At 56.2% G+C, this 63,910-nt stretch overlaps 1 protein-coding gene across 2 annotated transcripts; it reads right to left on the minus strand.

Moving 5' to 3' along the window:
* Positions 1-22,754: 22,754 nt before the first annotated feature.
* Positions 22,755-60,708, minus strand: TOM1 (target of myb1 membrane trafficking protein). Of its 2 annotated transcripts, none has more exons than XM_075551012.1 (15): positions 60,572-60,708; positions 42,822-42,906; positions 40,820-40,898; positions 39,909-40,058; positions 39,658-39,792; positions 39,340-39,486; positions 34,285-34,401; positions 31,865-31,998; positions 30,810-30,843; positions 30,442-30,535; positions 29,403-29,523; positions 27,028-27,103; positions 23,887-23,946; positions 23,550-23,619; positions 22,755-23,474 (listed from the first exon to the last, which is right to left on the minus strand). In XM_075551012.1, exons 1-15 carry the CDS (start codon positions 60,621-60,623, stop codon positions 23,320-23,322), a joined length of 1,509 nt encoding a protein of 502 aa, XP_075407127.1. In that variant the 5' UTR covers positions 60,624-60,708; the 3' UTR covers positions 22,755-23,319. The 2 variants fall into 2 exon arrangements, with proteins under 2 accessions (XP_075407127.1, XP_075407126.1); XM_075551011.1 differs by having other exon boundaries at positions 23,547-23,619.
* Between the last annotated feature and the right edge of the window lie 3,202 nt (positions 60,709-63,910).

Genomic DNA, 63,910 nt, shown 5'->3' on the forward strand with positions numbered 1-63,910 from the left:
CAGCGCCTGTGTAGCCTTTAACCTCTCGACGCATTGCTAGCCTCGCTCGGCAGAAGGACAATTACAGCATTGACTCAGGGGGATGTGGTGAGGCTCCAGCCAGTCTAATACATGAAAGAAGCTTAGACCTGGGTCTGAACTAAAGAGGCACCCGGTAGGCTTTCCAGGCTGTGTTGTGTGGGCCTGAGCCTCTCTTTCTTATCTAGAAATTTCTGGTTGGTTCCGTAATAGAGGAGAATCCATAATAGTTTACCATTTTGTTCTCAGAGTAGGAGATTGGGGAGAGGGACTCGTTGGCTTCTCAATCTTATTTTGAAAAGCAAACTTCCTTGAAATAATTTCAAGCTTACCAAAAAAAAAAAAAGCTGTGCCAACAGTTCAAGAGCATTCTGTCCACCTTCCCCCAGACGGGCCTATTGCTGACACCTGGTCATATGTGATTGGCCCTCCTGCTTCGTGGAGCAGAGGAGCGGCCAGACGAGAGGAAGGCCTTCCTCCCTGAAGCAGACTGGCACAGTGGGCACAGCAGCGGGCGTGAAAGCAGGAACGATGGTGAGGGTGGTACGGGGCCAGGCCAGGTGTTCTTCTGTTGCACATCAGATCGCTACGTCGGTCAGAACCAACTCAACCGCCTTGAACAACAACACAGATGTTAAAAACCGGGCCTGTTGCCGTCTAGCCGGTCCCGAATCATGATGACCTTCGTCAACCGAGTAGGAATGCCCCACAGGCTTTCCAAGGCAGTACTATGCCCAGAAGCCGCTGCCACATCTTGTGGATTCGAACCACAAACCTTTGGGTTAGCAGTTGTGCCCAGCAGGCGGATGCTTTAATCACTGCACATCCAGCGTACCCTTCTCTAGAAATAGATTGCTTACCTGACCGTATATGTTAAAAAACAAATAAACAAGCAAAATACAAATCTGTTTAAAGTCAAAACAAAGCATTTTATTAAGGGCAAGAGAGGGTGAAAGGGTTTTGCAAATGGAGGAGAGAGTCCAGGAGCTTTGGACACAGAGCTCTGAGCAGCTGCAGGGTCAGTGAGGGAACTAAAGCTACCAGCAGGCGCCAAGCTGGAACGCGCGGGCATATCTGACTGGGTGACAGTCACAAAGCTGTAGGTGCCAGGAGTGGGCTCGGCCACCTTCTAAAGCAGTTGAGTTCCTTGGGAGAAAAGGGGGCTTCAGGGGACAACATATTGCTGACCGTGAACTGGCCCATAACATTTTAAAATAAAAGCACTTCTGAGTACCGAACATAAAGGAGGAGAGGGAAAAAGGCCCAAAGACATTTCATTCAGGGGTCAAAGGGCAGCAGTACCCCAAGAGTCACATGTTGGACACGATGTCTAATGATGCCTGCTCACACTGAATAATCTCCAGGCAACATCAACTACTTCTAGCCACGTGGGTGAGATGAGCAGGACAGGCGGAAGCTGCATACATTTTTCTTTTGGGGGGGCTTGGGGAGGGAGGGCTAGCAGCTGGTTATATCAAAGTCAGGGGTGCGGTGAAATTTTGGATGCCAGAGGCTATTTTTAAAAGTCCCCAAATGGAGCTGCTTAGGACAAGGAGAGATGCGGTGGGCCCGGCTTTTGTTGGAAGTCTTCGTCACACCAGGAGTCTCCGTTCTTAGACGGTTCTTCATGGTGTTGGTTTTGGGCCACCCCAAACCAGCCTCACCCTCCTTCCCTGGAGCTGCTGGTGGTTTAGAACTGCTGACCTTGTGGTTAGCGGCCCAATGCGTAACCCACCAGCACCAGGGCCATCTATTCTGAGGTTTGCCCCTCACTCAGAGGGGATACACTCCGCCTCGCTGGGAGATCCCTGTGAGACACGGGGATTGAAGGTCTGAAACTCCTCTCTGCTCAGGGCCTGGCTGGCCGAGGACGGACACACACACGCACACTGGGAAGTTCCCGGGGACAGGCTTCGAGGCCCCAGCCTGCAGTTGAGGACACTAGGGTGGCGGGGTGGTGGGGGTGGTGTTGGGGGTGGGGGTTGGCTGATCTCTAAGGAGCAGAAAGCAGACGCAGCCGGGTCCACCCCGCAGCTGGAAAGGCGCCTTTGGGCAGACGCCCCGCCCCGGCGCAGCTGGACCCGTGACTCGGCCAAAAGAGACCTTTGGACCTTGACTCAGCGGAAAGCTGCCCGAGACCGTGACTCAGCGGAAGGCAGCCGGGGCCGTGACTCAGCAGAACGACTCCACCGCGAGGCAGGCGAGGCTCGGTCCGGATTCCTGCGCGCGGGCGGCGGCCTCGGGGCGGAGCCGGGGTTGGCGCCCCGCCGGCGGGCACGCCGCAGAGTGGCCTGACCCCCTCCGCCCGCGGCGGGTGCTAGCGGGGCCCCAGGGAGCTGCCCGGGACCGCGCCCGGCAAGCAGTGCACCTGGAGCGGGTGACTCCGCCTCCCTCGCGACCTTGCCGGGTCCACTGGACCAACTCGTGATTGACTCTCGGGGCCTCGGTCTCCCCGTGCTGAACAGGTGGGCGGAAAACATTCCGGGGCCGGTCTGTCATCACCCTGCAGCTGACGGCAGGCAGTTCAGCTGCCCCGTGGCCTGCCCAGCCAGACACCTTGTGACTCCTAAAGAGGAGATGTAAACGATGTGTTGATGACACCCTCCTCCGATGATGGCCGTGGGAACCCCACGCGCAGTGCCCACCCTTCGGCTGCTAAGCCTTTGGTTCTCTTTCTTTCTCTGAAAGATGATGTACAAGTGGGTTTTTGTTGTTGTTTAAGAACCTCAAGGATTGTCCCGCACTAGCCGCCAAACCCAAGCTCACTGTCATCCAGTTGAGATGCACGGTGACCGGATAGGACAGAGCGGAACTGCCCCTTTGGGTTTCTGAGACGGGACCTCTTCATGGGAGCAGACAGCTTCATCCGTGTACGGTGGGGAGGCCGTCGGATCCGAACCTCTAACCTTGTGGCTAATAATTCAGTGTGCAGGGCCCCTTTCCCGTCCTTCAGGAGAAGCCTATGGGTGAGAAATGGCTGGTGGGTTTAAAAACCCAAAATAATAATACTTCTAAATAATCAACCGCACGTCTCATCAAGCCGATTCTGACTGGTAGCAATTGTATAGGGCAAAGGAGAATCGCACTTTTGGGTTTCCTGAGCCGTAATTCTTTAGAGACTAGATAGCCTCATCTTCTCGGACCAGCCCCAAACCACACCCAACCCAACCCATCCCTGTTAAGTCAATGCCGACTCATAGCGACCCTACAGTGCGGGGTAGAACTGCCTTGTGAGGTTCAGAAACTATGACTCTTTACCAGAGTGGGTTTGAACTGCGGACCTTTTAGACCACAGCCCCACACATCACCACTACACCACCAGGGCTCCTTCGGGGACAGGCAGGTGGGTTCAAACGGCAGGTTTTGCCATTAGCAGCCTAACTCAGAAATACCAGGGTGGAGGGACAAGCGGCTGGTACTGAACTTACTAAATTGGGCAGCCTGGGCTGTATCTTGTTCCCCTTCGCCACCCAGACACTCAGTCAAAGTCTGTCACTCCCCAACAGCTACTTTAGGGGAGTCTTTGCAGGGATAGGGGCCCAGGCCTCCCAAAAGAGGATGGAGAACGAGTCCAACGTGGGAAGTGAGAGCAAGGGTGGGATTGGGAGCCCCTCAACTGCAGAGATGCCCTGAGTCCAGGGGAGACTCCTGCCCCACGCTCTTCCCTCAGCCGGTAGAGTGGAGTACTTGAATTGGAAAATTAAAGGATAGTGTGTTGTCATAGTAGCAAAACAACCTTCTACACTACATGTTTAGTTTAAAATAAAAAATGAAGAGGTTATTAATGTGAAGAGTCATTTGCGAAATGCGTAAACAGAATCCAAAAAGTTTGTGACAAAGTGCTCCAAGGAGCTACAGAGTCACAGAGTGAATGGAGACGAAGCCCACAGCTGAGGGAGCCAATAGAACAAACCCACTTCCACGGAGTCAGTTCCCGGCCACAGGGACCCGCTAGGCGGGCTGGCGCTGCCCCTGTGGGTTTCTCAGACCTCAACTCTTCATGGGAGTAGAAAGCCTCTTCTTTCTCAGGCGGAGAGCTGGTTGGTTTTGAACGGCTGACTTTGTGGTTAGGAACCCAGCACGTTGCATTTGGGTCCCAGTTACCAAGCTCAATGTGGTAGGACCGCGAAGGGCCAGCTTTTGCAAGCGTTGACTTGCTTTGCCCAAAGGGGCTTTGACCAGGAGGGGAAGGGGAAGGTGGGGGGAAGGGGAAAACCAATCACAGGGATCTACGTATAACCCCCTCCCTGGGGGACGGACAACAGAAAAGTGGGTGAGGGGAGATGTCGGACAGCATCAGACATGACCAAATAATGATAATTTATAAATTATCAAGGATTCGCCAGGGAGGGAGGGGAAAATGAGCTGATCCCAAGGGCTCAAGTAGAAAGCAAATGTTTTGAGAATGATGATGGCAACAAATGTACACATTGTGCTCGACACAATGGATGGATTATAAAAAAGTTGTACAAGCCCCCAATAAAATGATTTTTAAAAGAGCAAACTGTGATAAAAAAAAAGGGGAGGCCTTTGGGTGGCAACATGTTGCTGAGTATGGACTTTCTGGAATGTTGTAAAATACAATGATTTCCAAGTCCAGAGCATTGAGGAAAAAATGGTTTTAAAAAAGATCCCATTTAGCTCAGTGGGTGAAAGGGCAGATCTCAACTCCTAGCGTCACATGCTACATGGCACATCTGTCATTGACCTGCTCATACTGGGTCATCTCTCAACATCAGCGTCTTCTGCCCACACACTTTAAGTTACGGGCTGGGCACAAGTCTGCGTGCGTGCATGCGTGCATGTTTCATAGAAGCTCTTTGCAGCCTCTAAATTAAGGTGCAGTAGAGATGTTTACAGATGCCAGGCTGCACTGTATAAGGAACAATGGTGGCATAGTGGCTATGTGTTGGGCTGCTACATGTAAGGTTAGCAGTTCGAAACCACCAGCCACTCCGAGAGGAAAGGTGAGGCTTTCTACACCTGTAGAGTTAGTCTTGTCAAGTCTCTCCTATAGCGTCCATGGCAGTGAGTTCTCTCTCCTCTTTCTCTCATACATGATATATGCGCGCGTGTGTGTGTGAGAGAGAGAGAGAGAGAGAATCTTTCTTTCTAGCCGCACTGTAAGACAGAGGCCATTTTAAAAGTTAAAAAATGGAGTTCCTTAGGACAAGGAGAGGTTTGGTCTTGACCTCAGCCAGGAATCTCAGTGGAGGTAGAAGTCTTTGTGTTTACAAAGCTCTTGCTCAGTTCCCACGGCTTCCTCGGACACGGGGTCCCCGAGAGGCAGCAGGCTTCCGTTGGCTCCATAACTAACCGCACAGAGGACCTGCTCAAGCAGAAAGCACTTCCTGCACCTTTGATGATGCGTTCTGGAGAGTGGTCAGTGGGTCGAAGGGCAGGCATTCTGGAAGGTTTGAGTCGGTGTGGCTGTGTCTACCCGCTCAGCAGCCAGCACAGGGAGAACCCCGTGGAACACAGCACCGCCCAGTCCCCACGAGTGGCAGACAGTTCGATGCTACGTGTTCTTTTAAGCATATATGTTGAGCACAGGAAGTTCCCTGAGATATCCGGCTCCCCTGAGCCCTCCTTTTGGGCCAGCCCAGGTCTTCCGGTTTACTTTGAAAAACCTTCCAACCTCTCTCAAGGCTGCAACGGAAAACACACCAATGACTTACTCACTGCCACCAAGCCGATGCCAACTCCGAGACTGCCACTCTTTACAGGAGTAGAAAGCCCGGGCTCTCCCGCGGAGCGGCTGGTGGGTTTGAACTGCTGACCTCATGGTTAACACCCACTATGCCCACAGGGTCCCTCACCCTTCGTCGAGGGGGCAAGGACTATTACCATTTGCCTGCTTTTGTATTGCTCTTTCTATTCTTCCAGAACCCCAAACTATGGGCCCCTGGCTGCTGCGGGGCGTCAGTGAGTCTCTTCAGTGTCTTCAGCACATGCAGGCTTGTGGTTTTTCTCTTTTCAGGTAAAACCATTTATTTCCTGTGCTGGTGCGTTTTCGAGCTTCGCGCTAACCCAGAGAATAAAGCAGGGAGTGAACCCTGACCCTCCGGGGCTCAGACGAGACTGGGTCATTCCGCATTGGTGGCTCTCCTGGGCCTGAACATCTGCCCCCTCAGGCTGTGCCCCCCTCCGCCAGGCACTCTGCCTTCCGTGGCTCTCCGCCAGCGGCGCGGCCTCCCTGCCCCGTCCACTGAATTGGTTCAAGGCAGCGTTTCTTGCACCTGGCGCCGTCGGGCTCTGAGCAGAAGGCCGGCCCATCGCGGTGGTCCTTACAAGAAACTGGGACAAAAGTTGCAAAATGAAGTGGAGAGTTTGCCACACGTGACACAAGGACACTTACACCCCCACCCCCAGGGCCGCCTGAGCAGCCGGAGGCAGGTGACGTGGAGCTGCTTTTGAAGATGCCAAACCCAAACCCAACTCACTGCCATCAGCAGTGACTCATAGCGACCCCATATAGGACAGAGAACGACATAGAACTGCCCTGTGGGCTTCCAAGACGGTGACGGCTTGTGGCTCGCGGAGCAGCTGGTCTCAAACTGCAGACCCAGGGGTTAGGAGCCCAGGGTGTAACCACTACGCCACTAGGGCTCCATCTGCTGCTGCTGCTGCTGAGAGTCTGGAGAAACGTGTTTGACAGAATGTGTCCATCCGCGTGTTAGAGAAGAGGCACCACGTGTTGCTGGCGGGTTGAGAGGCCCTGCAGCCAGAGGAGGGCAGGGCAGGTATGGGGCAGGACCACTGGCCTTTTAGAAATCGGATGAACTGCCAAGGCCTGCAGCGGCAGCGCCGACCAAAGTACCAGGCCTGCGACTGCTTTAGGCGGGCAGGAAAGGCGCCTTTGTGCTGGGTGGACGTGGCTCAATAAACAAGGGGAAGCTGGAATTATTAATAGAGGAGCGTCTTCCTTCTTATGAAGACCGCTATGAGGCACACCCCTCCACTGGGCTCCGGGGCCCATGTAACCTCAGCAAGACTCTTAACCTCTCTGAGCCTCAGCTTGCTTATCTCTAACACGGGCTTGTGCGTGTCAGCCGTGGCACTGGACAGCATGTGAATATGTCAACAGTCACACACATAGATACATGAATGAAAGCACTTGCTGATGGGGATCAAAGGTAAATACCTACAACGGAGATACTAGCCCACCTCCTACACTTCCTGAGTTGCCAACTAACTGCAAGGTCAGCGGTTCAAACCCACTAATCTCTCTTGGGGGTGATGGTGGTGTGTGTGTGTTGGGGGGAGGATATAAGGCTTGTTTCTGTAAAGATTTAAAGCCTTCAAAACCCAAAGAGGCCTCTACGCGGTCCCATCGGGTCGCTATGAGTCACAAACAACTCCATGACAGTGAGTTTGACACTGGTGTGAAATTAGATGATCCACGTCAAAGGGTCCACGTGGTATGAGTTTGGGGGGAGCCAGCCCCCCTCCCACTAATCCTGGGTTCAATAAGTATGATTATACGGTTGAGATATATAAATATTATATTAAAGTCATCCAGAGCATGAGCAATAGAAGAGACATTACAAAAATGGAGTCAGACACATTTCATGGTAGCATTGCTCACCTCGGCCCTGCTTGGTGGTCCACGTGGAGAGAGGGGGACGGGACAGGAAGGAGGACAAGGGGAAAGGGAAACAGGGGAGGAGAGGGAGTTGAGGAGAGAAGGGGGAGAGAACAGTGAGAGAGCTCTCTTGCTAACCCAGGCCTATATACCTTTTTTTTCGGGAGGGAGGGTAAGCCCACTAATTACATGTAAAGGCATACATCACAGGAAGGGGTTGCACTATGTTACACAGCAGTGAGAGGGGGCGGTCTAGGGACGTACACGCAATAGGAAGAGGAGGGATTGGGGTATGCATGTGACAAGATAGGTGGATCCTAGATTTAGGATGACAGCTCAACTTTGACCTGTTCTCTGGATCGCCATAGGAACCATTATCAGTAGGGCGTAAACTCTACCTACAGGAACCAAATCAATGACTCCAGGCGTCCACTGTCCTTAACAGCAGGGAGTGGGTCCACTGCAGTCTGGCAACTGATGGCCCTCAGGGAGGATGCCTGTGAGCATCTGACCTCCCCCCACCGATCCACTTTATAGCTTGCTCATTGTCATTGCTTAATAATAAAAGACTGAAGAGGCCATGCTTATTGTGGACGTGTTTGAGGACCAGGAGTCCCTAGATTGTGCAGACAAAGCAGCGGCTGACCGAAAAGTGGGTGGTGTGGGTCTACCGAGGCGTGCCCAGAAAGAAAGGCCTGGCGACTCACTTGTGAAAAACCAGCCATGGAACCCCTCTGGACCACGGCTCTCTGCTGTTGCGCCCAGCGTTGTAGTCGACTCGAAAGCAGCCGTTTCCTTTTTATTCTCAGTGCACAAGCGCTCCACGCGCCAGTGACTGTTACTGCTGCTGCCGCAGAGGCTCTTGGTGCGTTCTTCCCGGATAACCGGGATCGGCACGTTTCTCCGTCAGGCACTGCCTACAGTGGTGCCCGAATGTCCTGGCTCGAAGTGTCTGCCAATGGTTCTCACTGGCCTGGCAGCTGTGTAATGGTGCACTCACCCCCACGCTGTGATCGACCAATCTGTTGTCAGGGGACCAGGGTGGAGGCAATCCCTTTGATCAGGTCACAGCCCTGATTGGGCAGAAGGGGATTTTCCTTGGGGTATGATCTTCATCCCCTTTTATCTTGCAAGAGATCAAGGGAGGGAGGAACTGGCAGAGAGAGAGGGACCTACTATCCCCCCAAAGAAGAGCCAGGAGTGAGTGACACATCACCGGTCCTTGTTCTGGGAAGCAGGACACACAGGTCTCCAAGGAACACAGGGCCCACAGACATTTAAATGCGACAAGGACTGAGAGAAAGGGATCGTCACATACCCCACCCTGGGGGGGGCGGGGGACGAACAACAGAAACCATGGGGGAAGGAAGGGGGACAGTGGTCGGTGTAAGATATGAAAATAATATTAATTTATAATTTATCAAGGGGTCACGAGGATAGTGGGGAGGGAGGGGGAAAAGAGGAGCTGATACTAAGGACTCAATAGAAAGTAAATGTTAAGAAAATAATGCTGTCAACATATGTACAAATATGCTTGATACAATTGTTGTAAGAGTCCTCAATAAAATGATCTTTTAATTAAAAAAATAATAAAGAAAACAAACCACTGCCACGGAGTCCAATCTGACTCAGGGCGACCCTGTGGGTTTCTGAGACTGTAAAGCTTGACAGGAGTAGAAAGCCTCCTCATTCTCCCAAGGAGCGGCTGGCAGTTTTGAACTTCTGACCTTGGGATTAGCAGCCCAATTTATAACTCACTACGTCACTGGCACTGTGAGTCCATTCTGGCTGCCAGTGACCCCTTTACAAGAAACAAAACGCTCTCTACTCCTGCCCTGTCCTACATTTGAGCCCATGGGTGCAGCCACCCGGTCACCCATCTTCTCTTTTTCCAGAGGTTCTATGCTCAGGGATACCCTTCCCTGTAGGGTCACTCTGGGCCGGCATTGAATTGATGGCAGTGAGTTCTGGGTCCGTGCTGCGGACTTCAGGAGGAGGTGGTGACCGTCCCATCACGAGGTGGAGATTGAGCCAGCCTGTGACACCCTTGTTGTAGGACTCCTTGTAGGTCTTGGCAAGGTGTGTGAGACACATGCCTTACCTGTTGCTAACTCGGGTGGGAGACTGGGCTGTGTGGGACTTGGTGTCCCAGGGGACATGCTCTGAGCTGCAGCTTACCTGTATTAAAATGAGCGCTCTAATATTGCCATCCCCGATCCATCAGGCCAGTCTGGTCCCTCCTTGTCTAGTGAGTACATTCTCACTCCTCCTGTCCACGCTACCTCCTTCCAGAAATGCCTAAGAGCCCTCCTTCCTCCCTGCACGTCCTTGAGGGTTAGCAACCTGCACTATTCATTCATTCAGTGGCGGTGAGGGGTTTTCGTTTGTCTTCTTAATAGTCTCTCCCCTGGAGACATACCCATTGTCAGGCATGGCGTCAATTCTGACTCACAGGTACCTGAACCAAAGCAGACTCACTGCCTTCAAGTCCACGCTGACTCATGGGTCTCTGAGACGGTAACTGTTCACGGGAGTAGACAGCCCAGTCTTTCTCCAGAGGAGCTGCCGGTGGTTTCGAACTGCTGATCATGCAATGCGTAACCGCTCTGCCACCAGGGCTGCGCTCACAGGGGAATCAGAGACCGGCAGTCTTCCAAAGGCACAGCTGGTAGGTTTGAACTGCCTCCCTTGTCTGAGCAGCTCAGCAGCTCCCCCACAGCGCCACCAGCTCTCCTGCCCTTGGCCTCCAGTTTGTTCCTCGGGGACTCAGCACAGCCCCCCACGCCCACCCACCCAGTGCTGGTGAATCACTTGGTAGAAGACTGGCAGAAGACTTGGCTCTAAGCCGCCCTGCGGTCATTCCATTGCCCTGTGCTCATCCGGTGACAGAGGTGAATCCTGTGACAGAGGACTGACCTGGGAGATGGGTAGGGAACCGCTGGCTGAGAAGTGACATGTGAGCCTGAAGGAGGGCTGCGTTCACTGGGATGTGTGTGTGTTGCCCAAGGGAGCATCAGGGCCGAACCTACAGCCCGGCTGTGGGGCCCTGGAGCTGGAAAGACAGGCTGGAGGTCCAGAGCCCAGGGTTACGGGAGCGTGAGGCAGGAGGCAGCTTCCAGGGCTCACGATGCCGGGCCAGGAGGTAGGCAGCTGAAGCATGTTCGAGAGGGTCTGTCAGAAGGTGGGTGCTATCAGGCTGACCACACTGGCCCTTATGCTGCTGCCCGTGAGGAAGACGTTTGGAGAGGGGACAGACCAGTGTCCAAGCCTGAAGACCTCAGAGTCCTCAACCATCATCATTACCCCACTTCCTCCCTCCACTTCCTGGTGCTGGCTGCTGCTGACTCAGACCTGAAACTTACCCTCCTCCCTTTCCACAAAGCCCAACTCTGGACTTATATGCAAGTGCTCTGGGTCACAGTGAGGGGTGACATCAGGGGACCAATTTAAGGTGTCACCTTCTAAGTCTTTGGGGGCCACCTTTGCCTCTAGTCCAGGAGTTGGGGTGGAGGGAGGGTCTCTCCTGGCTCCCGAGCCCTCTTCTTCACCTCTCACCCACTGGCTGTGGCCCCCCTCTTCCCGGTGGCCTACATTCACCCCACTCCCATCTGCAGAGTTGGTCAGCTCCCCCCACCCCCACCCCCGGCCTCCCATCCAGAGTCACAGCCAGGATGCTGGACAGGACATGGGCCTATAGTCTCCCATCTCCGCCTTTGTGACCACGCAGGCCTGCCGTTTGTGACCCCTTGTGACGTCCCAGGTGGCATGCAAAGCCCAGCTATGGTGGAGTTCATCTCACATCCCACAGAACACCAAACCCTACCCTCTCATGAGGGACTTGGAGGGAAGATGGTGTCTGTCTGTCTGTCTGCCTCCTTCTCCTCCACTGGCTTCAGCTGGGTCTCCCTTTCTCGGGCTATGGTGGGGAGGAGGGGGCCAGAGAGGACTACCCACTCACTCAGCTGGTGCCGCTGTGTCCCTGGCTGTGTTCAGCCCCTCTAGCCTCCGTTAGCCGGCCCTTCAGATCCGCCATGAAGGATGAAGGGCAGGTGCATGGGCGTCTGCACTGAAGCAACTGGTGATAGTATGGACGGGGGTGAATGGTGAGAGGACAGGACAGGGACACAGGGATGGAGGACTGAGAGGGCACTGCTGCGACCCCTGGGGTCCTCGGATGGCACTGCAGTCGATATTTGAGAAAGCTTGATCCTCAGTGGAGGAACCCCAGTGGCGGATGGGTTACGCATGGGGCAGCAGCCTTGCCATCAGTTGGCATCGGCCCCATGGCAGGGAGATTCTCAGCTGATGGGCTGCGGTGGGAGGCCCTGGCAGGGGTTGAGGAGAGGGGTACATCCCACTAGAAGCTGGGGTCTAAAGGCCAGATCTCCAAGTACGGTGAGGCTGGGGGCGGCTCAGAAGAACAGAGTAGAATGAGTGGCCCACTGGAGAGATGAGGAACACATGCCTGCGGGTTGGCAGTGTCCAGGTCCAGGCCTGCGGAGCAAAGCCACGGTCATGCTGGGGCCCTGCAGAAGTCAGGGTGGCCGGCAGTGGTGGTGCTCACGAGGTGACGGCCCAGGCCACACTAGGACACCTGGGTCCCGCCCATGGTGGGCGGGGCAGGGCCCTCCTTAGCCCTGCCCTCTGGACTGGTTGGGTGTCAGGGCCCAGATGGTGGCCCAGTGGGTCTGGATGGGGCTCTTCAGCCCCTCCTGAATAGCCTCTCTTGGCCATTGGAGCCCATTGGGTTGGAGGAGGATCGGTGCCAGTCTGCTGACCGCTCATGAAAGGGGACAGCAGGAACTACCCCAGGCAATGCTCACCACACGGCCCGGGAGGTAAAGCGCAGGAACAGCCATGGCAAACCAACAGTGACAAATGCAGGGTCCTCAGCGGAAGCCTGGCTGCGGAGATTTTTTGTTTGGGGTGAAGGGGTGTTGGGGTTGCTGGTGGTCAGGGGTCAGTCAGCTCACATCGACGTCACGTGGGACAGTGAGACCCACGGATGGCCCTGCTCCATCCTCACCTTAGACTGTGGGTGGGGGCGGGGCCGTTGTGGCTCCTGTCCTGTCTCACCTGGAGCGGGACATCAAGGTCCCCAAAGCTTCGAGCCTCCTGCAGCACTGTCAGGAAGCAGGCGGTCCCCAGTCACATTTTGAGTGTCATCCAGCCCTGGGGGCTCAGCGTCTTCCTGCGCTGTCTCCGTACAACACTGTGCTGTGATCCGCATGGTTTTCATCGGCTAGGTCTGGAGGCAGGTCACCAGACCTTTCTTCCTACTCCGCCTTAGCCTCAAACCTGCCCCCCGTGGGGCAAGCGGGCTGGCATTTGAGACGCTGCTAGGGTAGCTTCCATTACCAGACAGCACCAGCCACCCAGTTCGACACACTGAGAAGTTGATGACCCCAGGCCTAGCTGGTCCCTTGAAGGTTGGCACCCTATGGGAGTCCCAGAACGGCTGTGACCCCAGAGCGAGACAGAGTGCTGGGCAGTTTCCCCAGAGGGACTTCCCAGGCCTCCGCCTCTGGTCCCCACTTCCTCCCTCGCAGGCAGGTTCCCTGGAACAAGGGTGGGACGGGCAGGTTACCGCTGGGTTTCAAACAGCGTCCCAAAGCCCGGTGACCTCCTCCTTACCCTGATGGGTGCCTGCATCGGGTATTGGGCGGCCTCAGGGCAGGAGAAGTGAAACTCCTGTAGAGGAACATCCACACCCCCACCCCCAGGCAGGGTGCCCAAGCCAGACTGGGAAATAGGAAGCTTAGGGCCAAGGGGGTGGCAAGGGGACTGCATTCACGGAGGTGCTAACCCTACCCTCATGAGAGCCATGTGACAGCTCTTGACAGCGAAATAAATCTTTATTTTACAGGGGAGGGTGATGAGGCCCAGAGAGGCCAACTGACTGCCCCAGGTCCCGCAGCTGGGCAGCAAGGTGCTGGAGTGAGGTCCCAGGCTGCTTTGGGGGTTTGAAAGCTACTGTGTGTCCCAGTATGCATGCATGCAGATGGGAAGATGGCGCTAAGCAGGGGTGGGGGTGGAGCTGCAGAAGCTGTTAGGGAGCTAGTTTAGGGACAGGGTGTGGTCCCTCCCAGGCCTGCACAGGCCCCCATAGAGGAGGTTGGAAAGAAGTCAGGCAACCATCAGACACCTATGAAAACCCCAAACTGAGCACACTCAAGCCCCCCTCCCCGCCAACCCCCAGCCAGGTAGGAGATACACCTGGGCGGGCCAAATTAGGCCCAAGCTCATGCCATCACCCATGCCTTCCCCCAGTCAGGGGGTGGGGTAGAATAAAGGCAGGGAGCCGACTATGGGCCGCTCTTATCCTGCTCCTGGTCAGAGGCAGGTAGGGGGGCAGGGTCTCCCTCCCCAAGAGTGTGCATGCCTCTGCTCTGGACCTACTAGGGGCGCACAGCCTCTGGGCCGCATGCTCTCAGCCTCTAAGGTGCCTGGGTTTCTGGCCTTCTGGGATCCCCCTAAGATCCACACGTGTGGGTGCTCTTTTCCACGTGGCTGTCTGGGCCCGGTTGAGAGCCCCTTTGAGACAGTAAAACCTGAAACTTGCCCTGTCCTTCAGAAGAACCCACTTGATCACACAGAACCAAGGTAGTCCCGACTCCAGAAACCTAGCAAAACTTCCCAGGCACCCCGAGGGGGGGCGGGGCTGGCTGCCAGGGCAGGACCCCTGGGGACCAGCTGGGGAGGTGGCAGCTCAGGAAGAGGGGATCCTTTCTCAGCCCAGAGAGGTGCGGAGACTCGCCCAAGTCCACACTGCACATGTGTGGCAGAACAAGGGTCAGAACTCAAGTCTTCTTTTCTTTAATAGTTTATTGTGATCTTGGAGAAAATGTGCATAGCAAATTAGGCTCCATTTAACCGTTTCTATACCTGGAAATTGAGCCCTGATGGTATAGGTCTTATGAGTTGGGCTGATCCCTAAACGTTCAATATTTCCAGCTTCCCAGGGGAGAAAGAGGATTCTGTCTGTTCTCCTTAAAGATCAGCAGTCTTCATGGGAGAAGCACACCAGCCTGTATGATCACGAGGTGTCCAAGGGATCAGGTATCAAAGAACAAAAGATCATATTGTGAATGAGGGGGAGTGCAGATTCCGGACCCAAAGCCCATCTGTAGGCAGCTGGACATCCCTTACTGAAGGGGTGCGGGGAGGAGATGAGCCAGTCAGGGTGCAATATAGCAACGATGAAACATACAACTTTCCTCAAGCTCTTTAATGTTTCCTCCCCTCCCCATCATGATCCCAATTCTACCTTACAAATCCAGCTAGACCAGAGGATGTACACTGGTACAGATAGAAACTAGAAACACAGGGAATCCAGGGTGGATGATCCCTTCAGGAGCAGTGGTGAGAGTGGCCATACCGGGAGGGTGGAGGGAGGCTGGGGTAGAAAGGGGGAACTGATTACAGGGATCTACATATAACCTGCTTCCTGGGGGAGGGACAGCAGAAAAGTGGGTGAAGGGAGATGCCCGACAGCATAAGATATGATAAAATAATAATAATTTATAAATTATTAAGGGGTCATGAGGGAGGGGGAGGAAAAAATGAGGAGCAGATACCAGGGGCTCAATCAGAAAGCAAATGTTTGAGAATGATGATGGCAACAAATGTACAAATGTGCTTGACACAAAATAGATGTATATATGGATTGTGATGAGTTGTATGAGTTCCCAGTAAAATGATGAAAAAAAAAAGAAAACCATTTTATGAGGAAATTATAAGCCATTTGCCATCTCATCCTATCAGTTTTGAATTACCATCTCTCCCTATTTGCATAGTTTCTGTAAGTAAATGAGAAACTTAGTTTCCTTAGAAAATAGGTCATAAGATCATTTTAAATTGTCCATCTGTTTCACTAATATTCAAAGTTTAACATGTTGTAATCTAGCCATTTAAAATAAAAGCACATTTTTATTAAAAAAATGGACACACAATAGATGGATGGGTGGATGGATGGATGGACTGTGATAAGAGCTGTATGAGCCCCCCAATAAAATGATTAAAAAATAAATAAAAGCTCAGCAGTCTGGGCAACCCAAAGGGGCAGTGCTACTCTGTCCTTGGGGTCACGGGCTCTGTCAACTCCAGGGCAGTGGCTTTGCATGGACGGACCGCCGGAAGGACAAACCAATCTGTCTGGGAAGAAGCACAGCCAGAGGGCTCCTTACCAGCAGGACGAGACCTTTGTCTCGGGTACTTTGGACGTGAGATCAGGAGAGCCCCCTCCCAGGAGAAGGGCATCATGCCTGGGGGGAAAGAGGAAGACGTCCAGGAGGACGGACACGGGGCCGCGGCCAGCGATGGCCGTGCGGATGCAGGAGCGGGTCGCTGTGACTCAGAGCTGACTGGATGCAGCCACACACAGCGTCTTTGTCAGGGACGCTGGCGAGCGTTTCTCCCCAGCCTGGCCGGGGGTGGTGTGTCCGTGCGTCTAGCCTCCTTCTCCTTGCCTTTGGTTCCATGTTGGGGGGGGGGGTGTTGCTCTTTATTTCCAAGCCACCCTGTCCTCTGGCTGTGAAGGGTGCTGTGGACACCCCGACACGGTCTCATTCCTCTGGGTAACTGGCGAGTTGGGATAAACCCCCGACTTGGACCGTACCCAGTGGGTCTCCAGGGTGAGAGCTGGGCAGCACCTGATCTCGTATGACGCGATGTTACTGGTGGGTAATCCCACGTGCTTACTGACCAACGCTTGAGAGAGAGATCCAATCTGTACCCACTGTAGCCAGAATGAGGCTTCATTACTCTTGCAGAATGAGGTGCCCAAGCTTCAGAAGACAAGAAAGGGCACGTGTTTGCCGAAGACATCACGCAAGCCCTGTGTCCGCTAGTTCTTGACTCCGTCCCCGGTTCCTTGTTGGCTGAAGACTGTGGGGTTGACAGTCTTCCCTGACATCGGCCACTTCCCGAACCCAAGATTTGTGGACGTTTCTTCTCTATTGATCTCTATGGACACACATTAAACTGACACGTGAACGAAACCGTGCATTTTCTTTAAAACACAACTTTTTAATTGAAATCAACATCATTATACACTGTTAACTTGTACATGAAATGATGTGATAGTATGTGTTTATATAAACTTTGCAATCTGTCCCATTCTAGCACATCTGAGGTGTTGGCTTTGCTGTATTCCACGGGTTACGTGGTCAGTCGGCGTGGCAAGCCCGGCTGCATTGTCTGTCTTTACATGTGATGTTTACTTTCTAAGAATTTTCTGACGATGTTTCTATTTCCTGCTGAGGGCCTCTCTACTTTCGTGAATGAAACCGGGTTACAGTGATTGAGACACATTTACATTCGCCTCCCATTGATGCGTGTCGTGGTGACAGGGGCAGCACACGGAATTTTGAGATGAATGTAGGCCCTCTGTCTCGTGAAATGGATGAAGCTCAGCATCAATGGCAGGAGGTGAGGAAATTGAAATGCACCCCCTCCCTTGATTAATCAGACCCATGGGGCGCCATCCCCTGGGTCCTAACTTGGTTTCCACATGGGAGACCCGAGTTCGATTCCCACTCAGTGTACCTCGTGTGCAGTGTGTTAGTCCGGGTAGACTAGAGAAACAAATTTATAGACACCCATATGTGTATAAGAAAGAGCTTTATATAAAAGAGCAATTGAATATTAAGAAAACATCCCAGCCCAGGTCAGATCAAGTCCTTAAGTCCACTATTAGCCCATATGTCCTATAACCAGTCTGTAAATTCCTCTTCAGACTCACGCAACACATGCAATGACACTGAGTGCAGGAAGATCACAGGCCACTGGGTGGAAAGTCTGTGGATCTAATGGTGGTGGAAGCATCTCAGCACTGGCGTGGGTCTCCATGTGACTGCTCCAGCTCCAGGCTCTGGCTGCATCCGTGCATCTCCAGGTGGCTTCTCAACAGAGTGTATCTGGCCTTCAGCGAGCTATTTATCCCCTTAGCACCTCCAAATGAGGTCATCAATCTGCACCTGATGGACACCAGATTATGTAACTACCACCTGGAGCCAGCACTGTCAGTGGGGACGTGTTGCTGCGAGGCAGAGGCTTCCCTTCCAGACTCAGACACACCAGGGAGAGAAGCCCAGAGACCGAGTCCTGAGGGAAAACCCTACAGATGGCAGCGCGGGCCCAGAGGAGCCCGGTGGCGGTGTCTCGTTCAGTCGTGCCCGGAGGACGGGCAGCATGGGAGAGGCCAACAATGGCAAGACGCTGGTCAGAAGTCCTGCTCTGTGTAATCAGTCGCACGGCCCGAGCAGTTTCCACAGTAGGGGTTGGATGGTCACAGTTCTCAGTACAAAGCAGCAAGTTGAAGGAAGAAGGCCGGTTGTCTGGTGCTCGCAGCTGTTTGAAACAGGAAGCTGACGATGGTGCTTAGTTCATGAATTAATTTCAGATGACTACAGCCCTCCTGGTAAAAAGCACTGCTGGTCATTGGGTTGTGTGCTCAGCTGCAAGGCTGGCTACTGGAACCCAGCCCAACTCCACGGGAGGAACGCTGGGTGGTCCGATGCTGTAAAGAGGTCAGTCCAAGAAATCCTCGGGGGCTGTCCCACGGGGTGGCTACGCTTCGGACGACGGGATGGCACACAGCAGCAGCCCCTCCCCCCCGTCCCCTTCCTCATCCACAGCACTCTCTGCCCACTACTGGACTTCCTTGTCTCTGCCTCCCCCGCTACCCTAGGCGTTCCAGCCAGCCAGCGACCACCCGTTTTCGGCTGTCAGATTCTCAGCACCTGGGGAATGTGCTGGCAAAGAGATCATGAAGATTTGCCGAATGAATGAGTTATGAATGAATAATTTGCTCCCCTCCAGGGACTCCTGTGTTCCCTCCACCTGCTGGACTCAGCCTTCAACCTCTGATCCAGCAGGGCCTTGGCCGCTTGCCCCCGGGGTCTGATGGGGCCACAAGCTGGCTCTCATGATGGTAAGCTAAGGCGTCCTAATGCCAGTTGATGTTGTCAGAGCAGACTGTTCTCCACGGGGTTTTCAGGGACTGCTCTCGATGGCCAGGGCTTTCTTCCATGCTACCTCTGGGAGGACTGGAAGCACCAGCCTTCTTGTGAGCAGCTGAATGAAGAGGCCACTGTGTTCCGGGACCGTTGATGGTTCTCTAGAAGCATGATTTCACGTCCTTTCCTTGTTTTGCTCTCAGAACGGGCTCACGTTGATGTTAGGTGCTGTCAGGTTGGTTCCGACACAGCCACCGACCCCACGTACAGAGGAAGGCAGGCAGTCTGGTGCTGTGCCATCCCCTCCACCCTCGGTGGCATTGTGTGGAGGGGGAGGCTCTCCTGCAGCTACTGGACAGGTAGTGGGGAGGCATTGGTGGTGGTGGGTCGGCGGTTTCCACCTCCATTTCCTGTGTGGGATTGCCTCTGTCCCAGCGGGGAAGTTAGTCCGAGAAGCAGGTGGCACACTGGCCGGCGTCTTGTCTCCGAGTCCCTTGTTAGCATGGGCACATCCTTTGCTGAGCCCTGCTGTGCGCAGCAGAGGCACGAGGCCCATGGAGCCCTGGTACGAGCCAGGTGTGTAAACAAGTGTGTCCTATGACGCTACCTGTGGCTGTGACCAAGGCTCAGGCAGCTTCAGGGCTCAGCAGGCGGAGTGTCAGGGCCTCTTCATTTGCTGGGCAGCACTGTCTGCTCTGGGCATCTTCCCACCACCCTGTGTGAGGTCCTGCAGACCCGTCACCCAGCCTCCCCGCCTTCACGAAGCAAGCGCGTGTGCGCACACGCACGTGTGTGTGTGTGTGTGTGTGTGTGTGCGCGCGCGCGCGCACGCGTGTCACCTGGGGGCACCGGAGAGGGCCAGGAGCTGGCAGCACCGCACCCACAGGCCCCTGCAGGCCCGGCACATGCAGCACTGCTGCCACCCGGTGGGCGTCACGGGGCATTGACCCTGAGCCTTGCGACTCCGACTACCCCAGAGGACCCTGCCAGCAGCCCCCAGGCAGGCTGAGAGGGGCACTGTGCTAAGTGCCAGATGGGGAGTCTGGGGGGGGGGGAGCAGGGAGGACGTGACCCTGGAGGCAGAGACCACTGAGAACTGCAGGGGTGCTGGGCTGGGGTCCCTGACATGAGCTCAGAGAGCTGGTCTGGAAAGGGGGGTGGGCGCAAAGATAGGGCCAACCGCACAACACACTGGGAGCATTCTCTTTCTACCTACGGGATAGGCGCTCAGCTACTAGTCTTGCCTCACAATCTGGGGGCTGTCTTATCCCCATGCTCCAAGCAAGGCAATGGAGGCACGGAGCAGCGGAGGCCAGGGTGGGGTCCTGGAGGCCAGTCCAGGAGCTCCAGGAGAGCCTCAAGACCAGCCCCTGCCAGACACCATGCCCAGGCTCCCTCCCAGTGGAGCCCTGGCCCCATACCCCCTTCTGATGCGGCTGGGCGACTGCAGACACCTCCATCCTGTGGTGGCGCACGGTGAAGGCTCCCAGGAACTGGTCCATTTACAAGGCCACTGTAGTGACCCAGCACGATCATGCCTACCCACGGGCAGGTTTGTCCACTGCCCCCCCACCCCCCGGCCCCACCTGGGGCCTGGCTGTCTTCCTCCCCAGCCTCTGACAGGCCCTCCCTGACCCCAACCACGACCACACTTGATATCTGTCCTTCCTGCTCCCTCCCTAGCAGGCACTGCACCAGGGATGCCCGGCCACCTCCACCTTGGTACCCTGGCTCCTGACCCACCCTAGGCGTGCAGTTGGTGCTCAGTGAATGCTGAAGACTGTAAAGTGTTCAGGGTCCACAGGGAACCCGGAGCCCTCCGTGCCCAGGGGCGGTCCTTAGCTGATCCTGGTAATGTCACCACTCTGGGAGGGGAGGGGGTGCAGTCGAGACTGGCAGCCCAGGGGGAGTGGACAACGGTGAGCAGAGAGGTTTAGGCCCTCATTCTTCCACAGCTTGCCCTGTGACTAGGGCCCTCCTCACCTCTAAGTGGCCAGAGCCAGGGACCCCACAGGGATGCTGGGAAGTGTGGAGGGGACCAGGCCAGGGTACAGTCCACAGCAGCAGCTCACAGCTGTGGGTAAGGGGTGGGCATAGGCCTCCCAGGGTCCCAGGGCAGGTTCTGGGACAAATGTACCCTCCACCCCCAGAGACTATCTGGGAGACATATCATCTCACCCCATGCTTTGGGACCAATGACCACTCCTTGTCCCCCATGTCTAGGTGAGCCGTCTTCTCACACCTGTGTGTGCGTGCGTGTGTCCATAAGCCAAAGCAGGAAATGAAACCATCTATCACACTTTGGTTGGGCTGCAATATGCATAGTCGGCAGTTCAAAACCACCAGCAGATCCTTGGAGGACAGACTGAGTTTTTTACTCTCGTCACTGGCTACAGCCTTGGAAACACACTGGGGAGTGGCTGGAGTCCGCACTGACTCGATGGCAGGGAGTTTGGTTTGGGGGTTACCATTTTCATGGTGTTCTCACCGACCCACACTCTGCCTGCGAACAGCTTTTACCCATGCCTCTGTAACTCCCCCCGGTGGCTGGGTGGGACCAGGTACACAGGGTGGTGTGGCCCACCAAGCGAGGTGCCACATGGCCAGCTTTGCCATGCTGTTGATGGTGCACAGAAGGGCCCATCACAGGAGGAGGCAGCGAATCCCGTGATTCGGAGTCACGAGCCACAGGGAGAGTGGTGTGTCGAGCGGCAGAGGCAGCACTGAGGATGAAGGGGGCACGCAGCTGGGAGGCTGAGGACCAGGGAGACGTGGCCTGCAGACAAGAGCTGCAGCCTTAACCCTTTGTGACTGGTTGGCTTCCCTAACCACCCTGTGAGCGCCGTGCGGCCGCTGCAATGAGTGATTGACCCAGAGAGAAGCAGAGTGCCGTGGATGCATGGTCGGTGCCATGACAGGGTCATGGAAGCTGGGGCCTGGGGGCGGGCTTGACCGCTGCTGCCTTCTTTCTGTCCATCAGCCTTGGGCTTGTGTGGAGTTGGGTGTTCCTCCCACCTTGTGGAGCCAGAGGTCAGATGTGGCTCCACACCTGGTGGAAAAGGCACATTTCAGGAGATGAGATGGGCCACAATATCTGGTTAGGAGCTGACATCTCTTGGAACCAAGTCCGGAAGCCAGCTTGCTGCTGCAGACACCAGGCGGGCTGATGGGGTTGATGGTCCTGCAAAAGGGTCGCTGGCAGCTGGTTGGCTGGATGTGAAGGAGGGGCCTCTCAGCACACCTGGAAAAGCAGCTGGGCCACCTCGATGCAGGGGCTCAGAGCGGGCACCCAGTCCGCAGGTTATGGATGACAGTGAAAGCCCCAAATCCACCTGCAGTCTCGTGTACACGACACCTACCTCCATGCCAGTCCTTCTGTCACCCAGGAGGCGGCAGGACCAGAGTGTCTTGTAATGGGGATTCCCTCCACCCACCCCCAGGCAGCAGGGGGAGGGGTTGCCTCCCTTAGGGGCTTGTCTGGCAGTCTTTGATGGAGACCATTTACGGGGGCCTTCCAGTGCCCAGCCCGGCTCTGCCTGCCTGGGTCAGGGGCCCTGGACCAACCTTGTAGGCTCTTCTAGGAGTGTCTGTGTCCCATTCGCGGTTCCAGTCCCCCCCCCCTGCAGCTCCCCTACCCCTGCCCCGTTACTGTGACGTTATTTCTCAGCAAACCATAGACCACAACGACCTCGTGCTAACACCCTCCCTCCCTCCCTCCCTCCCTCCCGCGGCTGTGGAAGACTTCTTAAGTGTTCTCTGAAGTTCTCTCTGAGATGGGGTCTTTGTGCAGGAGAATGTGCCTGCACAGTAACCTGCTGGACCCACCGAGTCAAGTCCTGGCATTCTTACCAACAGGACAATGCCATGGGTGTACAGTGCCTGCCCTGCAGACTACCCAGCAGGCAAACATGTCCCCGTGGGCCCCTTTCTGAGGGACCTGTTGTCACCTTGCAGGGCCACCACCCAGCAAGACCACCTGCTGGCTGGGCTGCGTGGCTGAGCTGGGTGGAAAGGTGATGGTGGGCTGCCCCTGAGCAGGTGCTGCTGGCCATCTGGCACCATTCTACCTGTGGACACCCACCTCCTGGGACACCCACCTTCAGCCAGCCACCAGCCCAGCCCGAAGGAGTCCCTGCCCAGTCGAGACGAGCAGCCCCTTCTCCGGGGAGACTGAACAACAGTGCTGCGGCAGGCCAGTTTTCTACCTTTAATTGAGGCGACACAAGGCACCTCTCCCAGGACAAGGGGACCAGAGCACGCGGGGCCAGGATGGGGTATGTGTGGGGCTGTCCTGGGGGAGCAGAGAAAAGACGAAAAGGCAGTAGAGACTGTACAGGCTGTGACACCCCAGGCAGCCTGGAGCCTGGGCTGGTCTCGTACCTGACCAGCCTGCAGCTCTGAGGGGGCACACCTGCCCTTAGCAGCCAGTTGGAGCCTCTGGGCCCTCAAGGCAGGGCTGGGAGAGGGCTGAGTGATTCAGGCCCAGCTGGGGGGGTCCTGGAGGGCTTTCCCAGGACGGGAAGTCACAGAACGGCACCCCAGAAGCCAGCCTGTCCAATTGTAGTGGGGGTTGATGGATAGAGAGGAGGCAGGGGGGCCCGGGGAGAACTGACTTGCTCTCCGACTCACCAGCTCCCTCCCTCCACCACCCAGGCAGCCGGGACAGCTCCAGCGAAGAGAGAAGAGGGGACAGGCCCCCGAAGCAGCCTAAACACCCAGGAGAGGAGGGAGGCCCCAGCGGGGTGGGAGCAGCCCCACTCATAAGGCAAACAGCATGTCGTCATCTTTCTTCTGGGTCTTTTTCCGAGGGGCGGAGCCTGGAGGGGGCCCCGGGGGATGCTCCGCTGAGGGGCTGGAGAGGCTGGGCAACCGCTCGGCAGCCTTGGCCCGTTCTTCTAGGAACTTATCGAATTCTAGGGGAGAGAGAGAGTGGGTGGGTGTGGGCCATGGCGGGCTCCTGGGGGACAGTGCCGCCTGGGGACTACTACCTTCACTGGTGACGCCCTTCCCCTCCTCGGCAGTGGCAGCGGCGGCGGGGGCAGCAGCGTCATTGTTCCCCTGGGAGGGAGGCAGAGGAGAGGTGGTTAGCCGGTGACACGCGGGGCAGCATTCCCATCTCACACGGGCAGTTTGCCCTCCTCTACTGCACCGCCTGGGTCAGAACTGACTTGATGGCCTTGAGTTTTTTGGGAACAAGAAGTGTCCAGGGGAGAGGTGGGCCCCGTCGGCTGCTGAAGGTCAGGTGAGCCCTCTCCCTTCCTCACTAGCCGCCCACTTGTGCCCCCCACTGCCCATGGCCCTGGTCCCAGGGCGCGCCCGACTCACCACGTCTGTGGACAGCCACTGCTCGATGTCCTCCATGAGGCAGGCCTGGGTGACGGGGATCTGGAAGGCAGGGAGGGGGTGTGTGGGGGGACAGGGCAGGCGGCCTCTACCAGCCCCTCTCTCTGAACTCAGTGGGCAGTCTGTCCCTCTCGGCTTAGGGTTAGGGTTACACACTCCTGGCCTGGCTGCACGGAAATGCAGATGCTGCTGCCCGGCTGCCTGCCCCCACCATCCTGCCTGCTGTGCAGGCTGGGAACGAGGTCAAGGGCCAGGGGGCTCAGTGGGTGACAGCCCCACTGGCGTGTGACTCTGGTCTAGGCCCAGGACAGGACTTTCCTTCCATCTGCTCCCTGCCCACTCTGGTCACTTTTGCTGTGGGCACACCCACTGCCAGCAGGGCGAGACTAGAAGGTTCCGGTCTGCCTCAGCCCCCCCCCCACCCCGGGGGTGCAAGGTCGTCCCCGGATGCCATTTCCTCCTTCAGTCGGAGGAAGGTGGAGCAGCCCCCACTGTCCTGGCTTCAGTGGGGAGGCCTCGGGGAAATGCTCAGGGCCCTGCGAGCCACTGCTCCAGTTTGCCGAGAGGAGGGAGGCCACCTCTGCCCCAGTCAGTCCAACCCCAAGCTCCGCCAGCAGCCCCAGGAGCCCGCACCCAGAGGAAAGGCAGAGCCCACTTCCCAGCCAGCAGCAGCCCCTCTCTCCTGCTCAATCCGCAAGCAGAGGTGCTCCTGGGGGTCAGGAGCACTTGCTAGGCCCTGGGGAGTCGAGGAGGAGCGAATGCAAAGAGGGAGACCACGGTGGGTGCTAACAGGCTGGGACCCACTGGGCCGACCTGGGAACTGGCTAAGCCATGGAGCGCAACAAGAGCCCTCGCCGCCTGGCACCCAGGGCGCCCTTCCTCCTCCGCTCAGCCGTGGCTCCCACGCCCTCAGAGAGCACCTCCTTGGCCCCGTTTTGCCCAGGTAGCAGCACCAGCTCTCCTGGCCCCTCCCCATGCCAGTCTCACCATCCAGTCACCGAGGTTCTTCTCACTGCTGCCTTCCATCTGGGTGAGAGAGGGGCGTGCTGCAGGGGCGGGGCCGGGCTAGCATGGCTGGGGGGTCTAAGGGTGCCATGGTGTCTGTGTGCCTGGTGTTGTATGTGTATGTGGTATGTGTGGTTAAGGAGCAGGGTGTGCGAGTGTGGTGTGTAGTGTGGTGTGTGTGATGTTCTGCGGGTAGTGTGATTGGTGTGGAGAGCTGTGTGCTGTGTGCATGCATGGCGGTGTATGTGTATTGTGGTGAGGTGTGCACATGCACCCTATGTATCCAATGTGGTGAGGTGTGTATGTGATGCAGGTGCAGTACGGCAGAGCTGTGGTTGGACGTGCGGCGTGTGTATGCGGCGTGGCATGTGGACATGCAGTATGAAAGGTGTGGTGGCAGGTGAAGGGTGTCTGTCTCACTGGCGGAGCATGGGGGCGGATCCACAGTAATTCAGGGACTTGAGAGCTCTGAATGGGAGCTTGGCATCAAGTTCTGGTGGCACGGTGGGTAAAAACCTTCCCACACAGCCAGATCTGAGCACCAGGGGGGCCCTGAAAGGGTGTTGGGAAAGGCACAGAGGGGGGCAAGGGACGAGTGACTGGGTCCCAACTTCCTGTGGGCAGAGCCCCTTCCTGCAGACTCACTGTCAGGGAGTCCAGAGGGACAGCTTTGGGTTGGGAACCCGGAGACTTGGGTTTTAGTCCTACTCGTGGTCCTGAGCGGCTGAGTGCCCAGAGCGAGTGACACACCTGTCTGGGCTCTCACGGTGCAAGGAAGGGGCCAGCAGGCTGGCACGGCTGCCTTGAGGGACAGCCTCTGCCCACAAGAGGCCACGTGAGCGATGCTTTGGGCAGGCTGAGCGAGTGCTGGCTCTCCCAGAGCTTGGATTCCTCCCTCCACCCCCCCCACCCCGTCCCTGTCCCCCACCGGCCCCACACACATGCCTTTGTTCCTCCCGCTTTTCAGGTGAGTGAGGGATGATTTAGCCTCTGAGGCTCGGTGTTGCCCCCACACTGCTGGGTTTCATGAGGGCTCGACCCAGGGCCGGGCCCACCATACGTGCCTGTTAACGAACCTGCCCAAAGAAACCACCCCTGGGCCTGGTTGCACCTGTGTCTGTGGGCGGGCGCGGGCAGGCCACCTGCCGCGAAGGAAGAGCACCTGCCGCCACAGGGCCATGTCCTCCTGGAGGGCTGGGACCAGTCACACAGAAGCTGGGGGCTGAGGGTGGGGCATGGGTAGGCTTTACTCTGCGGCCTAACTGGCTCCCCTGCTTCTGTCCTGGATCCTTGCAAACAGAGGCTCAGCTGGAGGTTCCAGGGCCGTCCACAGTCCTCACTGCCACCCTGAGGCCCTCAGCCTGCCGGGTCTCTGATGCCCGCGAGCTGCCGCCCACCTCCTCATTCACCTCTTTACTCCTCTCCTCAGACCGAGGCCCGTTTCCCTATGGAGCAGAAGCCCTGCCTGGTCTGGGGGCACCCAGAAACCAGTGCCAAAGGGGGACAGGCAGTGTGCTCAGAGCTCTTGTCCAGGGGTGGGGTTGTCCACACAGTGCACAGTGGCTGCCCAGCGCCTGCGTGGGGCTGTCGCTCAGGAAAGCTTCCCGGAATGCCCACCTTCGCATAAAACAAAGGGCCCATCCGCTCGAGGCCGTGACTGGCCTGAAGCCTGTGCCCAGCATGTCATACCCCATCAGAGTAGCTGTGGGAAGGTACCATGGATACGAGTATCACGCCCACCGGCAAGAAGGTGCCCAACCTGCCCAAGGACACAGTGGGGAGGCTACCCCGTGGCCTGGCCTCCTCCGCCTCAGTTTGGAACCCCTGTTCCACCCGGTCTGCTGCACGGCCTTGGGCAGATGACGGACCCTCGCCAACCCAGTGCCCTCAGCTCTCAGACAGCAGAGTCCTGTTTGTCTCGTTGTCAGACCAATCTGAGAACTGCTCTTCCAATGGCTGTGTGTTGAGCCAGCGCCGGGAAGGGGTAAGTACCTCATCCACGCTGAATGGACCTCAGGGCGGCCGGGGCCTCTATTACTGCTCCACCCCTGCCTGGAACCCAGCACATGTTGCCCCACCTGTCTGGACAGGCCCAGGGTGCCCGGGCCCTCTGCTTACCGCTCCCGTGCTCTGCTGCCGGGCATCCAGGGCTCCAGCCAGGCCGTCTGTGGCTTGTGGGGCCTCATACTTGACCCTGGAACACAGAGCAGCCACGCCATTAGATGTCAACGTGTGGAGGCAAGCACACCGGGGGCTGTGAGGAGGGGGCAGGGTGGTGGCGGGGGACAAGCTGGACCACGGCCCCTCCTCACTGTCCTGCTCTTCCTGTGCAAGGGAGGTGTGTCTCCCACCTGCAGATGGGCCCTGGCCCCTGGCCCCCCAGGACTGAAACTGGAGTGGACCGAGCCCCAGGTCAGGGAGTGAGAAATGGCGACAGTGACCCAGGCTCAGGGCCACACTCCCCTGTAGGCTCTTGGGAGCCCCTCCGTGTCAGAGCTGGGTCTGTACAAGGTTGCCTTTGAGTGGAGCACACCCTGGCAGATGGCTGGGCTGGCTGAGGGCCTGCGGGGCGCCCCAGCTGGGTGATGCTAGCTGGCAAGCCAGCTTTTCGGATGTCCTCTAGGGGCCGCCGGCCAGCTGGCCTGAGAGGCTGATAGCCAGCAGGGCCAGAGTAGGGAGCCAGAGGAGGAGGAAGAGGAGGACAAGTTTGCTGGGTTTGAGACCAAGACTCGGGGGAGAGAGGAAGCTGGGGTGGGTGCTCTCCTGGCTGCTAATGGGAAGTTGGGGGGCGGTGACGGGACATGGTCCCCACACTCTGCAAAAGTCCCATCCTCAGGACCATGACTGGCCAGCTGGCTACCCTCCCATCACTCTCCACTGGGCCCCCAGGGTTCCAACGAGGTTGGTGTGAGAGGTTGTGACTGGCACAGGTGGCCGCTGAGGAAGGAAGGCAGTGCAGCCTGCAGGTTAGAGAGAGAGAGGGAGGGAGGGAGGAAGGAAGAAGGGAGGGGCAGGTCAGACAGGTAGAAAAAGCCTTGGTGGAGTCATGAGCCCCAGGGAACAAAGCCAGTCAGATCACCAGCTAAAGAAGGCCGAAGGGCAAGGGGTGGGGACAGCGAGACAGAGAACAAAGGGAAGAAGAGCTGCTCCCTTCTGGAAGGTCTTGCTGGGGTAGAGGTGGCCCAGGGTGAGCCTCAGGGGGAATGAGCCCCCAGCCCTGGACCCTGCAGTTTCCGTTTGATGGCGCTCTGAAGAGTGGGTCATGAAAATAAAGAAAAATCTTTCCCATGCTCCCCACTCAGACTCACTGCCACAGAGTTGACGATGACTCATGGCGACCCCATCAGCCAGGATGGGCCTGCCCTCAGGGGCTTCTGAGAGTACAGCTTCCCAGGACGGCCGGTGGTTTTGAACTGCTGACCTTGTGGTGAGCAGCCCAATGCGTAACCACGAGGACACCAGGGCTCATGCTCCCTCTGACAGTCGCTGTGTGGCCCTGGCGCTGCTCCAGCACCATGCTCACCTCTGCCCACACAGCGCCTCCTGCTGCCCCCCGTCCCCGACCCTCCTGGTGCAGACTGTCCCCCTCCCTTCCTGGTGCAGGCAGCACTGCAGCAGAGAGATGGCTGGCTGCTCGCAAGGCCCTCTCCGTTGAGGCCGTGGGTCCCAGGGAGCCCCTTGCAGCCTATGCCTCCGTCCACCCGGGCCCAGTACAACTGCTTGCTTGGCTCTGAAGACTGGACTGTGGCCCCATGCTTCCCTCTGCTTCCCCCTGTGCAGCAGGCACGACAAGACCCTTAGCTTCATGACAAGCAGCCACGGGGGTTGGTCCCAGGTCCCAGGTTGGGTTGCAACGCACAACTCAGGGCTGGCTCTGGGCAGGGGCAGGAGCTGGACTCTGGTCCATCTGCGGCCTGTCTCTACCTCCAGGCCCTTGGTGGTGTCCTCAAAGACGGAGTCAGAGCAAAGGGCGACACACACCCCGGGGAACCTTAGGGGAGCCAGCCCCTGGCAGGCTGGGGCCCGTGCCTGGATGTGGAGACAGGCCGCAGGCGGACCAGAGTCCAGCTCTGTGCATGGAAGGCAGGCCAGAGGGCAGCAGGGACAGTTGGGGGAGTTACAGGTGGGGGTGAAGCAAGAATGGAAGGCCTAGCAGGCCTGGGAGCTTATCATGCCCTGGGGAATTGGCACGTAGAGACGGGGTGGGGGTGGGGTTGAGACAGTTTGGGAGCCAGACAGCCCTGGGCTTTTAACCCAGAGCTGCCTCAGTTTCCTCCTGACAACATGAGGTCAAGTTATGGGTGTGTGTGGGACATGGCTGGTCATCAGTGGTGGGCGCCCCCCCCCCCCCCCCCGCTTCCCACTGGCCACGGGAGCAAGAGACCCTGGAGCACCAACTTAGGGGACAGGAACCGGCCATCTCCAAGGCTCTATACCGTGCCTCAGTGGGCCCCATGCCCCATATCCTGCAGGGATGCTGGGCTGTCACTCACTCTTTCCGCTGGTCGGCCAGGGAGCTGCCCCGAGTCAGCGCAAACATGTCGAACTCATCCTCCAGGCGGCCCGAGGTGTTCAGAGACTGCAGGCCGCTCCGCACACTGCTGGAGCCCAGGTCTGTAGGGACAGGGAGGGCCACATGGAAGACCCGCCAGCTGTGCTGGCAGGCAGAGCTGCTCCCTGGAGGGCCCAGGGCCTGGCACTTGGTGTGGAGACAGAGCCAAGTGGGGCCTGAGCAGAGGGGATGAGGATGGGGGAGGCCGCCCGCAGGTGGTGGGCCCTGGACAAGTCTTGTCCTCTCTCCAGCTCCTGTGCCAGTATAACTGGGCTTCACACATGGGCTCTCCGGAGTGGCCTTGCAGACGTTGGCCTTGCTCTCCAAGGGGCCTCCAGTGGACTTGAACCTCCAGCTTCTCTGTGAACAGCTGAGCGTGGGGCTGTTGGCACAGTCAGGGCTCCAGATGGGTGGTCAGTCGTTAGACACTGAGTTGACTTTTCAAACATGAACAATCGTGTTTAGTGATTCAAATTTGTGATCTCCACTCTCTCCTCGAGCTTGGCAGGAAAGCAGGCCATCGCTGCCGTGACAGATGAGCCGGGGATGTACCCGCTGACCAGCAGTGTCCTGGGGCCTGGCCAGCTCTCCTCACTCCTTGTCTACCAGTCTAAGCAGTCTGCACCACCGCCTGCGAGCCACTCTGGGCCTCCCGGTGCTGCAGAGCAGAGAGCGTGCGTGCATGCAAGGGGGGGGACGGGGACTTGCCCAAAGGCACCCAGGGGACCAGAACAGGAGCAGGCCTCCTGGCGAGGCTGTGGGTACTGGGGTTGGGGGGGTGGGGGATGGAGGGTTCATCCTGGGCATCCAACCTGGCAGCAAGATTCGGCTTGACACTCCAGTGAGGTGCAGTTTGGGCCACCTTTTTGCTGTTGGGGTTCCAGCTCTAGTTGTGTACTTGAGGGCACCCCCACCCCCCAGAACTGCAGGTGCACACAGTATCAGGCTATACTGCTGCCCTTCCCATCCCACACACTTACTCATTCCTGCCAGCTGGGATGAGAGGTGGCTGGGGGATGCTGGGCCCGGGCCCATGTCAATGAGATCTGCAGCTTGCTCGGCCTCACTGGGGGCCTAAAGGAGAATGAGACACCATGCCCCTCAACCCTGTGGCCTGCAGCCCTACTCCTGCCCGCAAGCTGCGGGACGGCCTGCCTCGCTTTGTCTAGTTCTCCGGACCTCTGGGGGGATCGGAAAGGGCCCTGGGCATCAGCTGGTGCGCAGCCTTACTGAACAGGACCGTGGCATCAAGTGTGAGCGGGGGTTGGGGTGAGGGGGGGACCCTGGGTAAGTAATCAACCCCAGGGCACAGCAGGACCTAGTTACCGGGTGGGAGGGGCCTTGTTACCTTGGCGGCCTGTCCTGTCCGGAACCGCTCAAACCTGGAGACAGAGAAGGCCTGCTTCAGGACTCTCACTCAGAGCCAGGACTGTGGGTCTCAAACCCAGAGCCGGGCTGCAGGTGAGCGGGCAGAGCCCTGGACAGCGCCGAGTCCAGCAAGGCACTTCAACTTCAAGTGCAGGAGTGTCCCAGCTCAGATTCCAGGGCCACCCTCAAACCACGCCCCTCTCAGCAGGGACCCTCCAGGAAAAGGTTCTCGGGCACACAGTGGCGGGTGGGGTAACCCTTTCAGTTACAGATGCACACGAGGGTGGGCGTCTGTCTGCAGGTGAGCAGAGCTCTGCGTGGTCTGAGACAGAAGCCCCTCCTGCCCTCTTCCCTGTCCTATGGGGGTCACTGAGGCGCCATCAACTTGACGGACGTGAGTTTGGCTTGTGGATTTCACCAGCCTACAGACAGGCCGAGGGGCGCTGAGCTGATGGGGAAGAGCGCTGCCAGGCCCGATCCTGCCACTTGGTGTGGCCTTGGGCAGATGGCCTCACCTGGAAGTGCAGGTGCCTCGTGAGGGCAGGGGGCAAGCCTGCCTCCAATGACTGAGGGATCAGGGTCGAGACCCTGGGATCGGTGAAGTCCCATGAGTCGGGGGAGGGGCACAGCTACCCCTGTGCCCAAGGTGGCTGGGAGGCGGGCACCCTGAGACTCAGAGCAGGAGGAGACAGGTACGGTGGCTGCAGTGCACCACCGTCCCGGTGGACGGGAAGGGCTCTGGGCTTGGCGCCCCAGGGCACTGGGACCAGGCCCCCCCCAGCCCTGCCTGCCAACTGCTCGGCAGCCCAGTGCATCCCGCTTAGAGAGAGATGCTGTGTTCACGCATTCCTCACGGGACCTCTCTTGCCCCTGCACAGATGGGGTCCTCAGTGGGAATGGTATCAGGGGCTGGTGAAACCAAGCTTCCCAAGGAGCTAAGCCGGGGCCTCTCAGGAAGTGGGCAAGCAGGAACAGTGGGGGCCTGTGTCCCTGGGCGGGGCTGACTTGGGGCAGGGAGGCCCCGCGGACCCCCACCGTTCATGGCGCAGGAACACGTTGTTGAGGTTGTCGTTGACCAGGAGCAGCTCCTCGGTCAGCTGCTCGTGGGCGATGCGGGGGATGAGGTCCAGGACCCGCTGCTGCATGGCCCGGCACGTCCGGTTGAGCTCCTGCCCAGGGAAGGGAGACAGGTGGTCACCCACCAGCCCGAGAGGGGTCACCTCCACAGGACAGGGCTCCAGGCCCTGGAGGAAGGAGGGGGTTCCTAATGGGGCTTCAGGGCCCTGGAGTCTCACTTCTGACGTGTTCCATACTGACATCTACGGCACTGGGACCACAGCCTGCCAACCCGCTCTGCGGCTCAGCCCGGCTCTGCAGCCTTCTGGAAAGTTCTGAGGAAATGCAGGCGGGAGGTCCAGGGGACACAGTGCAGCCCCTCTGGGCATGCGCGGCCACAGTGCTGGGGCGAAACCCAGCTGGCACTCACTACCAACTTCACCCTGGTTTTGAATTTTTGTCTCAACAGCACCACCGATGAACTCTTTCATCTTGAGGACCCCTGGTGGTGCAGTGATACATGCTGGGCTGCGATCTACTTCCATACACAGGTACAGGCTTAGAACCCCGCAGGGTTTCACTGAGAGTCAGCAGTGCCTCGATGGTAGTGAATCTGGGTTTCATCTTGAAGTGACTTTTGGTTTCCGTCCACGCTGCACAGTAGAGACCCCGTCCCAAGGAAGGGTGCCCTTAGTATGACGTGTGTAAATGCTAAGAAGCGAACACTATGTATCGTCATTCGCCACACTCCGGCGCTCTCCATTACATTCGGGGCGGTTTCTGCTCCGGGACCGAGGCCGACAATCACGGCGACCTCTTTCTACTGAAAACTCTCTATGCAAAACACCACTCTTGCCAGCCCCAGAGGCACCTCAGGGATGCTCCTGACAGCTGAAAGGTCAACTGTTCAAACTCAGCCCCGGGAGCTCAACAGGGCAGTCCCACTCTGTCCTATAGGCCTATGAGGGGTCGGAAGGACACGCCATCACCAACACAGGCTTGGCTTGCTCACGGTCAAGGGCCGTGTTTTCCGCAGGGAGCTGCCCCCCGGGGACTGGCCGTGGTTTCAGGTCCAGAGGGATAGTCCTTGGCACATTTGTCTCCAGTCTACTTTTCTCCAGCAGCTGTGAGCCAGACCAGGAGAAGCTCAACCTTTGTCCTGGCCTTCTGGACTCTGCCACCCTCCCTCTGCCGGGGCCAGGACTCCTCCTCCCCGTGAGCGTGGGTGGGGCAGAGTGCAGTGCTTCTACCTCCGACAGCCTGCGACCAGGCACCCTGAAGCCTTGCTTCTTTCCTCGCGAAGACTCTCAAGGCAGAAGACGAGCATCTGCAGTCAGGCAGCCTACGCTCAAAGCTCAGTCTGCGAGGCTGGGCACGTTACCGCCTTCCTGTTTGCCTCAGTCTGCTGGTCTGATCAATGGGGATAATGGAAGGGGAGAGGGAATGTGCACCCAAAGGCCGGTGGTTGGGACCCACAGATGCTCCGTGGGAGAGAGAGAAGGTGGTCTGGTCTGCTGCCGTAAAGCTGCGGCCTGGGAAACCCTATGGGGCAGTTCTGCTCTGTGCTGTGTACTGCTGTGGGTTTGGTTTGTGCTACGTCAGAGCCTGCCACCAGGGAAGTGCCCCACATCTGGGAGCTGTGACTGAGTGTTCTCTTCTGTGGCCTCGGCTTGAGACCCCACATCTGACAGCACTGGAGCCACCTGGCTGCTCCCACTCACACATCGGTTCTCACCGAGCCTTCCCATCCCTGTGCTCATTCACCCGGTAACCTCAGCCTCCCACCCTGGATGCAAGGGCCCCCTGCCAGTGCACTCACTGTGCTGGCACCTGCTCGGTCAGCCCAGGGTCAGAGCCAACCCCTGCGCTCCAGAAGAGGCGGTTCACTGGCTGCGAGGACCTCCTTGAATAGGCACATGTGCACTGTGCCCCTCTGTGCCCTGGAAAAGCCAACACTGTTGGCACCTCAGGCAGCCCCTCTGTGCTACCTCCACAGGGCAGGCGTCTGTCCACACACACAACCCCTGGGCTCCTGTGATCACACAGCTGGCACGGGGGCCATGGCGCACTACCAGCAGCCCCCCACCGGCCACTGCTCCCAAGTCCATGGCTGTCCTCTCCAGGCCGCCCTGTTGCTTGCCAGCCCCGCTCACTGCTGAGCCCTCCTCTGGTGTCTTGCCTGCTGATGCTCACCTTCCAGCTCTTTCTGCTACCAGCTGCTGAGTTGACTGCCAGGCAGAGGCTTGGCGTTTCCACGGGGGAAAGAGGGGATTGTGTGTACACCAAAAACCAGCAAAGGAAAGAACTGAATTCTAACCTGATGGAGTCCATCCCTGCTTCAACTATCTCCTGCTCTGACCAGGGAGTGAACGCGTGCTGTGTTGTGCGTGTGTGCTCACCTGCAGCAGCTCCAGATCTGCGGATCCGGCCTGGGTGGGCACCAGCTCGGCCAGCATCTCTGACATCACCCGCACGTTCCCACTCACCATCTCCAGCTCGCTGCGCAGCTTCCCGATCTGGAAGACACCAGGGCCCACGGTAAGAGACACCAGGCTGGGCAGGAGCCTGACACCAGAAGCCCTGGGGCGGGACCTACTGGGGTCCTCCCTAGTTCCTGGGCCACAGTCCTGCACGAAGAGGCCTGTGGTGGGCTTGCCCCTACCCTCAGAGCTGCTACCAACCGTTACCATCTTCAGACGGGGAGCCTGGCGCGAGGAGAGAGCCGAGGAAAACAAGTGGAGGTGAATGAACCACTGAGCCGAGATGCAAGGACTGCGGAGTCTCCCGGGTCCAGAGTGGCAGCTAATGAGGCCCTGGGGGTGGCGTCTCCCGAGGGTCAGGACCAGGCTTGCTGGGCACTGCTCTCTAAGGGAGCGGGAGGCAGGGCAGACAGACTGGCTGGGATGCAGGGGCACACACCTCTGCTTTAACAATGAAGGGGGTGTCCCTTCACAGGGCACTGGGTAGAGGGGGCGTGACGAAGAGAAATGAGGTAGCCAGGTGGCAGGAAGCAGGGGCTCTCCATTCCATAGGCTCTCTGGTGGCTGAGATGCAGTGGTTGTCAAGGAAGAGCGTGCGTAGTGACGACCTGCTCGCGGTCTTGACAGTGGGGACGGTTTTGAGGAATGGAGGAGGGTGCCGTCTGAGCACGTGTTGGTAAATCCTCGGCACTCAGGACCCTGCTCTGCAAGCTGCCAGGCTGCGGGCACTGGCACACTAACCACTGAGCTGCAGGCTCAGCCACTTTCTCGCCAGGCCCGGTGATGGGGTCCTGATCTGCTGCAGCAGGTGGTCCACCCAGACTCATGGGTCTGTGGCTGCCGGGATGTGTCCTTCAGGGGCCTGCGCCCTGCTGCCTCCAGGCTGCAGGCCCTTTGTGCTCCTCTTGGACTAACTGCAGCGTGCGTCCCTATCCTGGGGTAACTGAAATGTTGCCCCCTTTCTCGTCTCCTGGGGTAACTGGGATGCTGCCTCCCCCGGCAAGAACCAGGGGTGTCATCCCCTTCTCTCCCCTGGGGAACGGACTGCGTGCTGCTCCTAGTCAGCTTTGGTGTCCCAGCGCTTGGCTTGAGTCAAACTGATGGAGGGCCGTGGGATGCTTGGTCCACGGGGCGTCAGGGACCAGAGCCTCTGCTTGGGGAAGCACTGTGTGTAAGCCTCAAGGTTGCTTTTTCCAACAGATATGGCTGGGGGCTCCGAGGTGGCTCATTTCCGATGCACACGGTGTAGACGCAACTCTGGAGGTCAACGTGAACGTTCCCAACACGATTGGACAGAAGGACTGTTGTCACTGCCCGTCGAGCAGTCAGGAGAGGGTGTCTTGGGCGATGCTGGAACAGTTTCAATTATAAGACCTAGTTATAGTTGGTTGATTTCAAAATGTGAGTGCCACCTGTGACCTGGTGACTGTGACAGCAGCAGCCACTTACTTGGTGACCACCTACTAAGTGCCAGCATATAACTGACACCTCTGCTTGCACCCTCACCAGGGTCTGAGCAGGGCAGCATCTCCAACCCAGCTCTTACAGGGCACACGTGCCCGCTTGCCCCGCTGCCACCTGCGGAAGGAAGCTCACAAGATGTGCTCCTTCACGGGGGCTCTCGGCAGTGGCGGTGGCGTGCACGTCTGAGCCCACTGTTGTAGGCACTGTGCTGGTTCACCTTGTCGGGGCCTTCTTTTATTTCTCTTTTGCCATCCCTCGACATTACCAAGCCTGCTGTCCTTCTCCAGGGACTGCTCTCTCCCGACAACACGTCCCAACACACGAGATGAAGTCTTGCCAAGCTTGTGCTCAGGAGCGTTCTGGCTGCGCTTCTATGCAGACAGACCGGGCGGGCATTCATTTGGCCGTCAATGCCCTTCACCAGCACAAGCCAAATGCCGTGGACTCTTTCGTGGTCTTCCTCACTCAATGCCCCACTTTCACCCACAGGGGGCGACTGAGCCTCCCACGGCCCGGGGCAGACCCACCCGAGTCCCCAGCGCAATACCCTTGCTTTTCAACACTCTAGAGAGTGCAGCAGCTCTTCCCAGGGCAACGTGCCCTTGATCTCTTGACTGCCGCTTCCAGGAGCGTTGACTGCGGATCCAAGCGAGGCAAAATTCTCGACAGCTTCACCCTTCTCTCCATGTCTCACCATGTGACCCATTAGTCCAGTGGGGAGGATTGTGGTCTTCATGGCACTGAGTCGTCATCCACACTGAAGGCTGCACTCCTTGATCTTCATCAGCAAGTGCTTCCAGTCCTCCTCACTCTCAGCCAGGGAGGCGGCTGCAGGTTGTTCACAGCCTTCCTCCACTCCCGAGGCTGCGCCCTTCATATGAGCCAGCGTCTCTGGGGCCTTGCAGAGCAGACAGATTGAATAGGCATGGTGAGAGGCTACACCCCCGACATACTCCTCTTTTGACTTTGAATCAAACAGGATGTCCTTTGTTCTGGTGCATGACTGCCTCTTGACCCATGTACAGGTTCTGCACGAGCTCAATGAAGTGTTCTCGTGGTGAGAGTGAGGGGACAATGAATGACTAAACACAAACCCAGTGTAGCCATGTCACATGGGACTTCTGGGAGCACAGTAGTGTACACCCGGACGACTGGACAGAAGGGGACAATGAGATTTAACTAGTCAGTTTTATTCAGCAACAGTCTCCTAGCACAAGGAGCCATCCAAGCCTCCATCCACACACATGCCAGACCGCAGCCGAGGGCCTGCTTCTAGAAGGTCTGGACCACAGAGTGGCGTTTAGTATTTTTATGCACCTTCAATTATTTTACCCACTCAGCAGAAACTTTCCCATCATACCTGTAGCCCCGAGGGAGAGCATGAGTTCCTAAGTGGTTGTAGGGTCTCAAACTCCAGTGGGTTGGGGTGTGTGAGGCTGCTGGTATGTTTACTTGTCTGCATGTGCAAATAATCCCATACACACTGGGTAGGGGGTCTCATCTCTGGGAACTTCGGTTTCATTTGTCTCTAAGATACACCTGTGTCTTTCTTACCAGGAATTCCGTCAGCTAAGCATTCACACTTATATGACATGCTGCGTCTGAAGTTTGTCAAATGGCTCAGAAGTGCACACTCTCAGAGTACACAGGCCACAACTGCCATCCCAAGCACCAAGTTTACAGTGACTGAGTACCCTGGGTGGCCCTCCTGTCCAGGGGAAAGGAGTGAGGACCATTGAAGACGCAGTTTGGAACTGGATGGAATGATGGACGAGCACATTGGTCTGCACAACCCTGAGCCCAGGAGAACTAGACGGTCTTGGTTCACTGAGACCAACTGCTCTCAACAGGATCACATACGAAGGCCTGTGGGCCTCCACTTAAGGACTGCCCTCAATGCAAGAACACTTGTTCTATTAAACTGGCATTCCATGATGCTCACCTTCCTGACGCGATCGCTGAAGAAAAATGTGTGCATAAGAAAATGTGGTAAAGAAAGCTGATGGTGCCCGGCTAGCAAAAGATATAGCGTCTGGGGTCTTAAGGTTTGAAGGTAAACAAGTGGCCATCTAGCTGAGAAGCAACAAAGCCCACATGGAAGAAGCACACCAGCCTGTGTGACCAGAGGTGTCAACAGGATCACGTTTCAGGCATCAAAGAACAAAAAAATCATATCTTCGTGAATGAAGGGGAGTACGGAGTGGGGATCCAAAGCCCATCTGTAGGCAACTGGACATCCCCTTACAGAAGGGTCATGGGGAGGAGACGAGCCAGTCAGGGTGCAGTATAACAACAATGAAACACAACTTCTTCTAGGTCTTAAATGCTTCCTACCCCCAACTATCATGATCCCAATTCTACCTTACAAATCTGACTAGAGGATGTACACTGGTACAGATATGAGCTGGGAACACAGGGAATCCAAGACAGACGAACCCCTCCCCACCCCAAGACCAATATTACGAGTAGAGATACCAGGAGAGTAAAGGGAAGGTGGGGTAGAAAGGGGGAACCAATCACAATGATTTACATACAACCCTGTCTCTGGGGACAGCCAACAGGAAAGTGGGTGAAGGGAGACATTGGATAGTGTAAGACATGAAAAAATAATTTATAAATTATCAAGGGTTCATGAGGGAGGGTGGGGGAGGGAAAAATGACTTGCTGATACCAAGGGCTCAAGTAGAAAGCAAATGTTTTGAGAATGATGATGGCAACAAATGTACAAGACACAATGGAAGCATGAATGGATTGTGTTAAGAGTTGTATGAGCCCCCAATAAAATAATTTAAAAAAAGAAGGCCCTGTGAAGAGTAAGAGAACATGCAGAACAAATCTCAAGCTCAAGAAACGACCATGCTTGCTGGTTGGATCAAGTCTGGTGGACCCCTTGAGACTATGGTCTTTAGGCACCCTCCAGGCCTGGAAATGAAGGAGGAAGACGCTGAGGCAAGGGACTGTGCAGGTCACCCGCCACCAAGTCCAAGGGGGCCCTTCCATGCTAGTCAGCTCGACCTGGGGAAGCCAGCCCTGGCGTAAGCCCTCCACCAGCCAGCCTCAGAGCTCCTTCAGGCTTTGTAGTACAGGAGCACTCTAGGGTGATGCCAGGGTGGGGCTTCCTGTCTTTGCCCAGCACTCTGTTAAGGGAAATCCCTGGTGGCGAAGGGAGCAAACCATAGGGGCAGAGCCCAGTTGCTCATGGGGAGGGGCCTGCTGTGCTGGGGACGCCACCGAGTGGTCTGAAACCCCCCACCCCCACTCCTCCCGATGGGGCACAGGCAGCATCAGCCTGGAGGCGGGCAGACCTGCCCTTGAATCCCAGAGGTTTCTGATGGACTGTGAGGCTGGCAGGTTAGCACGGCTCTCTCATCTCCAACAGCGAGGGCACTGGCCCAGCCTGTGGGCCACTGAGGACTGAGCGCAGGCTCCACTGGTCGCCGCCTCTGTACTCAGGTGGGTCCTCTGAGGGTGTGGACATGGGTCCAGGCCCCGATGTGGCCAGCTGCTTACCTGCTCAGGAGTTGGTATGAGAGGCGTGTCGCCAGGGTGTGCGGCCGGTGTGGGTGGCGGGGCAGTGTGCTGGTTAGCGTCCACTCGTTGACTGGGGTCAGATGCCACAGAATCCTGTCCAGAAGGGGTCTCCGAGTTGAACACAGTCTAGACAAAAAGCAGGATCAGCGAGGACTCCTGGGAAAGAAGCGGCCCCAGGGAAGCCGAGGGTAATAGGAAGTAGCTACAGCAAGCCCCCTGGGGGACAAGACCTGCCTCCTCTCCCCACTGCTCGCTCAGGTTGTGAGAAGGGGGCTGCCCAGGGAAGACTCTCCTCACCCTCTGGGGTGTGTGGATGGGTGACAGCATGTCCAGGTCGGTCATGGGGAACTCCAGGCCTTTCCTCCGCAGGTCCTCATAGACGGCAACAACACCTGTCAAATCGGGCGAGCTGCGGAACGCGTCAGCCCAGGACTGAGAGGAGGACAAGGGGACATGGCAGTAACCACTGCTCACTGCCCCCCACCCCAACAGCCATGGCGGGCACCCTCGCACTAGGAAGCCCCTGTGCTTGTGCCTGTGGCACTCACCTGGATGAGGTTGAGCACCTTGTCGTGCACGATGGTGGGGGGGTTGTTCTTGGGCAGGATGGTCCTCACCAGCACCCCCTCCACGAAATCCTGACTGGCCACCAGCACGTGGAAGCGGTGCCCGCAGTTCTTGACGCAGGTTTCCAGGACCTGAGGGATATGGGTGTCACCAGGCCACCCTCACCTCAGGCCCTGTCTACACAGTTCTCCCACATCCCTTAGGGGAGGCTGCGTAGAGGCCGGGGGCTTCCCTCCTGAAGAGGAAACACAGTGTGCGGGGGTCCGTCACATGGACAGGAGGTAAGGTGCCAGCTGGAGGGCACTGGATGACAGGACTCAGTCCTGGGCTGAGCCTGGTCTGGAGGGGAGGCGCGTCTGCATGTCGAAAGCAAGAAGCTGGACTTTCACTTGGCCTCTGATCAGGCCGCCGGGGGAAGCACCCACCTCCCTCCTGCTTCCCTGCACAGCAGCCCTGGCTGCCGCTGAACCTGAGCCACGGCGTTCAACACACATTGGTCTCCTCCCACCCCCGACCCAGGCAAGGCCCCCGGCAGTCGGGGTCCTGTGGGTGGGCAGTGCAGCGGGGTGAGGTGGGTTTGGTCACGCTCACTTTGCAGGACACCAGGGTGCCACGTAGCCCTAGCCCCGACTAGGCCCTAACTAGGCTTCTGTCCCACCAGCCTTGGAGTCTTCTGCCAAGGCACTCATGGCCAGCGGGCCTGTACGCCTGAGGTGGGAGAACCTTCCAGAAGGCCACTCTTGCCGCGCACTCCAGGCCTGCCAGCATGCTGTACTGTGCTCAGCCCAGCTGTGGATGAGGAACCCAGGGCAGCCTGGGGAGGCCGCCTGCACAGACCACTGGGGTCCCACCATGGGACGGACTGATGGAAGTCAGGGCCCGGGACACTCACCGTGAGAGCCAGCATCACCTCGTGGAAGTTCTTATTCCCCACAATCCTCTTCTTCACTGCCCGGAAGGCATCTTTGGGACTGGGAAGAAAGGCAAGGGCAGGACAACTGAGGCCAGAGCTCCCGGATGCAGCCGGCCTACATCTGGGCTCGGCAGCAGTGCAGGGCCCAGCTCTCTCTGCTGGGAGAAGCCCTGAAGGAGGTCAGGACAGCCTAGGCAGCTCTTGGAGCGGCACTCTGAGCTCAGTGCGCCTCGACAGTGAACACACAGCTTGCTCACGGGAATGGGCTGGCCGGAGCTTCTCATGTCCAGGGAAACCTGGGGACCGGCCGGCTCCCCTCTGCGCTCCTAGAGCTGCCCAGCACTACCACACGCCAGCCGCCTTCAGAATGGCAACAAGCCTGCCAGGCACCAGGTTCAGGGCACAGTGAACAAGACTCATAGCATGGAGGTAGATGATGGGGCTTCTGGGCATGAGCCCTACCAAGGGGAGCACCCCAGGGCTGTGAGAGCCATCACCAAATGCCCAGGGAGGGTCCTCGTGTGGGGAGGCTGGCTTCCGCTGCAGCTGTAGCCTTGGCCCGTGGGCCACAGCAGCTCTCTAAGCGGCCTGACTCCCACTTCCCAGGGTGTGGCCCAGAAGAGGCCTCGGGAGTGGACCAGAAGTGGCACATGCCTAGCAGGAGTCAGTCCTGCCTGGGAGCAGAGGTGTGGCCATAGGCCCCGGGGAGGAGATGATGGTCTCAGTGTGGCCAAGGGTTATGGCTGCATCCCTGCACCTGGTCCAACACCTGGGGCTGAGCAGGTTCTCAGGTAAACAGCAACCAATCTTAAGGTCCCTGGGGCCAGACTGGACGGCAACAATACTTGGCAGACCGACCCTATCCACATAAGGTTTTCGAGATGCACACCTTGACGGGAGCACACAGCCTTGGCTCTGAGGAGCGTGGGGCGGCTGATGAGTTTGAACTTCTGACCTTGAGCTTGGCAGCCCAATGTCTAACCCAAGTGCCAGCAGGGCTCCTTCTCATGTTCTGGTTTGGTCTCTTGGGGCTCCCACCCCTCCCAGGCCCTCCTCTACTCTCCTCACTCCTGGCGCAGGCCCAAGTGCATCCGAACCAGCTCCTGGGCTGGCCCATGAGGCTGCCTGGCAGCCCTTGAACTCTGACCCAGTTGCTCACAGCCAACCCACACTTCCCTGCCTGCTTTGGGCTCTCCCTGGCTGGAAGGATCCCTTCAGGACAGCAGGATGACTTCAGTGAGAAAGGAGAGAGAAGCCATCCTTCCCAAGTACTGCTGGGAATTTACCACGCAGTGGCCTCACTTGTCTGCAGCCCTTTGCAGCCCGCCCGGTGGCTTTCCTGGGGCAGACTCTTCTCCAGGTGTAGCTAAGCTCTGTCTTTGAGGAGGACAGGATCAAGGCCTAGAGTGGCTGGGAGCCTTGCCCAGCATCATCCAACCAGTAGCGCCGGCTGGTCAGAGGTTAGGAAGCAGGCTTAGACTCCTGCCTGATGCCACATACTGAGATGGGGCTGCTGGGCAGGAAAGGCTCAGCCAAGGCTCATTCTCATCAGGGACCAGGTTCACGTCACTTTCACTGTCCCCGCCCTCTGGGACCCCCGCCCTGCAGGAAATGAGTCTGTCTGCGCACACAGAGCATGGCTGCGAGTCCTGGCACCTGACAGCCAGCTCCCTGTGCTGAAAAGCTGTCGCTGAGTCCATGCACATGCTCGAGGCCGTGACTCTGAACTTGACATCTCTGGGTCTCTCAAAAGTCAGTGAGGACTGGGCGTGACCATGACTCTCAACAGCCTCCTTCCTGGCCCCACAAAGAAAGATAGAGTCTGGGGTGGGGCTGAGGAAGGGACCTTACAAAGTTGTCAGGAAACCGGGTTACAATCAGACTTGGGACCAGGACCCCCTCCTGCCCCTCCCAGGACCCAGTGGCACGCACGGCCATCCTGCCCCCCCACACCCCCTCCTCTTGGTGAGCAAGGCCTCACCCTTCCTCCGTCTCGTTGATGATGTCACAGATCTCCATGTTCAGCGCCCAGTCCTCGCTCTGCAGGGAGCCATCTGTTGCTTTCTCTGTGGAAGAGAGACCACAGTCATGTGGGGCATGGCCAGAGGCCCCCAATACTGCATGTGTGTGGAGGGGTGGGGTGGGGACAAAGGGTGTGCAAGGCAGAAAGTGACGGGAGAGGAGGAAGTCGGACCGGGAAAGGATCTCGGTCAGGTTGACTGAGTCGATGAGCAGGGAGGGTTATGGGGCTTGTGTGGGGCAGACCACACCGAGACGTGAGGCCCGGCTTTCTGAAAGGGCCATTGTGTTCACGGGGATGAGGGCACTGCCCACCTCCACCCATGCTGCCACTCCCTCTGTCGCCATTGCTCTGCTCTCTGGGAAGTGTCCTTCTGGACAATCAGCCAGACCGCCTGCCTGCTCTGCCCGGAACACAGGGTCACTGGCTCCCTGCAGCTCCCCAGCCAGATCCCCTATGGCACCTCCCACCTCTGGGAGTGTGTCAAGGTTTGAACAGGTTGTGGGTAGTTTGGGGAAGGCGGGCAGGCGGGTAGAGGGGACATGAGCCTCCACAGCAGAGGCCATGTGTGCAAGTGTGTGATCTAGCACAAGGAAGGCACCCGGGAGTGATGGGGTACAGCCCGGAGCAGGAGGCACATTCTTTAGCCCCCAGGCTGGCAGTATCCAGGGTAGAGTCTGTCAGAGAAGGAAGGGTGAGAGGAGCAGCCAGGACAGGGACAGGGACAGGCAGCTGAGGCAGAGAGGGAACACGTGGGACTGACTGTCTGCCCCACTGGTGGAGGTGGAGGTGGAGGTGGAGGTGGAGGCGGAGGCGGAGCTCAGAGCTTCCCCAGGAAGCTGTGCCGGGGCAGGTGTGCTGAGGGAAGGGAGACAGTAAGCCCTTGGGGATCTGGGATGTTTGTGTTTGTTTTCAACCACAGCACTGACTGGGCTGGCTATTTTCAGAAGCTGAGTGCATCGGGAGAAAGAGAGATGCAGACAATGGTTACAGGTCACCACAGCCTCCCACATGGGAGTGGCTGCCAGGGCCCCTCAAAGGCTCCTGGGAGCAGCCTTCTTCCACCCTGCAGACCCTGAGGGCGTGAGTCGGCAACGGTCTGTCTGGGGCTGGCAGCTGAGGATGAGGGCAGCTGACTTTTTAGTTGTCTGTCCCCTGCGTGTGGGGTCTGAGGCATAGCCCTCCAAATATCCTCTCCCCCCTCACTCCACCCGCTTCCACGCAGGCTCAGATAAGCTGCCTGGCATGCTGGCAGGATGCTTGGGCTTGGGCATTGGTCAGGCCGGCCTCACCCTCACTCAGGCCCCCTGGGCGAGGATCTGCGTCTCCGGAGGCCCAGCTTTCTCATCTGCAAGGCCACCCGTGGCCGCACAGGTGGGGACAGACCTCCTTCAGGGGCAGGGTGGGTGATGGACAGCTGTCAGGTACAGTGCTGTGAGCTGGGCCACAGGAAGGAAGGAAGGCGTGGCCCCCAGAGACAGGCAGCTGGTCCTGGGCCATCTTCTCCAGGTGGGACCCGAGTCCTTTGTCACAGAGCAGCTCTGTGCTCTGGCCAGCCCATTCCCAGACTGCTCACTGCTTTGAGGAGGCCAGGTCTGTGGTGACTCCAGATAAAGTGGGCAACACTGGCCCCTGGCTTCCCTGGTCCACCTTCCAGGCAGCAGCCTGGAGCCCCCTTGCTGCCTCATGGCTGGCATCAGCCAGTCAGCTCTGTCCTTGCCCTTGAGGGCCTCTGCCTCAACTTTCCCCCTCACTTTACAAGTGATGTCACACTCAACGCTTACTGAGGACTAAGCCCTTCACCAGCTCAGCTAGGCTCGCCACCACCCTCATCAGAGATGCCGGCTAGGCTGAGGCCCACAGCAGTCAGCCACGCGCCCAGAACCACACAGATCGTAAGGCACACAGCAGAGAGTCAAGCCCAAAGGCGCCTACGTCCGTACTTTAAGGAACATTATTATAGAAATACACATCTCCGAAGTCAATGTTGCCACGTGTACATTAGTGACGCTGCCTACAATCACCGTGTTGCACAACATCTCCAACTGGCGTTGCCCAAATCCTGAAGGATGCCATACTTCTTAGGTAATGACCGCCCTGGCCGCTCCTGGGCCTGGCAACCACTATTCACTGGGCCCCGTGCATGAGTCTAACCTAGGTGTCTCATACGAGTGACGTCACCCAGGACTTGTCCCCAGGGTCTTATCGCCCTACCCACTCTGACTGCAGACTGGGCCCTGGGGGACATCAGTGAGCACAGCCAGTGAGGTCCTGCCCTCCAGCAGCTGAAAGTGCGGTGGGAGGGAGGCCACAGCTGACCTGACCCAAGTAGAAGTGAGTGCAAGATCGGGAGACCAGGTGCCGAGGCACCAGGTGCTGAGGCAGTACCAGAAGGGCAAGGTTCAGGCCTGCTGTTATGAGCTGAGATGCCACCCCAGTGCTTCCTCCTGAGTCCAGTGACAGCAACCTCGCTGAGGGACAAGGAGAAGAGGACCATCGTGAAGTGTCCTCACGACCCACAAGCCGCTCAGAGGGGGTGAGGCAACTGGCGGACAACATGGAGGAATTGAGTTGTCAAGGCAGGCCCTCCACTGTCCTCTGGCCCTGAAGGGTGCCTTTAGCTGCCTGGGGCGGACTCTTTCCTGCTCCCCACGGGAACAGCCCTGGGGCCACGTCCGGCACGTGCTTGGCTGCTGTGGCAGTTACATCATCTGTCAACTTTCAAAGGGGTGGAGTCTAGCCTGTCAATCAGATCATAGCCAGTGAGGCCTCTGTGTGGTCATGGCCTTCTCCTGAGGATTCTGGGAACTCCTGTCTTCCTCCTTGGAGGTAGGACATACACTCTGCTTCATCTTCCTGCTGACAAGCCACATGGAGCTACACTGATGGAGCCCAAGCCCTGGAGCTGGAGGAGTCACATGGAGATCCACAAGACTTTCCACCCTCTGCCCTGTGATCTTCCACTGCATGTATTGTGTGAGTCTGAAGAGGAATTCATGGACTGGTATTGGACATACGGGCTGACATCGGACGTATGGACTTGGACTGGACTGGGCTGGGATGTTTTTGTAACACATAATCATTCTTTGACATAAAGTTCTCTTCACACACACATGTGTCAATGAATTTGCTTCTCTGGTCTACCTGGACTAACACAGCTGCTAAGCAGAGGCTCCAACTCTGCAGGGGTCACCATGAATGTGTGGGCCTGGCTTGGCTGCAACCCACCAGACTAAGGGGTCATTACATGCCTGTGGCACCTGCTCCCCTTTTCTGCTGAGCACCTACCTACAGCTCCACCCCCTAGTCATTTCAGGACAAAATGCCCCAGGACAGAACTGAGGTCCAGGTGCTGTGGGGACAGGCCTGAGAGCTGCCAGGGAGCAGGTGCCTCCTGAGCACAGGCGTGGGAGGTGCCGGCTGGCAGGGTGAAGGACGGCCTGCAATGCCAACAGAACGAGTTCACCGAGTGAAGCCTCAGCACCATGAAGGGCGGGTGATGGGGTGAGAGAGCAGAGGAGTGCGAGGGTCACAGGCAGGAAGGCGGTGGGCGCTGAGAGCCTGGGTCGGAAGGTCCCCGGGAGAGAGGGGACACCAGCAGATGAGAAAGAGGCGGCGGCATGTGAAAGGCCCAGGCGGGCAGGTCTGCCATGTCGGGGAGGGGATCCAACTCACAGCCTGGCCCAGGGCTCCAGGGGCAGCCTACCCTGTTCTTCCCTGCCAAGAGTGGCAATCCACCCCTCTGGGGTGGGGGCTACCGATCCAGTTCTAGTCAATGAGAAGTAAAGAGCTGGCTGCTGGGCAATGGTGGGGAAGTGGGTTTCCCTTCTGGAGTACACTAGTATGGCCCAGGGGGAAAAACTAGCTTCCTTTCTCCCTTTTGTCCTGAAAGTATGAGAACATGGTGCCTGGGGCTCAAAAGTCAACCTGCCGAAGGAGGCAGAAGTAAAGATCTTGGGTGTTTGAGCTGCCAAGCCAACCTGAAACTCCTGACCTTCAGACTCCTTGAGAGGAACATAACACGCTTGGGGATGGGTGCTTTCAGGGTCTGTTGGCTGGGCTTCCTGCTACTTGCCGCTGAAAGCAGCCCCAACGACACTCCTGAGGTCGGCTGCACTAGCTTTCGTGGGCTTCCGATCACCAGACCACGGAGCCGGAATCCCACGGGGGCGCTTCTCCGCATGAGCCGGCCCAGCTTCCTTAGGGCTCTCGGGCCTCTCCCCGATGCCAACCCCCCCCCCCCCCAGGCGTGACTTCCCAGAAACGGGATTCTCTCTGCTCAGACGCCAGGCTGCTCCTCCACTCACTAAGCCACTCCCTGAGCGCTCTAGTTGCTAAGACAACCGTCGGATTGAGTGTTTGGGCTGTCGTTTGTTTTTGCATCTCTGAGCGCAAGAGTAATATTAGACTGCAGCCTATGAATTGACGACAGATTCTCGATCCCTGACAGGTCCATGGTCAGGATAAAAAGTGGCTTGGGGAGGGGGCTGGCCTCCTCTGACTTCAAGGAGATGGGAGGAGACTTCCCAGGGGAGACTGGCAGCATCAGCATCAGCTGCCAAGGCCGATCCCTTGGAGGCTGCGGTCAGACAGGCCTCCACCCTCCTCCCTCAGCACGCCCTGCCGGCACTCCGCATGCACTGTCATGGCTCCACAGAAGCAGACAATAGTCGCTCTTGATGGTAGACTAGACACACCCTCCTCCCGCTTTGGAGATGGCTCACTGTCCGCTCTGTAGGACGGCAGAGCTGACCAACCCCTCGTTCGACGGCCAGGTTTTCACCACTACAATGCCCTCGGATCGCCCGTCAGCACCTTCCCTTACCTCCCCGTACGCAGACCCACGGCAAAAAGCTGTCTGGTGGGAGTTACAAAGACTACAGCTAGAAGTTAGCTATTGTGAGGTGCCATCGAATTGGGTGCGATGCAGGACAACAGCCTCACAGCTGTGCGCATGTCCGAGCCCCGTGCTCCAGCCACTGTGCACGTCCATCTCACTGGAGTGTTCTTTTTCCCACTTTCCCGAGCATGATGCCCTTTCCCAGGGACTCATCTCTGCAGAGACCATGTCCAGTCTGGCTAGAAATCACTCCCTGCCCCACCGCTGGTCTGTGCAGGCTTGCCCGAAGGATGAGGCCTGGTCACCATGACAACAAACCCCGGGACCCAGTCACTCACATGGAAGGCTTCAATCCACTGGCCTGCGGTGACCCTGACGTCGCTGATGTGTGAACTCTTTCTTCCAACTGACAGTTCTTCGAATCTTAAGAAGTACCTTGTCCCTCTCTCTTCCTCTGAGTTCACCTCTGCGGTTCTGAGACCACTCTGCTCTGGACGCATCTCCAGAACTCCAACCGTGCTAGCCGACCCGGAAGGGCAGGCGCAGGGTCCACTCGAGACTCGACCTGCCTTTGCTGGGGATGGTGCTTCGAGGCCTGTGACAGAGTTGATGCGAATTCATGCCAGCAGAGCGGGTCCTGGGATGACTCTCTCAGGGCTCACAGCCGTTCACTGAGCTCACGGCCTGTTCGCCAGGAGTCCAGTCACGTGAGTAGCTCCTGGGATAAGTTTTGCTCTTTGATAACAGAGCTGGAGGCAGCTCGTTCCTAACCTGTGCTTCCTGCCGTGAGGTGACAAGCACACAGGTGACGGAAACATGCAGTGTCCAGGAAACCAGTTGCTGTAGAGTGGGCTCCAGCTCCTGGGGCCCTGGGGGACTCAGAAGAGAACTGTACCCACAGGGTTGGCAAGGCTGACAGCTCAGAAGCAATGGCCAGCCTGTGCTGCTGGGCCGACTCTGACTCTGGTTAGCCGCCGAGACTGGAATCATTTGTTCGCCCCGGGACTCCATGCCAAGGAGCAGGGCGCAGTGTGGTAGTTACCTTATGTAATTGTTTGTCAATCCGAGAGGATTCAGAGTGAAGGGTGGAGTCTAGCCTGTCAATCAGGTAATAGCCAATGAGGCCTCTGTGTGGGCATGGCCTTGTCCTGAGGATTCTGGGAGCTCCGGTACTTCCTCCTTGGAGGTGGGAGACACTTCTCCCTCTGACACTCCCTGGGAGACATAGCAGCTGACAAGACGCATGGACCCACCCTGATGCAGAGACCTCTGCCAGCGCTGAGATGGATGCAAAGACTTTCTACCCACTGGCCTGTGAACTTTTACATTCAGTGTCACTTCATATGTTTCATGAGAATTCTGGGAAATCCGGTACTTCCTCCTTGGAGGTGGAAGACACACTCTCTTTCCACTCACTCCCTGGGAGACACTGCAGCTGACAAGACACATGGAGCTATGTTAGTGCCCTGAGCTAGAGGAACCACGTGGAGACCCCTGCCAACGTTGAGATGCTCACGCCACCACTGGACCCACAAAACTTCCCACCAACTGCCCTGTGATCTTCCTGTTCTTGGCGTCATTGCACATGTTTCATGAGTTTGAAGAGAACTTTACAGATTGGTATCAGGCATATGGGATAATATAGGACATCTGGGCTGGGCTGGGATGTTTGCTTAATGTACAATTACTCTTTCTATAAAGCTCTTTCTTAGACACATGAGTTTCCCTGGATTTGTTTCTCTAGCCTACCCGGACTAACACGCAGAGATATGGACAGAGCCATTACTGAATAAATCTATTTGGGGAGAGGAGTCCTGGGAGGGCTGTGGGCTAGGCGTTGGTTCAAACCCATTGTCTGCTTCACAGGAGAAAGATGAGGCAGTCTTGAAAACCCTGTACAGGGTCGCTGTGAGTCAGAACTGACTCGATGACAGTGTTTTCTTTCTGATTCTGGAAGGACACTCATGGGAGGCCCCTTCCCCTCTAAGGGGAGCCGTGGGGAGGGAAGTTCCGAGCATTGGCCACCGACAGATCTCATTTCAAGGCCCGATCTGAGCACTCATTTGCTGTGCAACGCTAGACAAGTTTCACTTCTCTGTGCCTTCGCTCGTCCTCTGCAGCACAGGGACGATGGATGCACTGAGGGAGGCGGAATGAAGCACGGTTCAAGCCCGCTGTTCCTACCTAGCGCACGTAAGCAGGAAACCAGACATTACTGGCTATAAAACATCACTCACAACACGAGCATGCCATCATGTGAAAACTCCCAGCACTCCCGTAAAATATATTTTAAAATCACATCCGTAAAGAAGGCCCTACTCCTCCCCGCCCCCCCCATTCAACCAGTAAACTGTCTAGAAGTCTACTTTCTGAATGAGTTCTTCCCAGGACACTCCCGGAAAGTTCCACGGGTGTCAGACGTGCCCTCACTCCAACCTGTGGCAGCCTCCCCATATGCCATCTTTCAACCACAGGCTGCAAGCGGTGCTGGGGCCACCTGGCCTGACTGAGGCACCACTTCCGCCACCCCCAATGGTAAGGCTGCTCTAACAAGCTTTGTGTCCGGCCCTGGAGAACGTGTTGGTTAGCAGGAGGATCTTAAACAACATGCACTCCCAACCCGCTCTCGCTGCCACTGAGTCGATGCTGACTCAGAGTGATCTTACAGGACAGGCTGGGGCTGCCCCTGTGGGTTGCTGGGACAGTCTCTTTATGGGAGTAGAAAGCCCGTCTTCTTCCTGGGGAGCAGCTGGTGGTTTCCCACTGCTGACCCTGCAGTGAGCAGCCCAGTGGGTACCCGCTACGTCACCAGATAAGCATCAGACCATTAACTGCAAGCTCTGAGGTTCAAACCCACCAGCCATTCCTCAGGAGAAAGATGAGGCTGTTTGCTCCCGAAAGCTTCCCAGCCTTGGACTACCTCGGTGGGGTCATTAGGCGTGGGAATCTGCTAGGCAGCAGTCAGGGATCCAGGCCAGTGGGAGCACAGCTGGAAAAGGCAAGGCATGCAGTGGCTGGTTGAGGGCAGCAAGACCTCTCCTTCTATTCCCCCGTGTGTGTGTGTGTGTGTGTGTGTGTGTGTGTGTGTTTTCCTTTTACAAAGCTGTCTGCGTTTCAGGACAATCTGCTGCATCCTGTTGCTATAGGTTCCTTGTACAGCAAGTCCATATGACAGGTGGACCTGTGACACTGGGTTTCCTGTCAACTCAGTTGCAGCAGGGGCAGGCCTTTCTCCCTCCGAGCTGGAGTGGCTGGGCCTCAAGACCCACTGTTTCTGTCGCTGTCGGAGCGCTTCCTGTCCCTGAGGCCCCAGGACCTCACTTGAGAGTGGTCAGAATGCTGCCGACAGCTGGGGTGGCCAAGGGGCTTACAGAGCACCCGTGCCACAGCTCAAACAGAACCGCTGCTCCCGCTGCGCTGGCTGTGTTTTAGAGTACAAAAGGGACCTGAAGTCTCCAATATAAGTTAAGGAGAAAATTTATTAACAATTAAACAGGACAACTGCCAACACTGTAACTCGAGGCTTGGATGTTTTCTTTCGTCTGTCGGTTTAAGATATGCTGAGGATGTTCATTCTTTTTGGTTTTCTACTCAGGGCTGTGCACATTTCACCAGAGCATGCTACCTTGTCTTCTCAAGCTGCCCTTTGAAATGTTTGGCTTAGCTATTTTGCCTGGCCCTTGGCTAGGCAAATGAAACAGCACGGACAACCCAAAGAACGAACTAATCTGTCTGGGAAGATGAACAGCCGAAACTCCTTAGAAGCAAGGATGGCGACATTGGTCTCATGCACTTTGGCATGCTGTGATGAGACCTCAGTCCCTGGGGAAGGGCACCCTTCAAGAAGCAGGCCCTCGACAAGGGGGACTGACCCAGGGGCTAGAGCGATGGGCTCAGACAAAACAGCTGTGAGGATGGCGCAGGGTGCTTGGTTCTGTTGAATGTGGGGTCTCTGTGAGCTGCAACAGACTCCAAAGCACCTAACACTACCACCGAGGGCAAAGACACATTGTCTGCACGATGGGCACCATCAGCACAGGGCTATTCTGGCATCTAAGGGTCTGCGGAGACCCAGGGCTGCAGAGGAAACTGGGGCAAGCCCAGTGGGGGACAGGTCAGTGCATCGCCGTTACTGGTGGGGTGCAGAATGGGACTGGGAATGATTGGGACACGCACAGTCCGTTTGCCAGAAAAGCTTGCAAGATTGTTCTAGGAAAGGCCTTCCTAGCCAGGTAGTTCAGGGCATGACTCATGCCTCAGTGCCTCCGTACCAGGATCTCCGTCAAGGACCCACCCAGACAAGCCCCTCCCTGGGCCGCTGGAGGAGGGTGGAGGTAATCCACTTCGCAATGCCCTCGGCCTGAGGCCAAGGCTGTGCACATTCATGCTTTAAGTCAGACGGATTCAATGGAAGCTTCATCCATTGGGGACTCTACCAAGGATTGTGGGCTTTCACTCGCATCTACGGCCTTCAGCCCACCAAGGGGAGCACTCGAGGCTGTGGATGCAAGCTCTAAGTCGGCTGAACGTCTGGTCTCGGGCCCGTCTGTCAGGAGCAGAAACAGCCTCTCCTGGTCTTGCCCAGCGGCCCTGGTCAGTGACCAGGCTTGGGGAGCTTGTCACAACCATGGAGGCCAGGAAGGGCAGGAGGCCACACATGATCCCAGCTCTTCTGATGCAAGCTTCTAGTCAAGTCAGCGTGACGGAGCTCTGGCCGCTTACCGCTTGGCTGCTAAGCAAAAGGTAATTACAAGGGTCCAGCAGGAACTTACGGTTCCAGCCATAGCCAGTGTCTCTAGCCTCCTCCCCACCTTGCCTAACGGGACACCTCGCCTTCTCAAGCTGTCTCACGGAGACCACACCCAATGGGGGACAGCGCGGGCTCCTCTCAGACACAGTAATGAATTTCTGTCCCCAAAGTGTATGAATGCGAATTCCTTTGTGTGCTCACCTGCTCGTGTGACTGCACACCCATCCCTGTCTTTCTCCAGCTCCCCTTTCCTTCCTTCCGGTTATCCTCTCTTCACTCCAATCTCCCCTCCCCTGCCCCTCCACTCTCACTCCACTCTAAACACCCGGGCAGGTTGTTCACGCTAATAAAAGCCGTTCATTGAAACCCTCGCTCTGGGTCCGCTTTCCTTTCGTTGCGGTTCTAACAGCTGTAGGTTCGAGCTCAGTGCAGGGCCAAAGGAGGGAGACCCAGCAACCTGCTTCTGTTGACACTGCAGCTGAGGTCTCAGCCACGTCTCTCAAGGCAGACCAGGAGCTCACCGTCGCCCCCTGGACAGCATCACACAGGACGAGGCCCAATGAAAGCAGCAAGCCAACAGGAAGCCTAGGGGGGTGGGTGGGGGTGGAGGGTGGGAGCGATAATCATGTGACAGGAGGCAGAGATCAATCACAAAGGAGAGGAGCTGGGAAAACGCTGGCCTAGATCCTTGGTGAGGAGACAAAGGGTTAACTTGTCCTGAATCTCCCTGCTTCTCATGCTCATGGAGTGATGGTCCAAGCTAATTAAAAGACACTGAAGGTTTTTGTCATCGTCCCCCACCCCCTTTAAAACTAGAAGAGCGGAAATCCGGGACTTGACTCTTATTTCTTTGAGCTCTGAGAGAACAAGACCTGTTTACCAGTTCCAGCAGCTTCAGGATCAGGCTCGGCCTGGGTTCCCTGGGCTCCCGGTGGGAATCGGCCCCACCCACAGCCTGAAACCTGACCCAGGCCCAGCGGAGCCGGAGCAGTCCCTGCTGACACAAAGCTCAGGCAAGGGCTGGCGCCTTGGCTATGCTGCTGATTGAGCCTCTGTGCAGGGACACAATGCTTAGACGGGTGGCTCGTCACAGCAGCTACCAACGCTGGGCACTTCCTCCAGGGCAGACACTGACTGAGCCAAGTGTCACACCACTTCAACACAACCACCTTCCAGGACAACGGACCCGCCCGGTAGAACTGGACTTGTCCTCCTTTCACACCCAGGGATGCTGATGAACAGAGAGGCCCGTGACCGGCTCCAGGCAACAGCGCTGCAGATGGCAGGCTCAGGGACACACCCTGTTCATCACTTCACTCATGTGGGGATTGACGACATACCCAGCAACTCACGGCCATCGAATCAGGTCGGACGCAGAGTGGCCCTGCCAAAGGCAGGACAGAACTACCCCAGTCGGTTTCTGAGACTGACTTTGCGGGAGTAGAAAGCCGTGTCTTCCTCCCGAGGAGGGGCTGCTGATTCCCAACTGCTGACCTTGTAGGGAGCAGCCCCCAGGGCTCCTGATCCTCCACAAAACCTGCAGCGACTCGGCAGTTCTCTCATTTGGTGCCACCGACGATATTCGTCAAAATTAGTCTGCACCTGTTCTCATCCTGATTGGAGGTGTTCCTCCGTCTCTAACACAAGCTCAGCATCCCCATGGTTTCTCTCGGTCACTGTAGTTTCTCCTGTCAGTCAGCAGTGAAACAGAGGAAGGCCCTCGATGCGACTGACACAGTGGCTGCGTGTGACCAGGGGCTCCAACAGAAGGGCCGGTGTGTGCGTGGTGCAGGGCCGGCAGGCTGTCATTCTGTGGAACACAGGGTCACGATGGGTCGGGACCCACGCTACGGCACCTCACAACAAGGCAGTCCTTCAATGAACACAACGCTTATTCTTTTTAAGAAGGATGAAGCATGCCTTGGAGATACTGTGGGTTCAGTTGCCCTGCGTGGGGCTGGTCTGTTTCCCGGTGTGTCTACAAGTTACCTTCATTCTCGACTGGTCCAGTAGGTGTGGAATAGCATGATGGAAAGGGTTGAAATCTGGGTAGCATGACCAGGATGTCACCATGTCCTTGGACAAATGGCACCGATCCACTCGCTTGATCCAGGGTTGACACAACTCTTACCTATGTCACCAAGGCAGGGAGGTCTGCCTGCATCTCACCGGGACCAGGGGGCAACGGCACTGGGACCTGTTAGGGGCAGTGAGTGTGTCAGTGGGGGAGGGACTTTTCAGAAACGGAGGGGGAAATGGATGTGCCACTCCAAGAACCAATGTCGTTCAACCCATCATGGAGAAAGTTGAATTGGTGTTGTTTTGCTGTGTGTGTTCTCAGCAACAGTAAAATTTAAGAGTGAAAACAAACTTGTGGGGAAAAAGAGAAGAGCTTACTGCTGAAGGCAGACCCTGCCTCCCCAGGGGTGTTCCATGAGCGTTTGCTGTCCGGGGGCTTCCGGGGCAGCCAAGGCTAAACCATGGTCTCAGGGATCCATCCACTCTCCTTGGCTCCAGAAAGTCTGGAGTCCAAGAGAATGGGAAATTCTGTTTTGCCTTTCCGCCCCCTTTTAAATCAGGATTTTCCAATGGAATCGTTGATTGGGGTAGCCGCGCACCGTCCGGTTTTTCTGGTTTTGTGGAGAAAGAGGTAGTTCTTCCTGGAGGCCACTGGCCATTCCCTCTGCTCATTCCATTGCCTGTGCTCACAGCCCACGCTCTGCTGTTGTCCCAGGCCAAAGGGACCGACTGCTGTGTCTTGGATGGCCGCTTGCAAGATTCTAAGACCCCAGGCACTATTACGCATCGAGCGGCAGGAAGTGTGTTTTGAGGTCAATTAACTGGGACGTCCCATGAAACTCTGACCCTAAATGTCCAAATCAAGAAACCAAACCCCGTGAGGCTTTTGGTTGTACAGAAGTACCAAAGGCATGCTTACTTAGAACGCACACGCACCCCATGCGCAGGTCCAGTGCCCTGAGAACGCACACGCCCCCCATGCGCAGGTCCAGTGCCCTGAGAACGCACACCCACCCCATGTGCAGGCCCAGTGCCCTGAGAACGCACACCCACCCCATGCGCAGGCCCAGTGCCCTGACCAGAAGGGATCCTATCTCCCACAGCAGGGAACTCAGCTCCAGCCCATAGTCACAGATTAGGAATGCAGGTGGCTGGCCGTGCCCACTCCACAGGACACACTGTGGTCAGTGGGAAAGGGCCTAGGGCTGGGGCATCTTCAAACTTGCCTGGTCACCCGCCCTGAGATCCCTGTCTGAGGAGTACTAGCTGCCACCACCCTGCTCTGGCTTGGCGGTCAGCGAGCTATGACCAACATGCCAAATGCAGCCAGCTGTCTGTGTGGCCCGTGACCCAACAGCGGGTCACAAAGAAACATTAAACCAAAGGAATAATGTCTCCCGACATGTGAAATCCTGTGTCCACAAATAAAGATTTAATAAACACAATGTACCTAGTTGTTTACGTATTGTCTTGATGCTGACTTCAAGGGGTCTTGTGGCATAGTGGGTTATGCATTGGGCAGTTGGCAGTTCAAACAACCAGCCACAGCCAGGCAGCAAGATGAGGCTTTCTACTCCCGTGAAGACTGACAGTATTGGACACCCACAAGGGCAGCTCTGCCCTGCCCTGGAGGTCGCTGTGAGTTGGAATGACTCAACTGCAGTGAGTGAATGAGTGATGGCCGACTTCAGAGTGCAGTAGTTGCAAAACAGACCGTATGCCCCGAAAATCCCAAGCATTTACTATCTGGTTCTTTACCAAAGAGGTACTGGTCTAGGTCACCCTACCAGTCAGTACAGGAATCTCCTTTAGAGTGTCCCCTCCCCTCGGGGCTCGACCTCACGCCACCAGTGATGGCGAGTTCATGACCACACAGAGCAGCCCAGCCCACCTGAGAGGCCCTAGAGAGCTGTTCACACAGGCCCTGAGCTCCTGCACCTGTAACCCTACACAGCCCGCTGTCTTGTGACACAGAGCCTGCTGCTCTCCCACACAGCCGGCAGCTTCTCTTGGCCCTCTGCGCCTAGTCCGCCCTGCCTCACCTCACTCAGAGGGAGAGGGCTTTGTCCCCGGCTTACTGGTAAACAGGCAGGTAGTGGAGAGACAGGTGGCACAGGTAGTAGGTAGTCCTGCCTCCCGGCTGGTGGCCCCTCAACACCATCACTTGAGTGTCTGGTTTCACTTTCTGCCCCACACCCCCAAATTGCACTCCACGAAGCTGCAGTGGTCTCTCGTTGCCATTGCTCCTGCCTGGGGGTGGGGTGAGGACACTGGTGATGCCCACGTGGCTCTGAGGACCATGCCTGTTGACTTTGCCCCTCCCTGAGGACCCAGTGCTGCGCTCTTCTCCCCTCATCCCACCTCCTAGGGGCTGGTCCCAGATGTGTAGCCTCTGGCTGCACAGCGTGCTTTCCAGAGTTGGTTGGGTTTCAGTCTCACAGTATCACCAATGGGCTGACAGCCCAAGGCAGGAAATGGGATTTGCAGGTGGTCTTCCGATCTGTCTACAGGACACTCCAATACTCGGTGGGCAGAGTTATGAGTGGGGAGAGTGCAGGAGAGGATCCCAAATCTGGAGTGAGATGCTCGACACCGACAAGCGGGGTGGGAACTGTGTGGAAGTGTCACCTTCCCTCTGACTGGCTTTTGGTGAAAGGGGCAGAATAGTAAACTCCAGTGGGTCCCTGTGAAGATAGGCTGACACGTGGCCTTCCCTTACCCCCTTCCCTTCTGCTGGGCCAGGCCCCACTCCGGGGGACTTCAGCTCGGCTAACACAGGGCCAGACCGGCTCTCAAGAAGTCCAGTGTAGCTGTGGAGACAGGGACAATAGAAGGGGCTGGTCTATCTTATGATAGGAGCCTGGTTATGTGTTAGGCTGCTCACAGCGACGAGGTCGGCAGTTCGAACCCACCGGCCATTCCTGGGGAGAAAGAGGCCTTCTACTCCCGTCAAGAGCTACAGTCTCAGAAACCCACCGGGGCGGTTCTACCCTGTCCTGCAGAGTGACTCCAAGTCAGCACCCCTCGACGGCAGTGAGAGGGATAGGTTACACCCATGGTGATGACGACGATGACAGCAAGAAGGCCTGTTGACTGATCCCTCTAAAGGGTCAGGTGTGCCCCAGGGACTCTCTCATCCCACCCTCACTACAACTCTGAGAGGGGGTGACCTCACCCCTCTGTGGGAGAGGAAAGGCACCCTGGTGGCTCTGTGGTTAAGCGCTTGCCTACGAGCTGTTTGCTCTGCTGCCTCTGTGGAAACCCTACGAAGCAGCTCTACCTTGTCCTCCTGGACTGCTGAGTCAGACTGGGCTCGATGGCAACGGTTTTGTAAACAGGGCAGGAAGTTGAGGCTTAGAAGCTCCTGTCACCCAGGAAGGGAAACAGGCCAACCACGATGATGGGAGGAGGAAAAGATAAAAGCAATGGCTGGCTGTGAATGCCTCGGGGAAGAGGTGCCAAGAGCCTGTGCCTGGCAGGATGAGTCTGAGCTCCTGTGTGTGTGTGTGCGCCCGTGCGCGCTCACAAATGCCTCACGAGCACGCTGGGGTAGGCATCCCAGGCTGCAGGGTTCTCCTTACAGCCACCCAGAGAGGCTGGCAGGCTTGAGAAAAGGTCACCTCGCTTCTGCAGTAGTGAGGGTGCTGGCTTACAGAAACACAGGCAGCTGACACGCACCACCATACAGCCCACACCAATAGCCACAGGTCCAAGCGCCCCGTGCCTTTCTCCAAAGGAAGAACAGGGAATCCTTAAGCCGTGAATTCCAGCTGCTGCAGAGCCCTCCGTCACTTCTACTTTCTTCGGAGCCTCTTCAGCGGGGGCTCCAGTGGCCGACCAATGGCTCCGGTGACCGGCCAATGGCTCCGGGGAGTGCATCTCGGCTTTGCCATCAACTCCCTGGGGGCTTGGGTGAGTCCTAGTCTTCACCTTCTCCTCAGGGAGCCTCAGCAGACTCCTGTGTAAAATGAGGGGGTGGGGTGCTTCAACCAGCAGTCCCTGTACCTGCACCTGGTGACCACCTGGGAACTTGTTAGAAAGACAGGCCAGGGCCCCATTTCTAACCGGCAAGTCAGGAATGCTGGGGTGGGTCCAAGCCGAATGCTTCAACAAGCCCCCCCCAGGGGTTCTGAAGACAAAGGAGGCCCCCAGGGTAAGCAGGCTTCCAGCTGGACACCTGGTTCGTGCTCTGAGACATATATGGGAACATTCTTTGGACAGAGGAGCTCTGGCCCAGCACAAGCAGCAAGGAGAGAAGCTCAGCAACATGCAGGGCCGACTGAGCTTTTCTAGAAAGAAAGGAAGAAGTGGTTGCTTGTGAAAGGTAGAGGGTTTTTTTTTTTTTTAAATCTTCTTCCTTTTTAAAAAAGTAGCAAGTCTCCAATTTGGCCAGTGAGGAATGGAGTGGTGGCCGCAGCTGGGAGGTCCAGGAGAGGAGAGCTGCCTTCTCTCTTGGGCTCCCAAACTATGACTCATCGTGGGGTGTGTCTGTGCCTGTTTTGCCAGGAGGGCGGTGGTCCTCGGAGAGGGCAGCTTCTCCCCGCTGGTCCGGAAGCTTCCTGGTGCAGAAGCCTGCACGGCCATCCCCACCCACCAGTTGGAAGGGAATTGCTTTCGAAACCTTCAAAGAGCCACAAAGAGCCCGAGACAGCTTGGTGGCCCTTTCCTCGGTTATGGTCCAACACAGTCAGGATGGAAAGTATGTCTGTCTGAAAGCGCTCGTTTACGGGTGTAGATCGGAGGCTAAGCGGCATGAACAAGATTGCGATCCCAGGGACCGGGATGCTTCAACAGACCAATTGCTGACGTCACAGCACTGCCCCAAACTGTGTGGCTCCCCGCTTTCCTTGTGTGTAGGAAGGTGGAGCTACCAGATTTTCTGGAATTCCTGACTCCGCCTTGGCTGTATCTCAGTCACAAGGATAATCAAACGGCTCTTTCTTATGTAGCCCAGGCCAGATGCCAGCCACTCTTCCGAGCACCGTACAATGGTTAACAGCTAATCTCAACAACCGCCACAGGGAAGGCGGAGGACACTGCTCTCCTGACAACTGCCTTGGCGTTGGCTCCGACGGACTCGCAGCGGCCCCTTTCCAAATAGCATTCGGCCCCACAAGGTTTTTCAGTCGTTTTTTCCTGCAGCAGCTCGCCCGGCCTTTCTTCTGAGGCACCTCTAGGTGGACTGAACCTCAGTGCTCTCTAGTGGCCGCTTGGCGCGACCCCCACCTGTCCCACCCGCCTAGCCCAGGTGAGGAAACCTGGGCACCAGCATGGTGCTGGGAAAGCTCCAGTTGGTAGGGTGCCAAGAACCACGGGCCAGCAGCCAGCGTCAGGCGACCTGGGCTTTATTTCAGCTGCGTGTGGCCAGCGGGGGCGACTCAGCTGTCCCACCTACTTAGAAATACGGGATTGGGGGGGGGGGGGCGTTGCCAGGTGGTTTCGACGCTTCCTCTGGCTCAGAGATTGAGACGCGCGGGGGAAGAGGAGCCCAGGCAGACAGGTCCTGATGGCTTGGTAGGCCGTGGCCTGTCAAGCGGGCTACGTGGCGCCGGGTCGCGTGCCAGGCCCCGAGTCTTACAGGGCTTTGGCCCGGAAGGGTTGGAGACCAGGCAGTGTCGCCCAGACCCCGAGCCCTCCTTGCTGCCGTCCCCGGACAACTAGATTTCTGGGTCCCGAGACGTGACGAGAAGGAAGGAGCTGTCAAGTGCCTAAAAGGCAGGGCCCTGACGGGAGAAGTGGCCATGGACCAGCAAGGGGTGACTAGAAACCCACGCAGTCCCTTTAACCCTGGAAACTTTCTACGTCGATTCGGGACCCCAGCCAATACACATTGGCTGAGCGGCGGTCCCGGGCCCGCCTCCCCTCTCTGCCGATTGGCTTCCGTACACATCCTCCACAAGTCGAGGCTCTCTAATGGGCCACAGCCTTGTCAATCAAGGGGGGCGGGTGACGGGGCGGGACCGGGTCCAAGAGGGACGCGCCAGCCGCCGCCTCCTCCCAGCATCCCTCCAGTCAGGGTTCGGGGACCTGGCGGCGCCCCGGGGGGCCGGGGCTCAGGTGTGGCGCCTTGCGACCGGGCTCCGGGAGGCCCCGCGGACTCACCGATGCGCTGTCCCACCGGAGAGCTGAACGGGTTCCCCAGGAGAAAGTCCATCGCCGTGGCTGCGCTGCCACCCAGCCGGGGAATCAGCTGACAGCAACCGCCAGCGCTTCCAGGCCGTCACGTGACGCGCCGGAAGCCCACGGGAGGCGCCGCCGGTGGGCGGGGCAAACCTGGAGCGAAAGCACAGGCCCCGCCCCCTGCCCAGGGTCTGGCGTTCGGCCCGACGGGGGCGTGCCCGGGGGGATGGCCGTCTGCTGGCAGGATGTCTCACGCGACGTCACGCACCGTGTGCGGCTGGGGCCTCCCCAGCGGAGCCCCTTTTCAGCCCAGCCTTCAAACTTTTTTTTAGGGGTTTAGGGAACTTTGACCCTAGGATAAGGTTTTAACCTTGGTAAAGCGGGACACCATTCTGTGGTCCATATGGAGCAACAACAATTTTCATAGAATGCAAAAATAGCCTTGTAATCTATTTTAAAAATTTCAACATAAGTACGATTTATAAATATAATACATTAAAATTATGTGTAGTATTATTTTATTCTTTGGCATATTTCTCATTTGAGTGAATTTATTTGAGTAGATTGCTGTCGTTGTTTAAAAGGTCATGAAAATTTTCACAAGAATTTGTTAAATTGTATTTCACACATAAAATGGCTTTCAAAGTCTCAACACTTAATTGTGATTTTTCTGATATCCACACTTTACTGTAGAAAAAACGCGTTCAATCGCAGCATTAGTTCCTGGTAAGGACAGCGCATATTCCACAATTTTTAGTGCATTATTGTATGGAACATGGTTTGTTTCAAAATGATGAAATATTTCCAACCATTTGTTCTCTATTGTGATTTTTGCTGATGCCCAAGATTTAACCTTTTCCTTATCAATATATTTTTTAATAATGATAACCTCATTAAAAAGGTCATTTTTGGAAATATTACTATATAGGAAATTTTGAGTAATATGATCGAATGATTTTTGCACATCATTCCAATTAACTCATTCCAATTAACTTCTTGTTTTAATGTCACCCAAGGAAAATGTTCAATATCATTGTAATGTACTGTCCACTCTTCTAAATAATCTGTGCAGTTACTATAGAACTTTTTAATGTGATTCATGATTTATTACACCTTGTTCTTCTAGCTGGCTTATACTATTATGGATAGTTAACGGAAGAAAATTATTTTCTAACCACTCCTGACCCTGAAATTTTAAATTATTAACTTCATTTGCTACTTCGATTACCGAAATGTTGTCACCTTCAATAAGTTTTTTTCAATAACTTTTATAGCATTTCGAAAAAGAGCTGTTTGATTGTGTACGAAATTTTGAAGATTCTTTTTCAAAAAACTCTTTTAAAATTCTAGGACATTTATCCTGTGATAGAAAGTAGGATTTCAAAGGATCATATATTTTCAAAATTCTCTCGACAGCTGGCAAAAGAGCTAACCAGCGTGTTTTAATGTATCCAAGTATTTTCTGACATTTGACTTCCGCAGTTTCACATAATTCTTTAAACATTTCAACGCGCACAGTATATTTTAACAACAATATTTTCCACATCTACGGGCAACAAATCAGCAGCTGTTTGAATGGCGTTATGTATTATGTGTGCTGCACAACCAACACCAATAATGCTTTAAGGTTTTTGTTTAATTTATAAAAAATATTATTTGTACCTCTTCTCGCTTTTCCTCCAAAATTTGTGTTCGCGTTGTCGGCACAATATGCAACCATTTTATGTTTTAAGTTGTTTTTTTCCAAAATGTTAATAATGGAACTGAAAATTATTTCAGAGGTTTCGCCGGGCACCGAAGCAAAATCTAAAATTCTAATTTTTATTCCAGTTTCCGAATAAAAAAATCTAATAATGGTTGGAAATAACATTATATCCTTATGATTAAATGCGTCAGAATATATGGATATAAAATTAATTTTTTGTAGATTTTTGTTTAATTCTGAAAATGCATACGGGGAAAACACATTACACACAATTGCCTTGGGTTGTGTTCTAGCACAGGCACATTTTTTGTTGATAAACTTTTTGACAACCTGTGCTGTACAGTCCGTAGATCTGAAGGAATGAGTGTGATGAATAGCATGAAAAGACGTAAGTCCTTCTGCTAACGCTAATTTATTTGTCTCCATAAGCTGTTTTCCAAAAAAAATCCCTGTATTTTGGAGGAAGATGCAGCAGTATTTAAATATCTTTTATGTTTCCGTGTCTCCAAGTGCTTTGAAATATCATTCTGTGCAAAATAAAAAATTCACCATTACATTTCTCACATTTTACCATGTAATCGCTTTTTGTTTTTTTTTTAATAAAAGGAAATTCACTTCTTAGATCATTGTTGAAATTGCATCCTCTTTTCTTACTCACTATGTTAAAAATCTTTTAAAAATTTAAAATTATATTATAAATTATTATATACATATTGCTTACAAGCACAGCTAGGTACGTAATTACATAAACATATTTTATTGTTTATAATTAAATTAATTTGATTGTTATAAAGTAACCATATTTTAAAAATCATTTTAATTTTAATCCTATATTTCTTTCTAAATAATAACAATACTAACTTGTATTATTTTTTCTCTGAATTTGCCGTAATGTAAGTCGTAAGTGTCACTTTCAAGGCCGGCACTAGACTTTTTGCCGCCACTATAAAATATAACTAATACAAGTACTGTCTGCTAAATTCAAGAAAATTTATGTATCTATGAAATAAGTAAGTTACTTACCTAAATGATCTGAATAGCTGATTTGTTGCCATCACGTGTTTAACTAGCCCTAGCACGCAGTACGATGTGTATCGTCTGAGAGTTACAAAATGTTTTCGTCGTTGCCAATGCCAAAAAATGCCGTTGTTCATTAAATCCAAACAATGGTGGTCAAATTCTAACAACTGATCAACAATGCGAACTTTGATAAGCAGTTCTCAACAATTATCTATTATTATAGTTTAACATTATAAAATTAACAAAAATAATATAAAACTCATATCCTGGCGAAATAGCCACATGGCAGCCAAAAAACCGTATGTACATTCCCTTCCCGTTCTCCTGCCGTTCCCTAGCTTGTCGTGTATTTTTTCCAAAAGTCGGGACTTTTTTAAATGGCCGCAGGACAAATTGTTAAAAATCGGGACTGTCCCGCCAAAAGCATGACGTCTGGTCACCTTACCCTAAGATCTCATTTCACTCGTTAGGAAAACGATCCGAGAGCTGGGAGATGCCTTGGGGTGGGTTTCCCAGTCTGGCTCTGCAATCACTCTGCTCCAAGATGCTTCCTATATGAGACCTGGGGCTGTAGGCCATATTCGCTTACCTCCAAC

Source organism: Tenrec ecaudatus, chromosome 6 (assembly GCF_050624435.1).
Source record: "Tenrec ecaudatus isolate mTenEca1 chromosome 6, mTenEca1.hap1, whole genome shotgun sequence".
Lineage (NCBI taxonomy): Eukaryota > Metazoa > Chordata > Mammalia > Afrosoricida > Tenrecidae > Tenrec > Tenrec ecaudatus.

Coding starts and splice junctions, on each gene's coding strand:
- TOM1 (XM_075551011.1), bottom strand. CDS start 60,623: ATGGACTTTCTCCTGGGGAACCCGTTCAGCTCTCCGGTGGGACAGCGC. Junction 40,899..42,821: donor ATCAACGAGACGGAGGAAGG/GTGAGGCCTTGC, acceptor CTTTCTTCCCAG/TCCCAAAGATGCCTTCCGGG. Junction 27,104..29,402: donor CTGGCCGACCAGCGGAAAGA/GTGAGTGACAGC, acceptor TCTGTGTTCCAG/GGTCAAGTATGAGGCCCCAC.